Here is a 71,756-nt window from a genome sequence, read left to right on the forward strand (position 1 = left end):
CATTTTATATTCTGATCATGAAGCCCTCAAGCATCTCAACTCCCAACAGAAACTCAACCGCCATCATGCAAATTAGAGTGAGTTTCTTCAAGACTTTCCATTTCTTCTCAAACACAAATTAGGTGTACAAAATAAGGTAGCCGATGCCTTAAGTCATTGTCATGTTTTACTTTCCAACCTACAGTTGATTGTTGGTTTTGAAGTCATGAAAGAATTATATGAAGAAAATTTTGACTTTGGTAACATCTAGAAGTCTAGTTCTTTGCAGGCTTACAAGCAATTTCATCACCAAGATAGGTATCTTTTCAAGGGCAACTAACTATGCATTCCCTGGTGTTCTCTACGTTAATCTATCTTTTGGGAAGCTCATAATGGAGGATTAGCTGGAGACTTTGGTGAAGATAAAACCTTAACTCTTGTGAAGGAAAAATTTTATTGGCCCAAGATGGAATGAGATCTTATCTTCCATGTTCAAAAGTGTCGCACTTGCCACATTGCCAAGCTTGGAAATCAAAATACTAGTACATATAAACACTTACCCATTCCCGAAGCTCCTTGGGAAGATGTGAGCATGGATTTTGTTGTGGGTTTGCCAAGAACACAAAGGCAAAAAGACGTTGTGATGGTAGTCATCGATAGATTTTCTAAATGGCCCATTTTGTGTCATGCCACAAAATTGATGATGCTTCTCACATTGCTGATTTATATTTCAAAGAGATTATGCGTCTTAATGGAATTCCAAAAACTGTCACCTCGAATCGAGATGTCAAATTCATGAGTCATTTTTGGTGAAATTTATGGAGAAAAATGAGAACACACTTATAGTTCAACTTAACTAGCCACCCTCAGACCGATGGTCAAACTGAAGTAGTCAAATGAAGTTTGGGAAAACTATTGTGAAGCTTTGTGGGGAAACATATTCGACAATGAGATCTTGTTTTAGCACAATCAGAATTCTCTTACAATAGTTCTATAAGCCAAACCACAGGATAATGTCTCTTTGAAGTAACATATGGGAAATGTCCTCTTAGCCCTTTAGATCTTCTGCCATTGCCCACTCCTAGTGAATTCAGTGCTGATGTTGATAGGCTATAACGCCCACATGGAGGTACATAATTTAATTTATGCTCTTATACCTTTAGTTGATTTTTTTGCTAAAGTTATTTTGAGAAAATGTGAAGAAAATGCTTTAAACTTGTATTAAGGGTAAAATAGTCTTTTCACTCAAAATTAGTTGAACTTGTGGGGAGTGAAAAGAGATAGAATTTCATGGAGAATGCAATAAAATGAGGGCATTATGGTAATTGACTAAGGGACATAGATGGAATTTTAGAGAAAGTGTAAGGGCAAAATGGGAACACATGCTTATATTAATTGATATAACGCTTTATTTGAAGAAATCCTAACCCATATCCAGCCCTTGTTCACGCCACTCTACCCCATTTTTCTCTCAATTTTTTTCACTAAACTTCAAAGGTAGATCATAGGATTTGGTCTAGATTTTTGGAGATTTTCAATCTTCAAGCATCCTAAGGTAAAATTTTAGCAAAAAGGAGTGTGATTAAACTTTAAAGTTTTAATTTCTTATGGTTTTTATATGATTTAGGTCCAAGAGAAAGAGATTTGGAGAAAAAGGGAAGTGATCTCACGTATTCAAGGTAAGGAAACCTACTTTGAAACTTAATTTGAGCAAAACATGTGTTGAATGAATTTTTGCATGTTTGTATGTGATGGTATAAGAGAATTATGGGCTGTTTTTGATGTTTATTGATGAATTAATTCTAGCCATGAGAAGCAGTATATGGTTATGTGAAGATTTGGTGAAGTTGTGGAAGATTTGGTGTTGAAATTTTTGAAGTGTAGAGAATTGTGAAAATGGACAGGTTTGATGCTATAATTAGTGAGTTTTTGGCTCACAATTTGGTTGAATTAGAGAGTTGTGGATGTTCTCAGAGTCGAGGAATGTCTAATTCCCCGAAAGAGTTTGCGGCCACAGCAGTTGCTTTAGCACATTTGTCCCCATTTTGTGCAGTAGAATCGTTTATGCACTCATCTAAGGGTCCTGAGATTACCCCCTCCAGAAGATCCATTGCTCGCATTGCAGAAAATCATGGAAAAATTCAGGGTTTGTTCTCCGGTCCTGCAATATGAAATCCAATTACATAATCAATCATTAATCATTATTAATAATAAACACAAGAAAACAACATTTCAAATCCAGAGAATATTTTTAGTACTGTATATATAATTAAAAACTAGGATTTCGAATTTCTGATCAAAACAAAAAACTAAGCAAACTTAATGTGAGTTTTTAGTGGTCCCCCAGCCCCCAGTCACCTCTAACATATGATCCCTTATGCTAACCACACATACCATTGATTCCCAACTGTTGCCTTCTGTTTCAAGATGGACAAGCAGAGCACGAGACCGCCATTCCAGAACGTTATCCAGGTTACTTGCATTTCTTTCACCATCTTCGCCGCGAACCAAAGAAACGCGTTATCATCAAGCAGCAATCTCCATCCTCTCTCTCTGCCACTACCGTTTGAATAGCCCTCTGGAAATTCCTGGGCGTTGCCTTCAGAAAGTACTTCACTTCCACTTTTGGAGGGTCGTTACCCTTATGCAGGTAACCTTCCGGTAACCCTGCGTCAACATTGTAGGGTTTTATGTTCTAAACTCACCATTTATCTTTGAAAAATGCGAGGCATTAGACTGAGCCGTGCTGAGAATGAGAATTTCAAGTCTGGAGCAGCTTGTGAAGCCTTTGACTGAGGAAAAAAGAAGGGCGACTGAGATGTGAAAGGAAATGTCAACGCAGCTATGTGTTTTTGGCTACTTTTGGCTTCTGGCATGGATGATTGTGGCTAAGTTAAGTTATTACACAAAACTAAGGTCAATTTACTGAGAGCTGTGCGTACTGCAGGCAGGGAAGGGCATTATAAATATGTGGTCTCGAGGCTTCATAAAGAAGTGTTATACTGGTATTTATTGAAGCACTCGTATCTGGGAAATTACATACTTAAGGTTTAGAAAAATACAATGACCTCCAATGTTTTAAAAACTACAATAACTTACCCATTCGTAGCTAATACAATTACAAAAAGATTTCATTACAATTTATCCTTTGAGGTATCATAAAATTAATTCCCCTAAAGTATATGAATAATAATTAACCACTTATTTTATCTGTTTGGTTAGTGTTTCCATTATCCTACAAAATACATTTACATTTAATCAGTTAAATAAACATTAAACCCTAACAAAAACTACAATAGGGGATATATATTATTATGATACCTAGGGAAAATTTTAATAAACTCTTACAAAAATTTCCTTAATAAAACCCACATAAATTACTTGTTACTTCTTACTATCTATAATAGCATCACACATTAGACTGCAAAACATTATATTTAAAGTAATAAAGCTATTTAGTAAATTTAATCTAAAACAATACAAATCATCATAACTTCTCTAGATCAATTAATTCCTAATGAACCTAACCCTACTTTTTCTGAATCAAATACTTATTGAATTTTCTTTGAACCAAAGAAATTGGTGGCATCATGGTGGCTTGGTGGAATTAAGTGGCCAGATTGCTTCCAGGCCAACATGGTCAATCCATTTGTGTGTGTTGTGCCGTTTTTTTTTTTTTTAATGGTTGAAGGGTGATTTTGGGGTTTTCTTTTAAAAAGAGGTATTTAGTATTTTGTGTTTAAAAATGATTAAGGTTTTTTTCCTAAGAAATAATTTAAAAAGATCATTTTCAAGATCATTTTACCTTTTTACTGTTTATTTAACATAATGTTTTTCACTTTTGGGCATATCATTGTTTTTTTAAAGATGGTTGGGATCTTGAAACAAAATCTTGAGTAGGTTGACATAATTTTCCCTTCAAATAGTTATAGCGAATGGGGGGAAGATAGTGGTTGTTTAGGCACCTATATTGTTTTTATTGAAAAAGTCTCTTTATAACTCGACAAATTCACAAACCATCGTGCCCACCACAACAAAAGTGTTAAATTTTATAATTAGTATTATATAAATTTATAGATAAGTTTCATTATCATTGTGATTGCTTAATTTATGAAGCACATCTGTTATTTTTTTAAAGTATTATACACTCTATGATTATCAAATACGTAAAAATATCAAAATCTTTTAATATAAAATAAATAACTAAACTTATAAAAGTTTTAAACAACTCCTAATAAGGATAGTTGATACTTTTCAATAACGGCGAATGTGCCCATACGAAATGATTGTGCAGTGGATAAATGAAACGGACCAATATAGACTAATGAAAGAAAAAAAAAAAAAAAATTCAACACAAGCATTAAAACATTTACTTGTGATTATGTTTATATAATACCCTTAATATTATAGTATTTTTTTTTTATTTGTGTTTTTACTAAAGAAAAAGATTATAACTGAAAATAAATTTGATTTTATGTTCTCAAATTGAAAATATTGAGGTAAGGGTAATGTTGACACCTGAGAGCCTAGAAAAAATTGAAGAAACCAAAGAAGCCTGCGACATTTATCTGAGATCTAGTTTTGAGAAAACTGTTCGGGAAACAACCAATGTGTTTGTTACTATTGTGTGAAGAAAAAAGTATCTCTTGCCTTGCCTAAGAAAGTCAAGCACTTACTTCAGAAATTCTCTGATGTTGTGCCGATGAGAAACCTCCTGGGTTGCCACCAATGCGAGATATTCATAGCTATTGATTTGCATTTCTCACTACTCTATCATTCCAAATAACCAGCGTATCGCATGAATCCTAAAAAATGAGGAGCTACAACGCCAAGTTAAACAGCTTTTAGAGAAAGTCCTAGTAAGAGAAAGTGTCAGTCCATGTGCAGTCTTCTTTACTAGTTTCAAAGAAAGATGACAATTGGCGTATGTGCATTGATAGTCATGCCTTGAACAAATTACTATCAAGTATCGTTTCCCCCATTCCTCGACTTGATGACTTGCTGGATCAGTAGCATGGAGCCACCGTTTTTTTTCCAAAATAGAACTATGCAGTGAATTATTCAAATTCAAATGAAGGTTAGGGAAAAATGGAAAACTGCATCAAACTTGTGATGGGCTATACGAATACAATTATGCTTTTGGCCTCTACAATGCACCCAACACCTTTATGCGCCTCATGAATTAGGTTTTAGCCCTTAATTGGACAATTTGTTGTGGTATATTTCGATGATATCTTAATATATCGTCCAAACTCTAAAGACCATCTGGAGCATTTATGACAGATCCTTGAAGTGCTTAGGGAGCAAAAACTCTTTGTCACTCACTTATAATTAAGATTATTTTTAGTTAACAACTGTTTTGTTTTTATAATTCTGCTAATTATTAATGTATTTATGGAAGAAAAGATTCAAGATTTTTATACTTTTATAAAATTCTTCAAACATAAAAGTTACTTTATATTACTGGTATTGGACCTAAAGTTTACTTAGGCCAACCCTTAGGACCAGAATGTATTTAACTCCATGTAATTGTCATCTCATTGAATTAAAATTAGTTTGTCAGTTTCGTGCTCCAATAATGTCCTCTCATTAACTTTCTGATTGATCTTAAATAGCAGGCACTATTGAATTCTACGTTCAAGGACAATGGTTGCTGGGTAGGCAAGGAAATCTTAGAAGAGAAGAAATTAATTGAGAGAATTGTTGGTAAAATATCAATTAAAAAGTCTATGATATTAATGTGGTATTATTGGCATGATATTACAAGTCATTGATAAATACTTATATCTGAGAGTCTCATCACCTCATTTTGTTCATGTGGTGAGATTGTTTGATTAAACAAAGACATCTACTATTTTAATTTTCAAAATCACCATGGTGATTGTTATCAATGAATGATAATTGGTAGTTATTTGCTAATCACGGTGATAAGTGGATGAAAGAGAATTTTGCAAAATGTGACAATGCATACCATTACATTATCTAACGGTCTCATCATGTCAACAAAGTGAGGTGGTGAAACTATGCCATATAAATTTTTCTCGTCAATAAAAATATTTACAAAAGATCACACACACACACACACACATATATATATATATATATATATTATTGTATTTAATATAATATAAATTCATACACAGGTTAGTACACGTACCAACAACTTAAATAAGCACAATTGATCTTATTTTGCTACTACATTAAAATTAAAACATTTCTAATACTAATTAATTCTTGGACTTGACAATCTCAACAAGAGCTTTGAAATTTGCAGTAGAGCTACCTTCAGATTCTACAGCCTTAAGAGCAAGTTGTTTGAGCACACCAACTTTTTATCTCATTATCTTCCCTTCTTCAGTAGTCAATATTGCTCTAAGGGCTTTCATTGTTCCATCTTTTGTAATTTTCTATCCTCAACTTCCAAATCAATCCCCAAAATTGTCTCCACAGTACGTTGATTTGGCCCCTGGTCCCCGACAAATCATCGACAAATCTCGATTACAGAGTTCCATCCACAATGTGTCACGAAAACCCCAACAGAAGAATGCTCTAGGATTTTTAACTGGGAAGCCCATTCCGTAGGCGTTGGTCCTTTGTAAAAAGCCTGGGGGCAATTGTTCCTCAGGATTGCCTCTAAATGACCAAAGAAATGGAGTATTACTTGCCTCTAGTGCTTCGGCTAAAGCTGTTAGCTCAGCAGGTGGGGGTTGAATCATACTGCCAAAACTTATGTAGGCAACCGATGATTTTTTGCGCTGTTCTAGCCATTCCAGGCAGCCGTTCGTATCGGAATCGGGGGGTGGTGGAGAGGTTAAAGTGAAGGGGCCAACGCTGAGAAACTTGGGCAGTCTTGACTTGAGTGTGCCCAGAGCAGGAAGGTCTAATTCCCCGGAAAGAGTTGCGGCACAGCAGTTGCTTTAGGCAACATTTTCCCATTTTGTGCAGTAGAATCGTTATGCACTCTCTAAGGGTCCTGGATTCACCCCCTCCGAAGATCCATTGCCTCGCATTGCAGAAACTGGAAAAATTCAAGGGTTTGTTCTCCGGTCTGCAATATGAAATCCAATTCCATAATCAATCATTAATCATTAATTAAATAATAAACACAAGAACACAACATTTCAAATCCAAGAAATATTTTTTAGTACTGTATATAAATTAAAAACTAGGTTTCGAATTTACTGATCAAAACAAAAAACTAAGCAAACTTATGTGAGTTTTTAGTGGTCACCAGCCCCCAGTCACCTCTTAACATATTGAACCCTTATGCTAAAACACACAACCATTGATCCCAACTGTTGCCTTCTGTTTCAGATGGACAACAGAGCCGAAGACCGCCATTCCAGAACGTTATCCAGTTACTTGCATTTCTTCAACCATCTTCGCCGCGAACCAAAAACGCGTTAATCATCAAGCAGCAAAACTCCATCCCTGTCTCTGCCACTACCGTTTGAATAGCCTCTGGAAATTCCTGGCGTTGCCTTCAGAAAGTACTTCACTTCCACTTTGGAGGGTCGTTACCCTTATGCAGGTAAACCTTCCGGTAACCCTGCGTTCAACATTGTAGGTTTTATGTTACTAAACTCACCATTATCTTTCGAAAAATGCGAGGCATTAGACTGAGCCGTGCTGAAGAATGAGAATTTTCAAGTCTGGAGCAGCTTGTGAAGCCTTTGACTGAGGAAAAAAAGAAGGCGACATGAGATGTGAAGGAAATTGTCAACGACAGCTATGTGTTTTTGGCTACTTTTGGCTTCTGGCATGGATGATTGTGGCTAAGTTGAAGTTACTACCAAAACTAAGTCAATTAACTGAAGACTGTGGTACTGCGGCAGGGAGGGCATATATAAATATGTAAGAGTCTCGAGGCTTCAAAAGAGATGTGTTACTGGTATTTATTGAAGCACTCGTATCTGGGGAATTACATACTTAAGGTTTAGAAAAATATCAATGACTCCCAGATGTTTTAAAAACTAACATAACTTACCCATTCGTAAGCTAATACAATTACAAAAAGATTTCATTACAATTTATCCTTTGAGGTATCATAAAATTAATTCCCCCTAAAGTTATATGAAATATAATAAACCACTTATTTTTACTGTTTGGGTTAGTGTTTCCATATCCTACACATACATTTACATTTAATCAGTTATAAAACATTAAACCCTAACAAAACTAACAATAGGGGATATATTATTATTTATGATACCTAAGGGAAATTTTAATAAACTCTTACAAAAATTTCCTTTAATAAAACCAAACAATAAATACTTGTTAACTTCTTACTACTATAATAGCATCACACCCATTAGACTGCAAAACATTATATTATAAAGTAATAAGCTATTTAGTAAATTTAATCTGAAAAGACAATACAAATCATCATAACTTCTCTAGATCAATTAATTCCTAAATGAAACTAACCCTACTTTTCTGAAATCAAATACTTTTGATTTTCTTTGCAACCAAAGAAATTGGTGGCATCATTGGTGGCTTGGGGAATTAAGTGGCCAGATTGCTTCCAGGCCAACATGTTCAATCCATTTGTGTGTGTGTGCCGTTTTTTTTTTTTTTTTAAGGTTGAAGGGTGATTTTGGGGTTTTCTTTAAAAGAACGGTATTTAGTATTTGTGTTTAAAAATGATTAAGGTTTTTTTCCTAAGAAATAATTTAAAATAGATCTTTCAAGATCATTTTACCTTTTTTACTGTTTTTTTAACATAATGTTTTTCACTTTGGGCATATCATTGTTAGTTTTAAAGATGGTTGGGATCTTGAAACAAAATTTGAGTAGTTGACATATTTTCCCTTCAAATATGTTATAGCGAATGGTGGGTAAGATAGTGTTGTTTTAAGGCCTATATTGTTTTTGAAAAAGTCTCTTTATAACTCGACAAATTTCACAAAAACCATGCGTGCCCACACACACAAAAGTGTTAAATTTTATAATTAGTAATTATATAAATTATAGATTTTTCAATTATCATTGTGAGATTGCTTAATTATGAAGCCATCTGTTATTTTTTTAAAAGTATTAAAACTCTATGTTATCAAATACGTAAAAAATCAAAATCTTTTTAATATAAATAAATAACTAAACTTAATAAAAGTTTAAAAACTTCCTAATAGAGGATAGTTGATACTTTCAATAACGGCGAATGTGCCCTACGAATGATTGTGCAGGTGGATAAATGAACAGACCAAATATAGACTAATGAAAGAAAAAAAAAAAAAAAAAAAATCAAACAAAGCATAAAACATTTACTTGTGATATGGTTGATATAATATCCCTTAATTAATGATTTTTTTATTGTTGTTTTTTAATAAAGAAAAAAATTATAAACTGAAAATAAGAATTTGATTTAATGTTCTCAAATTGAAAATATTGAGGTAAGGGTATGTTGACACCTATGAGACTAGAAAAATGTAAGAAACAAAAAGCCTGCGACATTTATCATGAGATCTAGTTTTGAGAAAAACTTGTCGGGAAACAAACCAATGTGTTTTGTTACTATTGTGTGAAGAAATAAAGTATCTCTTGCCTTGCCTAAGAAGTCAAGCACTTACTTCAAGAATTCTCTGATGTTGTGCCGATGAGAAACCTCCTGGGTTCCACCAATGCGAGATATTCATTGCATTGATTTCATTTCTAGCTCTATCATTCCAAATAAACCAGCGTATCGCATGATCCTAAAAAAAAGAGGAGCAACACGCCAAGTTAAACAGCTTTTAGAGAAAGTCCTATAAGAAAGTCAGTCCATGTGCAGTCCTTGCTTTACTAGTTTCAAAGAAAGATGACAATTGGCGTATGTGTCATTGATGTCATGCCTTGAACAAATTACTATCAAGTATCGTTTCCCCCTTCCTCGACTTGATGACTTGCTGGATCAGTAGCATGGAGCCACCGTTTTTTTTCCAAAATAGAACTATGCAGTGAATATTCAAATTCAAATGAAGGTTAGGGAAAAATGGAAAACTGCATTCAAAACTTGTGATGGGTATACGAATAGACAATTATGCCTTTTTGGCCTCTACAATGCACCACACCCTTTATTGCCTCATGAATTAGGTTTTAGCCCTTTAATGGACAATTTTGTTGTGTATATTTCGTGATATCTTATATATCTTCAAACTCTAAAGACCATCTGGAGCATTTATGACAATCCTTGAAGCTTAGGGAGCAAAAACTCTTTGCACTCAAAGAAATGGAGTTTCCAACAAACAAAGTTTGTCTTCTAGGATATGTTGTTTCCAACCAAGAAATAAAGAGGACTAGAGCAAAGTTGAACCTGTTATTAGTTGGCCCACTCCAAAAACCCGTCATGATGTGCGAAGCTTTCATGGGTTGGCCTCTTTTATCGGCATTTTATTAGAAATTTTAGCTTTATTGCCACCCCACTCATTGAATGCCTCAAGGAGATAGTTTTACATGGAATGTCAAGGCACAACAGAGCTTTGAAAATTGAAAGAAAGGTTTACTAAGGCTCTTGTGCTTGCCCTACCTATTTCGATCTAGTGTTTAAGTTGATTGTGATGCCTCTAGTTTTGTATTGTTGCTGTACTTTCTCAAGAAGGGCGACCAATTGCATTCTTCAGTGAGAAACTAATGATGCAAATTTGAAGTACTCTAAATATGATAAAGAATTTTACACCATTGTTTGGGCCTTAACCATTGGAGCCACTACTTGTTCTCAAAAGAATTCATTTTATATTCTATCATGAAGCCCTCAAGCATCTCCCTCCAACAGAACCTCAAACCGCCATCATGCAAATTAGAGTGAGTTTCTTCAAGACTTTCCATTCTTCTCAAACACAAATTAGGTGTACAAAATAAGGTAGCCGATGCCTTAAGTCATTGTCATGTTTTACTTTCCAACCTACAGTTGATTGTTGGTTTTGAAGTCATGAAGAATTATATGAAGAAAATTTTGACTTTGGTAACATCTAGAATCTAGTTCTTTGCAGGCTTACAAGCAATTTCATCACCAAGATGGGTATCTTTTCAAGGGCACTAACTATGCATTCCTGGTGTTCTCTACGTTAGTCTTCTTTTGGGAAGCTCATAATGGAGATTAGCTGACACTTTGGTGAAGATAAAACCTAACTCTTGTGAAGGAAAAATTTTATTGGCCCAGATGAATGAGATCTTATCTTCCATGTTCAAAGTGTCGCACTTGCCACATTGCCAAGCTTGGAAATCAAAATACAGTACATATAAACCCTTACCCATTCCCGAACTCCTTGGGCAGATGTGAGCATGGTTTTTGTTGTGGTTTGCAAGAACACAAAGGCAAAAGACGTTGTGATGGTAGTCATCGATAGATTTTCTAAATGGCCCATTTTGTTCATGCCACAAAATTGATGATGCTTCTCACTTGCTGATTTATCTTCAAAGAGATTATGGGTCTTAATGGAATTCCAAAACTGTCGCCTCGAATCGAGATGTCAAGTTCATGATTCATTTTTGGTGGAATTTATGGAGAAAAATGAGAACCACTATATTTCAACTTAGCTAGCCACCCTCAACCGATGGTCAAACTGAAGTAGTCAAATGAGTTTGGGAAAACTATTGTGAAGCTTTGTGGGGAAACTAATTCGACAATGAATCTTGTTTAGCACAATCAAATTCTCTACAATAGTTCTATAACCAAACCACAGGATATGTCCTTTGAAGTAACAGGGAAATGTCCTCTTAGCCCTTTAGATCTTCTGCCATTGCCCCATCCTAGTGAATTCAGTGCTGATGTTGATAGGCTATAACGCCCCATGGGGTACATAATTTAATTTATGCTCTTATACCTTTAGTTGATTTTTTTGCTAAAGTTATTTTGAGAAAATGTGAAGAAATGCTTTAACTTGTATTAAGGGTAAATAGTCTTTTCACTCAAAATTAGTTGAACGGTGGGAGTGAAAAGAGATAGAATTTCATGGAGAATGCAATAAAATGAGGGCATTATGGTAATTGACTAAGGGACTAAAGTGGAATTTTAGAGAAAGTGTAAGGGCAAAATGGGAACACATGCTATATTAATTGATATAACGCTTTATTTGAAAGAAATCCTAACCCATATCCAGCCCTTGTTCACGCCACTCTACCCCATTTTTCTCTCCAATTTTTTTCATAAACTTCAAAGGTAGATCATAGGATTTGGTCTAGATTTTTGGAGATTTTCAATCTTCAAGCATCCTAAGGTAAAATTTTGCAAAAAGGAGTGTGATTAAACTTTAAAGTTTTTATTTCTTATGTTTTTATATGATTTAGGTCCAAGAGACAAGAGATTTGGAGAAAAAGGGAAGTGATCTCACGTATTCAAGGTAAGGAAACCTACTTTGAAACTTATTTGAGCAAAACATGTGTTGAATGAATTTTTGCATGTTTGTATGTGATGGTATAGAGAATTATGGGCTGTTTTTGATGTTTATGATGAATTAATTCTAGCCATGAGAAGCATATATGTGTATGTGAAGATTTGGTGAAGTTGTGGAAGATTTGGTGTTGAAATTTTTGAAGTGTAGAGAATTTGAAAATGGACAGGTTTGATGCTATAATTATGAGTTTTTGGCTCACAATTTGGTTGAATTAGAGAGTTGGGAAGTGTAGCCAACAAGGTATTTGCGTGCATATGAAGTGTTTGATGAAATCCAAAAGAAATTGCATGCATAAGTTGGCTAAACCTTGATGAGAAAGGGTTAGAGAAGTCAAGGCTTGAAGTTTGAATGTATTTATTGATCTTTTAACCTGTTTTCACAGGGTAGAATGGTTAGGAGAGGTTAGGGAGTAGGGGGGGTAAATGGTATGAAAAGCCTTAAAGTAGACATGTTACCAAGGTTGCCTTGTCAAACCGTGACTTTCTAAGTGCTTTTTGGGTATCTTATCTTTCGAACTAGTTGAGTTGTAAACTAAAAGTTGTAGCATTTTCTCTAAGCTTTAAAATGAGACTAATATCATAGCAATCTAGATGTGTATAACTGGAGATATTCCTTTTAAATATGACATGTGTAAATGACTATCTCAAGAGTGCTCCACTTTATTAGTTTATTTTGTAGTCCAATAATCTATAATTGATTCCAAATACGAAAATGATGCTTAAGGGTTGTGAAGCATGTTTGAATGAGCAGTCTTGTGATTAGTCAATGATTGTATGAACATATAGGTTTGATGTAGAATGACCATGGAGGCTATGTTCATATGTGGAAATTTACGTTTTTTTTTTTTTAAAGAATCAAGTTTAGAATTTCCATAGCTTGGAAAGTCATGTTGATGTGCATAGTATCTCTTTTATTCTCTTTCTATATTATACTATGATATAAGATTTTTGCGATGGGGAACCCATGAGTGTAGAGATGCCCACATACACGCCGCCACGAGCGAGCGGCATCAGCAGAGAATATGTATTTATACAGTCTGTGAGTAGCGTACATGGATGAGGACTGTACCTAGTAAGCATACCCACATCATGAACCCACGCGAGGGCGCCACAGCAGAGAGATACGTACTTGTAAGTCTGTGAGTAGTGCATGTAGATGGGTTGTACCCACTCACCATGGCCTGGGTTCCAAATCCATGCATCAAACTAGTCCGATCGACGAACTAAAGAAGAAATAAAAGAAAAGAAAATCAAAAAATAAAAGAAAGAGTTACAGCATAAAAAAAGAGAATCAAAGAAAAGAAAGAGATTATAGCATAAAGAAAAAGAATCAAAAAAGACAAAGAGATTATAGCTAAGAGAAACAAAAACAGAAGAAACAAGAATTATAGCATAGAGAAACAGAAACAGAAAGAATGAAGAGTATAATCAGAATAAAGTGAGAAAAGAAAAATCAATATGAGTAACGGAGAAAAACAGTAGTGTAGTTTGGTTTACTTGTTGAGCAATTAGTGATCACTCCGTTAATTTTTTTTGCGGTACTAGATGATTTGCGATCGGGTGGGACGTCAAGAAGTGGTGGGGTTTGGTGGCACTGTTTAAGATTACCTTATGTTACTAAAGTATATCAATGTTATGTGTATATATATATTATATATTTTGAATTAAAATTAGAATTTTTGGATTTACATTATGTTATATGTTTTTAAACGTTACCTAGTAAATTTTATCTATATTTTCTTACAGAATTACTAGCTATATAGTATATTACATTTTTGGTATTAGAGCGTCGATTTATATACATAGGCGTGCCAAACAGATAAAGAAGCTCCATGAAGAGGTTAGAGAAAAGATTCTTGCTCATAATGAAGTATAACAATAAGCCAACAAGCACAAAAGATCAGCTAAATTTAAGGAAGGAGACTTAGTTGTATCATCTAAGGAAGGAACATTTCCCTAAGTTGCGTATGAAGTTGTCTCCTTGAGCTAACAGACCATTCCAATTTTGAAACGTATCAATGATAATACTTATAAGATCAAGCTTCCTGGAGATAATGGAGTTTCTACTACTTTCAATGTTGCTGATCTATCTCCTTACTACGGAGAACATGATGAAGATGTGGAACTCGATGACGAGTCTCTTCAAACCCCAAAAGAATGATGTGGGAGCAAAAAGAAAAAAAAATTAATTATTTTTATGTTGACTTTTGTTTTGTCCCACATGGGAGAGATATGCTTTAACGTTTCATTTGAAAGGTTATAAATAAAGTCTTACTTTGTCCTTTGTAATCATCCCTGAATATTATTAAATATATCTTGAGTTAAGCATTTGCTTTCTATTCCTCTTTAAGGTTATAGTTATCCTTAGCTTAGCCAACTGTTAGGGCCAAAAATAGTCCTTGGCCCAAATAAGAGAACGAGACTTAATGAGGAAGAGACCATACCCAATCCTGATGCTGCCCCATCTGGATTAGGCCCATTTGATACGAGATACAGTCGGCCCAAACCATCGCGTCCGGACCTCCAAATCCTAGTTCACTTCCTAGACCTATGAGCAAGTCCAGAGCCCACGGCACCCGCAAATCACTTTCCTATTCCAGATCAGTCTCCTATTTGAGGTCACCTTCCTGTTCAGGTCACTTTCCTACTCGAGGTTACTTTCCTATTCGGGATCACCTTCTTATTCGAACACTAGTAAGACAGCTCACCACCGCCTTAATTCCTCTAGGGTTTGTATCAGAGTCACACTAGGACTCCCACTCCCACCAGGACTAGGAGACCAAACAGTCACTATATAAGCAAAGGCCAGCCCTCTCACAAGGGACATTAGATTACATTACACCTTCACACCCGAAGCTCCTACTTGAGAGCTTCACATCACTGTCGTAGTCACAGTCCTGGACTAGACTTTCGGTAACGTCTCTACTCCTTAGCCCTCACTATACTAGTCTCTTTCAGCCTTGCTGACTTGAGCGTTGAAGTACCTACGGCAAACACCACCCCGGTGTTTTCCGTTTGTTTCATGCTTGTTTCTCTACGTGTGCAAGTGTAGCGGATCGCTAGTGGCCTCAACCTCATGGGATGCACACTACAAGAATCTAGGCTTCTCACAACAAAATAATTTGTTACTATAAATATCAAAATTATGACCATTTTGCTAATATGAGGAATTGTACTAGTCACCAGATTGGTCACATTAAGCTCGTACTCTTAAGTGTATGGTGACGAAAAAACGTTTAGTCACCATAACCTAATTATTTATTGTGGCAATAGTAATTTGTCACTTTAATCTAGTTTATTTTATTGTGATAAATTATTGATAACAGTGGAAGACAATTTTTATCACTACAAGTAATATTTTATCATAATTGATTTACATTTACAGACCAAATGATAAACTTTATAGTGAGAAAATAATATATTATGACAAAATTGTGAGTAGTGACTAAATTATTTTCTCATAATTTTAATAGTGACACAAATTTACTTGTCATCGACTTTATTGTGACAACATTTATTTTGTCACATGTGTGTTTATACGACAATATTTTTTTGTCAAAAATTGTATATTGATAGAAATAATTTTTTTAAATATTTAATAGCATGACAAATAATTTTTAATACAAATGTTTTTACATGACAAATTTTTTATTCTCAAAATAATATAGGCGTGACAAAAAAAATTTTGTCATCTCAATAATGATGATTTCTAAAGGCAGCTGATATTTACAAGAGTCCCGAAACGAACTTTATCTTCATCCCCAGCATTTTCCTCTTCTTTGGCCTTCTCTTCCTCTTCTTCGTTTGGTTCTGAGTACGGATTGACAAATAGTGTTACGCTGGTTATCTTAATCTCCTCCTACACAAATGAGAGGAAAACAACACATAATGAGGGCAGGATTGAATGAGTTAATTTAAGTCAACTAATTTTATGATCAAGGTAGAGTCAAGGAACTAATTTGATCAGAACATACTAAAGTACCTTCATATAAATCATGAACTTTGTATTTCTAGATATGCAGCTTTTGAGTTAAGTTTAAGCCAGTTTGATGCTCAACCTTCCAGATAACATATGTTACCAAATAATATACTGATTCCTAACAAGACATTCACCAAAATTCAAAAGGCATAGAGGACTAATATAAACAGAAAGTCTTGCTTCCCAAAAAGATCATATGCTAAATACACACTACATCTATCATTAATCAGGGAATACCATTTAATTGTAAAACAGAAAGCAGTAAAAATTAGATACAGGTTTAAAATATATGTAGTTTTATAGAGATTAATGCTAAACAAAGAACTCACCAGAGGTCGATCATTGTCATCAACAGGAACTTTCTCCATCACTACCAATGCAATCAAACCACCAACAACTCCTCCAAAAACTGTATGTTTGAAGTTTAAATGATTTGCAGATTTATACAACATGAAAAACTAGGAACCATTTGTGTGTGGACCACTGTTTTCCATACTAACAATACCCCTTCCAGAGTGAAGCAACTTGGAGTTCACTTTATCTTTGAAGGGCTTTCCCCATATAAATTCACCTTCTTTTCCAGTACCAGTAGGATCACCACCTTGAATCATAAAATAGAGGTCCATAGCTCTATATTTCATCTCTCATATCTAGTTCCTTTTAACCAAGTTAGACAGGAGCCAAGAGACTTAATCCCCGAGACTCAACTCCTCAAGTCTCAAGGATTACAAAGCTCTTTTCTATATGTCTTAACACCTTAAATTTTTAACAATGAGCAGTTCGAAGATTCCATATCTTAATGGGAAATAAATTCATTGGCAGACTCTTGCCTGATTTGTTATATCATAAACAATAATGGTGGCAAAAGCTCCTAGTACATTGGTGCCAAGCTATGGTACCTCTCTTGATCTGTTGCATCCCAAATCTCAAACTTTACCGTGGCATCATTTACAGCCAATGTTTGTGAGAAAAAGGCAGCGCCTATAGTCGATTCCCACAAAAATTATATAAAAAAAAAATCAAACTCTTGAAACCAAAAGGGGAAGGTTCACTAGCAATTATAAGTCGTCCAAAATACCTAAAATTCAACAAATTGCTCTTTAACAAAGCACAACACAAGACTAGACTTTCAAGCTCCAACATCTCCAAGCAACACCTAAAGCATAAAGCACAAACAAACATCAATCAAAACCAAATTTCAGAAAGATAAATACAAAGAATACATCAAAACATGGTAAAACATACAATTAAACATCAAAGTTCTAAACAACACTAGCACCAGCAGCTAATGAATGAAACACAATTCCAAATCAAGACCACATCACAATTTTACATCATAATTCAGCACAAGGAAGCAATACTACTTTTCGAAGCAAACCCACATGAATTATTTTGCAAATGAAACAAAGCCAAAATGTAACTTGCCCTAAAATCCATTCAATATTAGTAGCCATCATGTTAATCAAACATTTAATTAAACATGAAAACTCATAACAACACCATCACCATAAACAAACTAAAAAGATAAATGATAAAATAAGCTTTATGATTAGCAATTAATGAATAAACATAATTGTTCTATGAATTTTGCTGAATCAAAATTAAATTTCAAAGCAAACCCACATCAAAATTTTCCATCAAAATTAAGCATAAACAATCGATACCAATTTACAAAGTAAACCCACATCAGAACATGCAGAATTCTGATCATAATTCTAAAAAATTAAAATAAACCCACATCAAAGTTCGCCTAAAAAACCACAAAAAAATCATCAAAACAAAATGTCAAACAATTGACCCAGACCCATCTAAGAATCAACCAAAATAAATAAATGAAACAAGTCAAAATTACAAAAAACTAACCAATCTGGCATTGATGTTTTTGTTTTCGGTGGTGGCCACGAGGACGAGATCAAAATTAGAGCAAAAGGAATAAAGAAGGGAAATGGGGAAAATTGAGAGGGTTGATGCGGAAAAAAGAAAGGTTAAAGGGGAAATGGGAAGGTTCCTCGACAAAAACCCTTCTTCTCTTCCTCGCTCTTTAAGGGTCTGATTCGGAGTTTTGTTTTTTTCACTGGTTTTCGAGGGGTTTTTAATTAAATTGGTTATCAGATATTTTAAATCCATATACATTGATTTTGATGGCTAAAAAATCCCCCACACCCCCCACCCTGAAAAAAAAAAAAACCAGGTTTATAATTTTTGAGAGGTTTATAAAACACTCAAATTAGAGTATTTTGATTGGTTTTAAAGTTTTGTTTTACAAATACCTTATCAACTACAAAAATATTTTAATTATATTAAAAAAAAATTAATCATATTATACACGTCTCTAAATATATTAAATATAAAATAATTTTAAACAATCATAAAAATAAAAATTAAAATCTCATTTCTAAATGTTTTCTTGAAGAAGTAGAGATACAATTTTTCAATTATTCTAGATGTTGTAAAAAATGGTGAAGAAGAATACAGAGACTTTATCACATTTAAAGTTACAAAATACTAATAAATAGAAAATAAATAAAGAACTCATACCTTGTAATTTAAAAAACAAAACTCCCAAGTACTGGTTGAAGTTGGTATAAAATTTATGGGCATATATATAAATTTATCATTTTAAAAAACTGTCAGAACCACTTGAAAATAAACTTCCAACCACAGGTTGGGTGTTTTAAAAACTGCAACTAAAAACCCCTCAAAACAGCTACGGTGGTTTACCCTCATAACCGTTACCATGAAACTCCCAAGCAGACCATAAGAAATCTAAAGGAACACGAAAGCAATTGCCTTTATTTTATTTTATGTTTTAAGTTTTTAATTAAAAATGAAAATGTTTATTTACAGTAATAATTACTATTAATTTTTAAATTTTGATTCACTTAAAAAAAAACTATTTAAAGGTTATTTTGATTTTTTTTTTTTTTTTTAAGAATTGGTGACAAATAAATTTAAGGATGTTCTAGGATGTCATTAATAATTTTTTTTGAAAAATATTTATAATTTGGGAAATTGTTGAAAAATAAATTATTCTAGTAAATTTTTTTCTTGCAATAAGATAATTTATAAACGTTGAGATAAGAAAATAATTTTAAATTTTTGAAATAAAAATTAAATTCTTCACAATTCATATACTTAATGACATAATTATTGAACATGTCTAATGTGATGAATGTCATTAAACACAATGTATGTTGCTGCTAGAGATGAAATATCGAAATTCTCTTATGTATTTATCAAGCCCATAAAGACCACACATCAACTTTAACTGCCAATATTTAGAAAGACTTGTAATGGGCCCAAATAGCATTACTAAAAAAGATCATCATTTGGAGATGGTTACTTCTAAATGCAATCCTTGAATCGAAATAATTTTTAATTCAATTTTTGTTACTTAATTCTTGTTCGTAATTATTCTTGTGTTAAATAATTTCTAAAGTAACACCCCAACTTTAACTGCCAACATTTAAAAAGACTTGTAATGGACCTAAATAGCATAATTAAAAAAGATCATCGTTTGGAGATGAGTACTTCTAAATGCAATCCTTGACTCGAAATCATTTTTAATTCAATTTTTGTTACTTAATTTTTGTTTGTAATTATTCTTGTGTTAAATAATTTTTGAAGTAAACCCCCTCTCCCCTCCCCCCTTTTTCTTTTTTGACTTGTTTTTACTAGACCCAAGCCTATAAAGGCCCACACATGTACTTTAACTGCCAACGTTTAGAAAGACTTGTAATTGACCCAAATAACATTACTAAAAAAGATAATCATTTGGAGATGAGTACTTCTCTAATTTGATTTTTGTTACTTAATTCTTGTTCTCAATAATTATTTTTGTGTTAAATAATTTTCGAAGTAACACCCCCTCCCCCTTTCTGATGTTTTTATTGGGCACATAAAGGCCCATACATCGACTTTAATTACCAACGTTTAGAAATACTTGTAATGGACCCAAATAGCATTACAAAAAAATGTTTGGAGATAAGCACTTCTAAATGCACTCCTTCAATCGAAAATATCTTTAATTCGATTTTGTTACTTAATTCTTGTTCTTAGTAATTATTCTTGTGTTAAATAAATTCCGAAGTAAACCATATGTTAAAATTATTAATGAGTTTTTTTTTTTTTTTTTTTTTATGACATATATGTTATTGCTTAAAACTTGATAGGAATGACAAATAGTTGTATGCATATTAATTATGTTTTTTTAGCAAATTTTTGTCACAAAATATCACATTTAATTTGATCAAATATTTGTCACTAATACCTTAATTTTAAAATTTACAATGATAATTTTTTTTTTTTTGTAATGATAATAATTCTTTATGATAATTGTCTATGATTATAGCATGTATTACTAAATTGTGACTAAAGTTTTTTTAGACAATATATTTGTCCACGAAAACAATTTATTTCGGCACTTAAATTTTGACTCAACATGTTTCATTAATATATCTATTTCAGCATATATTATGACAATTTTTTTTTTTGAAATAATAATAAATTCTTTTGTGACAAAATATTGTAGTTATAGCATGTTAACTAAATATAGTGACTAAAAGTTTTATAACAATATGTTTGTCATAGTAAACATTTACCTTTTGATGCCAAAATTTGTACAAAATATTATGATAAAAATATTTTTCTTCACTATATTTCGTATGGTGTCTTTGTTAGATAAATATTATGACATATTTTTTTTGTCACTATATATTCTCTTTGTCATACTTAATGTATGGTTCATATTTTGTCATAATACACTATATACTAGTGACAAAAACATTTGACAAAATTAATTTTGTCACAATATAATATATTCTTGTAGTGATGAGACCTCCTTCCGTACAGTAGATTTTATGTATACACATATATTCTTGTTTTTTCCTAATTCTGGTTTTAGAATGAAAATTCTTTTTTTTTTTTTTTTTTTTTTATGACTAGGGTGTCTGGCCAGCTTGTGTACCTCGACTAATCCTTAGGGCCCATTGAACACCCTACAGTCCAATGTTTCAGGTAAGTCACAAATCCTACGATTGAATATCTTACAAGTCCAATATTTCAAGGAGAGTCACAAATGTAGTAGATGGCCCTAAGTGGTTTAAACCCAAAAGTCAATGAAGGGCTAAACCTTCTTGACCATCACTACACCTTGGTTTAAATGAACATTTTGTGAACGAGTATTATGTTATAAAAAATCTATACCCTATTAATCTAATGATCCCTTCTTTCTCGTTTTCTCTCATTTCTTCTAATTTTAACCACTTTCTTCTACCCCTTTTTTCTATTATTCTGTCTTTTTTATTTATTTTCTCTATTATGTTCAACAATTAATGTTGAATCATTTTTTTTTTTTGTTCTTCTCTCCAAGTCACTTCCTTCCACTCTTCATTTTTTTTTTTTAAACTTTGTAAGTTTTTGGTTAAAAAATGTTTTTTTACTCATTTGCTAGGTTGCACTAATACTTGCTAGAGGTCTCTCGACTCAATTGGGCTTAAAATTTCTTCTTCTTCTTGTTCTACAATTGCACCCCTTTCCCAATTTCTAGTTCATCTGATATTTATTTGATCCTATTTATTTTACCGTATTCAACCTTTATTGTTATTATCTTTAGCTTTCATATGCTTTCATTTTCTTTATGTCTTTGGGTCTTTCAAATTTCAATCTAATAATCGTCTAGGAACTACAACAACATAGTTAGCCAGTCAGCAAGGGTAAGTTTTCAAGAGGAGAAACTTTAATGAATCCCAAGCAACTCCATCAATATGAATTGACGTATGGCTAAGAACATGAATGAGTAGCCTAATATGAATCGGCAAAGATTTTCTAAAATCTAATAATAAGTTACTTGTTAACATTGATAGAGGACTCAAACTCAAGTCTTCTTACTATCTATAATAAATCAAAACCATTAGACTAAATTTAGTAAAAGACAATACAATCATCAAAACTTTCTTAGATCAATTCCTAAACAAACCCTAACCTCGTTTTTTTCCCAAATCAATTTCCTAACTGAATTTTATCTAAACCAAGAAATTGGTGGCCTTGTGGAATTGAGTAGCCAAAGTCCAAATTGCATCTATCCCAACATGGTTAATCATATCTTTTTTTTTTTTTTTTTTTTTTTTTTGTTTTTTTTTTTTTTTTAAGGGTGATTTTAGGTTTTTATTTTAAAAAATGATATTTTAGGATTTTGTGTTTTGAAATTATTATGATTTTTTCATAAGTGTAGAATATTCATGTTTGTCAAACTTATGATTTGTGTGTGTACACTGGTTGCCAATCTTATGATTTGGCTTGTTTCCTTGTGTTGTGTGTGCACAACAGTTTTGTGCGCACACTGGTTGTCAGACTTGTGTCTTTACTTGTTTCATTTCGAGTGTTTGTACACAACAGTTTGTGCTTACACACCCGCTTTAGATATTTGCGACCCGACATGAGTTGCATGTCTGATAAAGTAGCCAATATATTTACTTATTCTTATTGCTACCTTTTTAGGTTATTTTACATGTGTCATATTATCCTTAAGTGGTCCTAGGGAATAAAGATGATTTTCCCGAATTGTTTTGTGGTCCAAACCAAAAGAATGAATACTTCCCTTATTTGGACAAACATGGGTCAGCCCCTTGTTGGTTAACGTGGCATAAATGTGTTGAGCAAGAAACCCTACACTATATAACATCCTTTCGTGCTTTTTTGAATCTTACCTTTTTGATCTTTTATTCTTCTTTGTACTCTAAAATTTCTTAGAGTATGTTTTTTCTTAAAAGGGTTCATAGGTTCATTTCATTTTGTGCCAAAACCTCATCATATTATTCATTGTCTTGATGGCTATTAGAACGTGGTTCCTTTGCTGATGCTTGTGCATGGCGTCAATGGTTGAAGCTTGGTGGTTCACAAGTTGTTCTTGGGTGTGTTCTTGGTGTGAAGAAGGTCCAAGGAGTTTCAACACATTAATGATTCAAAGTGTGGTGCTAAGTGTAAAATTGAATAGAGAGTTCTTTTTACTATATCTTAGATCAACTTTGAATGTTGTTTTTGTAATGTGTTTTTAACTTAGTGGATGACTTCGATCTGGACAATGTCGCATGGATGTAGGTTAAAACTGGATTTTTACCGAACCATGTATATGGTTGTATTCTTTACTTTATGCACTTGTGGATGAAATATTCAAATCTGAATTCTCATAATCTACTTGGTAAACATATTCCGTTGTACTTTAAAAATTGGTAACCATACACCAAAGTGAGTTAACCAACTCCTAACAATAAGTAAAATATATAAAAAAAATAATTTTCCAAAAGAATATTTTGCCTTTTTACAATTTATTTGAACATAATTTTCTTCTTCGATCTTCTTCTTCTTTACACTTTTGGGTATATCATTGTTAGTTTTTAGCATCTAGGCTACATCTTGAAACCAAATCTTGGGTAGGTTGACGTAATTTTCCCTTCAAATGATGATAGCGAATGGTGGATAAAGAATGTGGTGGTTTTAAGGCAATTGAATAAAAGTTAGATGGATTTGATTATTTTATTGAAAAAGTCTATTATAACATACGACGCAATAAGGACAATTTCACAAGAGTGATGCTATGGGTACTAATGGATGAGTACAAATTTGTGTACTAATTAAAGCATAGTACCTGTACTATGCACATAGTACGGGTACTATGCTTTAGTTAGTACACAAATTAGTACCCATCCATTAGTACCCAAAGTATTATGAATAATACTTTGGGTACTAATGGATGAGTACTAATATGTGTACTAACTAAAGCATAGTACCTGTACTATGCGCATAGTATGGGTACTATGCTTTAGTTAGTACACATATTAGTACTCATCCATTAGTACCCATAGCATCACTCTATACATATTGACTTGGTGAGACTGTCCTATGAAAAAATTATATGGAACAGTCTCGCCAATTTCTTTGGTTTAGATAAAATTCAGTTAGAAATTTTTTTTAATAATATTTCATATTTATTATAAAAAAAAAAAAAAAGACTACAAATGTATTTGCACTATTTTCATTTTAGGATACTATGTTAAAACTATGATAATGAACACATTTTTAATTTTGAGAAAATAAAATAAAACTTTATATTTTGAGTTTAGAATTGATTAAAAATTAAAAAAAAAAAAAAAAGAATAGTCTATAATATTAGAGTGATGCTATGGGTACTAATGGATGAGTACAAATTTGTGTACTAACTAAAGCATAGTACCTATACTATGCACATAGTACGGGTACTATGCTTTAGTTAGTACACAAATTAGTACCCATCCATTAGTACTCAAAGTATTATTCATAATATTATGGAGTAACTATATCAACCACATCAATAGGTTTTGATATTTTTTTATTATTCTATAAGGTTTATGATACTTTCAAAAACCAGCAGCTGCATTTCATAATTGAGTAATCACACAAGGATAACTCATTTGTGTAATTATATAAGAAAAACACTATGCTTACTCACCACTTGTACTAACTGCCATACAACCTTTGTTAAAATTTTACATGGTACCCGTACTATGCGTATAGTACCAGTACTATGCGTTATATTTACAAAGGATAGTAAGATGGTTAGTAAGATGGTGAGTAAGTATAGTGGGACTGATATGTATATATATATAATTAATGGTTTTAATAAACATTGATTACATTCAATTTAAAGATAGATAAAAGAGAAAAAAATTCAGAGTTAATATAAATTCCTATACATGTTAGTGCTCGTACCAACAACTTGAATAAGAACAATTGATCTTATTTTGCTACTACATTAAATTAAAACATTTCTATTTCTAATTAATTCTTGGACGTGAAAATCTCAACAAGACCTTTCAAATTTGAAGTAGAGCTACCTTCAAATTCTACAACCTTAAGAGTACGTTGTTTCAGCACACCAACTTAAATCCATTCGGGCAGTTTAACTGGTTGGGGATGATAGATGATAAGAGCTTGAAAGTATATATTTTGTTAGTGATTTAATTGGATTATTTATGGAAAAATGTGTTTAAATTGTGGAATTTGAATTGATTATTTCATAAATACTTTTTACAGGATCACAGGTGTATTTTGAGTATTTTCAGGTTCAAACTGATATTTGAAGAAAAAAGAATGATGTTGATGGAATTCGCGACAAGTAGGAATAAACGGTGCAAGAATCGGAGTTGAAACGAGAAAGTTGTGACGCGTCGAAGATACAAAGTAAAATCTAGAAATCCTTCAAGATGAGCATGCTTCGATGTTTCGATCATAATTTGAGCTGTAGAAATCAGAATTCGACGATTTTTGTGGTGTTGGAAAGCTTATTCAAAGAACTACAAAATTTAAGTTGATGGATTTACCAAATTCTAAATATCACAGAATTGTGGGACAGAAAGGACGCTCGCCACAGCGATGGGTCACGGGCCTGTTGGGCTTTTACATTCTCCTAGTCTGAATCTGAATAGGTGAAGGCATTTAATTCTTTCCTAAGTAACCTCCAAACCCTAGCACTATAAATAAGAGTCTTTAATCAGGTTTAGGGGGGAGAAGAGAAGGAGAAAGGACAACTACTTTTTTTGGAGATTGGAATTCTTGCAGTTCTCGTTCGCCAATTAGAGAAGTTTTTCTATTTTTCTTTCTTGAACTCATGTTATTGACTACAATGGTTGTTTTTATTACTGCAATTATGAACTAAATCCCATTTCTAGGGCTAAAGATGTAGCCCAATTTATGAATATGTGTTGACTTTATTGTTGTTAATTCTTATTGAACATTAATTCTAAGTTTTATTATTGTGTGTAATGCTTTCAATTCTTAAGGATCCAAGAGTTGAATGATATCATGGGTTGGATTGGGTTGAGATCGAGAGATGAAATCTGATTTGTCTAAGGTAATAAAACCATAGATTGAGCGAACGCTAGAGATAGGTTACCGCGATCTATGAGGCTCTGGTAACTTCCATAGAACTTAATGATCTCTTAGCTCCCTAAATCCAACTTAGAGATTGTAACGCCCACTTTGAGGTACATCATTTACTCAAGTTTATTTGTCTTTTAAATGTTGTATGTTGGCCTAAGTTAACTGGATATGTGTTATTGTTGCTTTTATGCCCTTTGTTTTGCTTATTTCAGGGAAAAAGATTGAAAAATCGACATTTGCAAACTTTGCTGCGGTAATGAACTTTTTTCCCAAATTGGTGTCAGAACTTTGCTGAGGCAAAGAACTCTCTGGATTTTTTCGCCGAGGCGAAGAACCGTGAGAAAATTCTAGAGAAATCTTCCTTAGGGGCAAAAGGACCATTCTACCCCTAATTAGTTGAAAATGTGGGGAGTGAAAAATAAGGAAAATTGATGGAGAATGTAATAAAAGTAAGGGCATTAGTGTAAATGACTAAGGGACAAAGATGAAATTTCTAATAAAGTGTAAGGGCAAAATGGGAAAGTATGCCTATAATATGAGATATTAAGGGTTTAAGCACAAAGACTCTATCATTCTCTACTCCCTCTCACGCCAACTTCCTTCTCCATTTCTCTCATCTCTTCATCCATTTGCTAAAGGAAATTGAGGGCTTTTAGTTGGATTCTTATAAGGATTTGATCCTAAGCATCAAGAGGTAAGGATTCTTGTTCTAGACATAAGATTAAGTTGTGTTAATGTTGAATTCTTATTAAGTTTATGCTTAGGGTTTAAGAGGAAGAACAAGTCCAACAAGGATAGATAACTTTTGTGCAATTCTTCAAGCATAAGNATTCAATGTAAAGATAGATAAAAGAGAAAAAAATTCAGAGTTAATATAAATTCCTATACATGTTAGTGCTCGTACCAACAACTTGAATAAGAACAATTGATCTTATTTTGTTACTACATTGAAATAAAACATTTCTAATTCTAGTTAATTCTTGGACGTGAAAATCTCAACAACAGCTTTCAAATTTGAAGTAGAGCTACCTTCAGATTCTACAACCTTAAGAGTATGTTGTTTGAGCACACCAACTTAAATCCATCGGGGCAGTTTAACTGGTTGTGGATGATAGATGATAAGAGCTTGAAAGTATATATTTTGTTAGTGATTTAATTGGATTATTTATGGAAAAATGTGTTTAAATTATGGAATTTGAATTGATTATTTCATAAATACATTTTACGGGATCACGGGTGTATTTTGAGTATTTTCAAGTTTAAACCGATATTTGAAGGAAAAAGATGATGTCGATGGAATTCATGACAAGTGGGAACAAACGATGCAAGAATTGGAGTTGAAACGAGAAAGTTGTGACGCGTCAAAGATACAAAGTAAAATCTAGAAATCCTTCAAGATGAATATGCTTCGATGTTTCGATCATAATTTGAGCTGTAGAAATTAGAATTCGACGATTTTTATGGTGTTGGAAAGCTTATTCAGAGAGATACAAAATTTAAGTTGATGAATTTACCAAATTCTAAATATCACAGACTCATAGGACAGAAAGAAAGCTCGCCGCAGCGATGGGTCATGGGCTTGTTTGGGCTATTACATTCTCCTAGTCTGAATCTGAATGGGTGAAGGCATTTAATTATTTCCTAAGTAACCTCCAAACCCTAGCACTATAAATAAGAGTCTTTAATCAGTTTTAGGGGGAGAAGAGAAAGAGAAAGGACAACTACTATTTTTGGAGATTAGAATTCTTGCAGTTCTTGTTCGCCAATTAGAGAAGTTTTTCTATTTTTCTTTCTTGAACTCATGTTATTGAATACAATGGTTGTTTTTATTATTGCAATTATGAACTAAATCCATTTTCTAGGGCTAAAGATGTAGCCCAATTTATGAATATGTGTTGACTTTATTTTTGTTAATTCTTATTGAGCATTAATTCTAAGTTTTATTATTGTGTGTAATGCTTTCAATTCTTAAGGATCCGAGAGTTGAATGATATCATGGGTTAGGTTGAGATCGAAAGATGAAACCTGTCTAAGGTAATAAAACCATAGATTGAGCGAACGCTAGAGATAGGTTACTGCGATCTATGATGCTCTGGTAAATTCTATAGAACTTAATAATCTCTTAGCTCCCTAAATCCAACTTAGAGATTGTAACGCCCACTTTGAGGTACATCGTTTACTCAAGTTTATTTGTTTTTTAAATGTTGTATGTTGGCCTTAGTTAAATGGATATGTGTTATTGTTGCTTTTATGCCCTTAGTTTTGCTTATTTCAAGAAAAAGATTGAAAAATCGACATTTGCAAACTTTGCTGTGGTAATGAACTTTTCCCCAAATTGGTGTCAGAACTTCGCTAAGGTGAAGAACTCTCTGGATTTTCTCGCCGAGGCGAAGAACCGTGAGAAAATTCTAGAGAAATCTTCCTTAGGGGCAAAATGACCATTCCACCCCTAATTAGTTGAAAATGTGGGGAGTGAAAAATAAGGAAAATTGATGGAGAATGTAATAAAAGTAAAGGCATTAGTGTAAATGACTAAGGGACAAAGATGAAATTTCCAATAAAGTGTAAGGGCAAAATGGGAAAGTATGCCTATAATATGAGATATTAAGGGTTTATTTACAAAGACTCTATCATTCTCTACTCCCTCTCACGCCAACTTCCCTCTCCATTTCTCTCATCTCTTCATCCATTTGCTAAAGGAAATTGAGGGCTTTTAGTTGGATTCTTATAAGGATTTGATCCTAAGCATCAAGAGGTAAGGATTCTTGTTCTAGACATAAGATTAAGTTGTGTTAATGTTGAATTCTTATTAAGTTTATACTTAGGGTTTAAGAGAAAGAACAAGTCCAACAAGGATAGAGAACTTTTTTGCAATTCTTCAAGCATAAGGTAAGCAAATCCAACCTTAACCCCTTGTTTGAGCAAGTAAAGCATAAGGATTGTTTTATGTGAATATTATATGAAATCCATATGCTTGAGATTTGTGTATGAAACTTGTTATTGAGTTTGATGATGATCCATGAATGAGTTTTCTTCATGAGAAGGGTTGGCTGAGTTGATAGAAGTTGGGTTGAATTTAGAGGGAGTTTAAGAGCATTTATGAAGTGTATTTTCTTGGCTAAGATTTGAGATGATTCAAGGGAGTTTTACTCTCATTATGGATGGTGTAAGAAAGAAGGAGAAGTATAGTTAAAGTAGACTTGAAGTATGCATGCATGATGTTTGATGAAATGCCTAAGAGAAGCTTATGCATAAGTAGAGAAACTTATTTTTGTGCAACATAGCAAAATTGCATTGCATAATTGCACTTAAGGAAGAAACATAAGCATGAGCCATCCATATGCATATAATTACATATGTATGAGAACCTAAAGAAAGAATAAAGAATTCATAAGAATAAAGAAAAAGAAAGAAAAGCACTAAAGAATTAAAAAAAGAAAAACTGTTAAAGAAGAGAAAAGAATAGGTTGTTGCGATGGGGAACCCGTGAGTGCTAAGAAGAAGAAATTCCCAAATACACGCCACATTAATTGAGTGGCATAAAAAGAAGAAGAATTTGTACGACCCGTAAGAGTGTATGTGGATGAGGGTTGTACCAAGAAGAATTCCTACATGCACGCCACCTTAAATGAGTGGCCTAAGAAGAAAGAAAGAATTTGTACGGTTCGCAAGAGTGCATGTAGATGAGGATTGTACTCACTCACACGGCTAGGGTTCTGAATTCATGCATCAACCGAGTCCAATCGGCAAAGAAAAGAAAGAAAGAATAAGAAAGAATAAGAATAAGAAAGAATGAGAAAGCTTGAACAAGCAAAGAAAATAAAAGAAAAGAAAAACAAGAAAGAAAAGAGGAGCTTGAGCAAGCAAGAAAAGAAATGGAAAAGAAGAAAGAAAATGCATTTCTATGCGTTATTGCATATGCATTTCATTCATGCATATTACCATAATTTCCCTCATGGTTGGAAAGAATGGAAAGAAAGAATTAGAAAGAAAGAATAGAGAGAAAGAAAGAACAGTAAGAATTAGAAAGAAAAAAAGAGCCGTGAGAATTAGAAACAGAGAAAGAAAAGAGAAAGAACTAAGAAAGAATGAAGAAGAAAAGAAATAAGTAAGGAAAGAACCAAAGAGGAAGTTGCGGGGATAGAAGAGAATAGGATTTACTTACTGAGCATTTTTGTGTTCACCCCATTGTTTTTCTATGATTTGCAGGAAATAGGTGAGAAGCAGTCAGATGGACATCGAAAAGCAGAGAGAAATGGCATCACTATCTACCGTTGCTAAAGTTTTTGTAGATGTTATTTTGATATATGTAAAGAATTATATTTTATAAGTAAAGAAAAATTTGGGCCCAACTATTTTTCATATGCTAAGTATGTATGTTTTTCATTGTATATGTTCTAAAGTATACTAGTAGAAAGTAGTTATTACAGAGATATTTTGGGTTGTTGCTTAAGGGTTAATTCGCTAATTGTTCGAGAGAAAGTTAGTGGAATATCAGGGAGTTTGGCCTTTAGAATAAGCTTAATTAGGTTAGCATAATTGTTAATGCATATGATTAAATTGGTGTGAAATATGTGCCCTAGGTTTAGTCATATTGATATGTTTACCAAAGTATTATAAAATTCTGCTTTTGTTTAGTTTTTAGTTTGTTTTATTTTTCATTAAATTCATTCTTAAAATTATGTTTCATCAAATAGCAACAAAATAGACTAGTTTGGTACTTGGTAGGTAGTTCTCTTGGGAATTGACACTCGTTTGGTCGAGCTTTATTACTTGCGCGATTTCTTACACTTGCATATAGCCTGTCAAGTTTTTGGCGCCGTTGTCAGGGAACTATGTTGTTTTACCAATATCGATACAAAATATTTAGTTGCTAATTTGATGTGTTTTATTTTTGCTTAGAAATTAATTTTTATTTTTGTTTTGTTTGTTTCTTTTAGCTAGATCTTAGAGAGCTTACGTTCAAAAGGTGGTGGTGATCTTAATCCACTAGATTTTGAGATCGAGAGAACAGCTAAACAATTGAGGAAAGAAAAGAGGCAAGCTAAGTTTGAAAAATCAATGGCTAACATAGGAATTGTAAATCCCAATGTGGAAAATCAAGAGAATGAGAATGAGGATACCATAGGAGGAAATGCAATGGGTGGAGCAGTAGTGGGTCGAAGAGCATTGAAGGACTACTCTAGTCCTAGTGTCCTACTGTTGATGGGTGCTATTCTAACATTAGGAGACCACCAGTTCAAGCGAATAATTTTGAGATCAAGCTAGCAATTATTCAAATGATTCAACAGTTGGTCCAATTCGTTGGGTTACCTAATGATGATCACAACCTGCATATCGCCAACTTTCTGGAGTTATGCGACACATTCAAGCATAATGGAGTATTCGATGATGCAATTAGGCTGCGGCTTTTCCCATTTTCTCTTTGGGATAAAGCTAAGGCTTGGTTGATTTCTTTGCCATCTGGGAGCATCACGACATGGAACGAGTTAGTTTAAGCGTTCCTCACTAAATATTTTCCACCTGCCAAGCTGAGAAGTGAGATTACCAATTTTTACCAACAAGACTTGGAGTCATTATATGAAGCATGGGAAAGGTATAAGGATCTCTTACGAAGGTGCCCTCACCATGGTTTACCAATCTGGTCACAAGTGCAAACATTCTACCAATGGTTGTTGCCAATTATTCAAGCCATGATAGATGCTGCAAGTGGAGGAGCCTTGAACAATAAAACACCAAAGGAAGCATACAATTTGATTGAAGTGATGGAAAATAATAACTATATGAAGAGTTCAGAGAGAACTTCAATAAGGAAATCAACGGGAGTGCACAAAGTTGACGGTTACACCACATTGGTTGCTCAACTTTTAGCCATTCAAAAGCAATTGGGCATTGTTTTAAAGATAAATGTAATTGATTATTCTCTTCTAACTTGTGAATTTTGTGTAGGTAATCACTCCTCAAGAAATTTTCAAGAAGGAAGTCCATTCGCCTCACTTGAACAAGTAAATTATGTGAATAACTTCCAAAGAGGGCAAGGAAATCTGTACTCAAATACTTATAATCCATCATGGCAGAAACATCCGAACTTCTCATGGAGCAATAATAATGAGAAAAAACAACCTCCTGTTTTTCAAACTCAAAAGCCAAAATCTAACTTAGAGAATGTGCTTACCAAGTTCATTGAAGAGATAAGCAAGAGGTTTAAGAAGACTGAAATCCTTGCCCGTGAGACTCAAATTGGGCAAATTCATAACATATTAGCGGGAAGAGTTCAAGGAGTTTTGCCGAGTGATACAGAGAAGAATCCCAAGGAATAAGCGCATGCAATCACTTTGAGGAGTGGAAGAATTTTGGAGAATTCAGAGGGTGAAAAATAGAAGCAAGAACAAGAGAAGGATTTGAAGGAAGAGCAGAAGAACAATCGCCGTGGTGAGGAAATTTATCGCCATAGTAAGCATGAAAATTTGGAGAAGCTTGTCGGCATGAAGGACAATTGTTGTAGTGATGAAACTTATGGCCATGGCAATCGTGAAGCAACTCCCGAATCGTCAGAATTTTCAACTCATCGCCGCGGCGATGAGTCTTGTGGATGTAACGAGCGTGAATCTGAGGAGAAACTTTCTTTGAGCCATGTAAACCTTCCGTACCCACATTGTTTGAAGAATTAGAAGCTTGACAAGCAATTTGGTAAGTTTATTGATATGTTTTGAAGTTTACATATTAATATCCTTTTTGTTGATATGCTAGAACAGATGCCAAAATATGCAAAGTTTTTGAAGGAGATCCTCACGCACAATAGAAAATTTGAGGAACATGAAAAAGTTATGTTAAGCACGCTGATTCAAAAGAAACTACCACCTAAACTATGAGATCGAAGGAGTTTTACTATCCCTTGTATTATTGGTAGTTGTTGTTTTAATAAGGTTTTATATGATTTAGGGGCAAGTATAAATTTAATGCCGTTTTCCATTTACAGGAAACTTGGATTAGGAGAAGTGAAGCCAACCATCATGTCTCTCCAATTAGCTGATCGATCAATAACATATCCTAGGGGGGTGGTAGAAGATGTCTTGATTAAGGTAGACAAACTGATTTTCTCAATAAATTTCATAGTGGTAGACATAGAGGAAGATCGAGAAATGCCTTTAATCCTAGGATGACCTTTCCTAGCCATGGGTAAAGCATTGATAAATGTTCATCAAGGGAAACTAATCTTAAGGGTAGAAGATGAACAAGTAGAGTTTAATGTCTTTGATGTTAAGAAGCGTCCATCCGACTTAGACACATACTTTGAGATTAGTGTCCTTGATAACAAGTGAATAAAAAATTAGAAGAAAACTACCCTAGTTCACCCCTAGAGAATTGTTTAGTCAACTCTAGGACTATGGAGGTTGATTTTGAGATGGTAGATGAACAACAATTAAAGCCCTATGTGAATGGTGAAATTAAGGATATGAGGGCTTGGATTCTCCTAGATGATCTAGATTGAAGAGAATGAAAAGTAAAGCTTACAACTTTAACCAAGTGCTTTTGGGAGGCAACCCAAGCTTTTTATTCTTATTTTATTGATTAGTGTGTTATTTTTGCAAGTGCTAATTTTCAAGTATGTTTAATTTTTTTTTTCTATTTTGTGTAAATAATTTTGATGTTGTGGTTGTTTCTCTAAATTCATAAATTTGACACGTGATGTGTGTTTCCGATGAGGTGCACTATAAGTTTCTTTGTTTTGATAGAATTAAAAGACAACAATGTAATAAAACGAGTTGGTGATCGAATTGTCATGCGTATTCGTACTTCACTATTGCAAAAGGGGGAGGGGGGGGGGGGGGGGGGGTAACTTTTCTTTTTCTCTGTTTTTGTTTATATTTGTATATTGGGGACAATGTAGATTTTAGGTTAGGGGTAAGGGAAGTTTCTTCCCAAAGACTTCGAATTCATGGATTTATGTGAATTTTTATTTTTATTTTTCTGTTCTGTTTTGAATTTTGGTTCTATTGTTGGATTAATTTATATGTCTATAATAGGAATGTGATTGCTATAACATGTAACAAATGGAGGATATTAATTTTTGCCTTTAATTACGAATGATTGTAAATGTTAATGACATTTAGTTTGAGACCCTAGCGATTTGTGGATTGGAAGTGGTTAAGTTTAGACGTTTTATGTGTGAATTTTCCATGAATATTTTTGTGATCTCAACAAACTCTAGAACTCATTTGAGAACCACTCAAGGCGAAATCCTAGAGTTCACATCACTTAGGAAATGATTTAGGTTGTTTTTGGACCGATTGAGTCTTTCAAGCTGACTTTTTTTATTATTATCGCTAGTTAACTTTTTGAGCCTTTTAAACACAATTCAGCCTTGTTTTTCTTTCTTTGAATTTAATTTTTACCCTACCCTGATTATGAGCCTAAAATTCAATCCTACCCAGTTTATCCTTAAGAGACTTAATTATTATTCAAGCTTAGTATGAGTATTGGTGAGGAAGTGTAGTTTTGCCACAACCCAGGTTTATGTGAAGAAATTGGTTGGGGGTTGTGGAGTGCTTGTAAGATCTGTGGGGCTGTGTGTGTGTTTTCTACTTTCTTCTTATTATTATTGTAAAAAAAAATGAAGAAAAAAAATATGAAAAAAATAATAAAAAAAAAAAAGAGAAAGAAAAGAAAAGTGGGCATTGAAAAGCATTGTGAAGATTTGGAATTATGCAAATGGGTTTATATTACTATCGAAAAGAAAAAGCTCGATAAACGTTGGGAAGCTATTAAGTGAAAAAGGAAAGTGTTTTTGTATGACAGTAATAAGAATGAATGAAAATTAAGTCTCTTAATTTGATTTTTGTTAATTTCCCTTTTTGTTCCTTCATGAACTCATACCCTAGCCTAATGTTACAACCTTTACAAAGACCTATTGATCCAAGGTAATGTGAAATTCTACATTAGTGGAGAATGATTTGAAAAGTGAGCCTATGGAGTTTGATTCCATGATTCACGTATAAGTCATAACCCGAATACTGAGATCAAAATTTTATTCATGAATGTTATTCATAAAACCATCCGGGTTTGTAGACTAATGGTTTATGGTTGTATGGATGTTTTAGGGTTGATAATGAAAATGGAATTGACATTTGCATTGTTTGTGAGTTTAGGCAATTCTTAATTATTCTATTTGTTTTGTGTATATGCTATTTTTGAGACACTTTTATGAACTGATCCAAGAATTTTTTTAGTTTTTGTTCTTTTTATGTGTATTTTTATTTTTGGAGTTTAGGTTAAGTTTAGTGTGGATGTTTGAGGGTATCATCGCTGGAAACCTTCACGAGACGACAACTCGTCCAACTAGGGCCGCCTAAGGGTTTAAAGGTTTGTTGCATATGCTAAATGCAATCGTGTCAATCTACGAAAGTGATTTAAGATAGTTTAGATATAGGTTTTAATTGGTTGTTTTATTTTTAAGCTTAGAGACTTACTTTATCGCTTAGTTTGCTAGAGACTAGCAAAAAGCTAGTTGGGGGTTGTGATAAGAGCTTGAAAGTGTATATTTTGTATGTGATTTAATTGGATTATTTATGGAAAAATGTGTTTAAATTGTGGAATTTGAATTAATTATTTCATAAATACCTTTTACGGGATCACGGGTGTATTTTGAGCATTTTCAGGTTCAAACTGATATTTGAAGGAAAAAGAATGATGTCGAGCAAGAATTGGAGTTGAAACGAGAAAGTTGTGACATGTCGAAGATACAACGTAAAATCTGGAAATCCTTCAAGATGAGCATGCTTCGATGTTTCGATCATAGCTTAAGCTGTAGAAATCAGAATTCGACAATTTTTGTGGTGTTGGAAAGCTTATTCAGAGAGATACAAAGTTTGATGAATTTACCAAATTCTGAATATCACGGACTCGTGGGACAGAAAGAACGCTCGTCATAGCGATGGGTCACGAGCCTGTTTGGGCTATTACATTCTCCTAGTCTGAATCTAAATGGGTGAAGGCATTTAATTCTTTCCTAAGTAACCTCCAAACCCTAGCACTATAAATAAGAGTCTTTAATCAGTTTTAGATGGGGCCCCGGGGGGGGGGGGGGGGGGGGGGGGGGGGGGGGGGGGGGCGAAAAGAAGAAAGGACAGCTACTATTTTTGGAGACTGGAATTCTTGCAGTTCGCGTTTGCCAATTAGAGAAGTTTTTCTATTTTTCTTTTTTGAACTCATGTTATTGAATACAATGGTTGTTTTTATTACTGCAATTATGAACTAAATCCCTTTTCTGGGCTAAAGATGTAGCCCAATTTATGAATATGTGTTGACTTTATTGTTGTTAATTCTTATTGAGCATTAATTCTAAGTTTTATTATTGTGTGTAATGCTTTCAATTCTTAAGGATCCGAGAGTTGAATGATATCATGGATTGGGTTAAGATCAAGAGATGAAACCTGATTTGTCTAAGGTAATAAAACCATAGATTGAGCGAACGCTAGAGATAGGTTACCGCGATCTATGAGGCTTTGATAAATTCCATAGAACTTAATGATCTCTTAGCTCCTAAATCCAACTTAGAGATATTTTGGGTTGTTGCTTAAGGGTTAATTCACTAATTGTTCGAGAGAAAGTTAATGGAATATCAAGGAGTTTGGCCTTTAGAATAAGCTTAATTAGGTTAACAATAATTGTCAATGCATAAGATTAAATTAGTGTAAAATATGTGCCCTAGGTTTTGTCATATTAATCTGTTTACCCAAGTATTAATAAAATTCTGCTTTTGATTTGTTTTTTAGTTTATTTTCTTTTTCATTAAATTCATTCTTAAAATTATGTTTCATCAAATAGCAACAAAATAGACTAGTTTGGTACTTGGTAGGTAGTTCTCTTGGGATTCGATACTCGTTTACTCGAGTTTTATTACTTGTGTGATTTCGTACACTTGCGAATAGCCTGTCTATAGACACTGATATGACCATGAACCAAACGCACCCTAAATGTTACTTTATGGGTGTGTTTGTTTTATTATTTTGAGTAGTATTTTTCAAATATTATTGGTAAGTAGAGTTGGGTGATTATTACAAGGTAGAATTTAAAAATTAAAAAAAAAAAAAAAAAAAACCACTAGGTTTGCTAATTTAACTAAACACCCCAATATATAAAAATTTTGTAAAATGATAAAAACACCCCCACCCACCCATATTAGCCAAATTCTGCCCACCACCGTCAGAATCTAGCTGAAATCTGGTGTTACGTGCATGACCAGTCAGATCTGGCCAGTTGTTCGCTGATCTGGCCTTTTGCGATCAGATCCATCATGAATCTGGCCAGAAAATGTCAGATCTACAGCTAAAGATATGGTTGTCATTGACGGTCAACAACGACCATCTCTTGGCCCGGCCAGATCCACCACAAAAGACCAGATCGATGCATTATTGGCCACGGATCTAACCATCAGTGGCGATCGGAATTTGTCACAATGGTGCACTATCGACCGGAAATGGTCGGTAATAAGTGGATCTGGCCTTTTTCGGCTAGATCGTTGAATGACTGGCAAGATCCGACCAGGTGTGCACTGTAACGCCAAATTCTGGTCATATTCTGGCGGTGGTGGCCAGAATTTGGCCACTGTAGGTGGGTGGGTGGGGGTATTTTTGTCATTTTATAAAATTTTTATATATTGGGGTGTTTAGTTAAATTAGCAAACCTAAGGATTTTTTTATTAATTTTTAAATTCTACCTCGTAATAATCACCCAACTCTACTTACCAATACTATTTCAAAAATACTATTCAAAATAATAAAACAAACACACCCATAGGGTGCATTTGGTTCACGGTCATATAAGTATCTATCATCCCCAAACCACTTAAACTACCACCTTAATACAAGACTTTTAATACATTTCACCGACAATTCTCAATTAATTTCTTCTCTACAGTTATAAATGCTTCTAAGATTCCTTGCTACCCACCAACAGCCATTGTCCTTAACGTAGAATTCAATACTGACTTTTATTTAAGATCAACAGAAAGTAATGAGTTAGTTGCAACTTAAGAAATAAAGGTATAAATGAAGGTTGATTAGAGAGTATATAGCTGTAAGGGAAGAAAATAATTGAATAATTTGTTTTAAACTATTCACATGGACCCTCATTTATGCCTTTCATCGACACCACTTAAATTGCCCCAGACAGATTTTACATTTTGGGGAAGAAAAGTCTATTCAGTGGCCCTTCCAGTTGAAATTTCATCCTACCAAATTGACAAAATGATTTTAACTAAATGAGATGACATTTATATGGGGTTAAATACATTCTGGTCCTAAGGGTGATTGTCATCAATGAATGATAATGGATAGTTATATGCTAATGCATGGTGATAAGTGGATGATAGAGAATTTTGCAATATATAATAAGACACTGACATTACATTATTGGATGGTCTCACCGTGAGAAGTGAGATGGAGAGACTTCCATATAATTTTTTCTTCAATAAAAAATACTTACATGGACAGTCTCACCAAATCTATATATATATATCTCACATATGCTCCAACACTTAAATAAGAACAATTGATCTATTTTGCTACTACATTAAATTAAAACATTTCTGATACTAATTAATTCTTGGAGTGATAATCTCAACAGAGCTTTGAAATTTGAAGTAGACCTACCTCAGATTCCACAGCTAAAGCAGTTGTTTGAGCACACCAAATCGTATGGGGCATTTAAGTGGTTGGAGATGATAGGCATAATGAGGGCCATGTGAATTTAGTTAATTGTGGGATTGATTTATTTATTAAATGCAAGATTTATCAATTACTTTTTGCCCTTACAACTATTACCACTAGTCAACCTTCATTTCTTAATTTGTAATATAATTCTCTTAACAACCAATTCGTTAACTGTTTGATGATTTCAAAACAGTCACTATTGAATTATACTTTTTTTACCCTCTCAATGTAAATTTTTAAGCGGGGAAAATTTCCTTAAAGCTCTAAATTGATTACTTAGTACTATTATTTTAGTATAATCTCCACTAATTCATGGTAACACTAGTTTTGACACAAATGAAAACCTATTATAATTTTAAAAAAAAAAAAAAAAAGCTTCAACGTTGGTCGCATCAATTTCTTACATTATGGTTTATTAATTGAGTGGCAAGTTCATTAATAGCTAATGCATGCATGCATTAATTGGAAACTTGTTGCAGTAGCCAGATCTAGTAGTTTAAGCTTCAATTCAAGTGATCATATATTTTCCAGATACTTGAATAAAATACGGATATGATACATGGTTGATGAAAACAATTTTAAAGGAAAAAATACAATACATATCATTAACAAAACGATATAAGAATTTTGAAAAACTCAAGAGAAGATCGTAATTCAATAAAAAACGCATAGTAATAAATCAATATAATATTTAAAAAAAATCTTACAAATAATATTTGCATAAAAATGGGTGGTGAAAAAATGAATGAAGAGTGAAACAAAAAGTCAAACTCATTAAATTCTCTTTCATTATTTTACAATCATTTATATGAAGAACTGTAAAATTTCTTTGTAAGTTTAGATATCCCGACAAATTGTGGTGATGATTTAATTAGAGAATTGAAATTAGTGGACCTACCCCAGGTCAACAGCCTGGAAAGCAAGTCTTTAAGGGCAGCAACTTTTTCTCTCATGATCTTCCCTTTTTCAGAATACAAAATTGCTTCCAAGGCTTCCAGTATTCTATTTCGGAAATTTCCCCTCAACACCAACCAATCCCCATACTGTCTCCATTGTTCGCTGGTTCAGCCCTGATCCGCGAAAAAAGCCTGCAAATCATCGCACGCCAACGATGGTACTCCGTTATAGACTTCGCTCCGCCATGGTCACAAACACCCAACGAAGAATGTTCCAGGATTTTTAACTGGGGAGCCCAGGGAACTATCTTTCCATAAGCGCTAGTCCTTTCTAAAAAGCCTTTGGGCAAATTGTCCTCCGGATTGCCTCTAAATGACAAAGAAACTGAATCCTATTTTCTCCAGGGCTTAGCTAATGCTGCTAGTCGGAAGCGAAGGCGTAACCACACTACCGAAACTTATGTAGGCAACTGAAGATGTTTCACGTCCGTTTAACCATCCAGACCGCCGTATTTATCAGAATCGGGAGGCGGCGGAGATGTTAAGATTAAGGGGCCAACGTTCAGAAAAATTTTCAGTCTTGACTTGATGGTGTCAACAACTGTAATGTCTAGTTCCTCAAAGGAGTTTTGGCAACCGCGGTTGCATTCGGCAGCATTTTTCCAACTCTGAGCAGCCTAACTGAGAAGGTGAATCATTGATCCGGAGACGACTCCATCGGGAAGATCCACTGCACGTATTGTAGAAATCCTGGAAAAATCAAGGGTTTGGTCTCCAGGTCCTGTAATATAAGGAAAAAGAAAATTTCATCCATGATTTTGAACTTATGACAAAGTGGAAAGCGAAAAAGGATAAAGGGAAAGCTATGACATAACTTTTGAAACAGTTTAAGTTAAATACGCATACCGTTGATTCCCAACTGTTGCCTCAGATTATCTGTTTCAAGATGGACAAGCAGCGGACGAAGACGCCGGTCCAGAACGGTACCAGGGAGCTGCATTTCTTTGCCATTCCGCCGCGAAACAAAAGAAACGCACCGAGATCAAGCAGGAATCTCCATCCCTGTCTCCACCACCGCCGTTTGAATAGCCCTCTGAAAATTCCAGGTGTTGCCTTCAGAAAGTACTCCACTGCCACTCGGAGGGCCCTGGCCTTGTGCACGTACCCTTCCGGTAATCCTGTGTCAACATCGTAGGGTTTTTGTTATCAAACTTTCCATCTTTGGAAAATGCGAGGCATTAGACGAGGCGTGCTGAAGAAAGAGAATACAATTCTGGAGCAGCCTGTGAAAGCCTCTGGGTGAGGGAAAAGAGAGGGGCGACATGAGATGTAAAAGGAAATGTCAACAGGCTATGTGTTTTTTGGCTTCTTTTGGCTTCTGCCATGGTTGATAGTGGCTAAGTTGCTAACAAACTATTGATAATTTATTGAGAGCTGTGTGCATATCAGGCAGGGAAAGGCATATATAAATATTATGATATGTTAAGGAGTCTCGTTCTAGACGTGTATTTATTGTTGAATCATATTTGGAAAATTAATATAACCTACAAAAGGTATAGGAAGTTCCCTCACATCCAGATGTTTTAGAAATGACAATAGTCTACCCATTCGTAACTAATCAATTACAAAAATACTTTTTGAACAAACAAAAACTAACCAAAACAATAATATTATACCATAACTAGTACAATTACAAAAGATTTATTATAATTTCCCCATTAAGATATCATAAATATAAATTTCTCTTAGGTATTTATTTAAAAATTGCCCTTATAGTTTACCGTTTTCGTAGAGTTTTCGTCATCTTACTAATCGCATTTTTCATTTAATCCGGTAAATTAACTTACAATTAAACCCTAATGAAATACTACAGTAGGGGGTAATTATTATTTATGATATGACAGAAAATTATTATTACTGATAACTTAGAGAGAAATTGTATAATAAACTCTTACAAAATTCCTTTCTAAAAACAACAATAATTACTTGTTCACATTGATAGAGGACTCAAACCAAGTCTTCATACATTATATATATAGAATCAAAGCCATTAGACTAAATAGTAAAAGACACTACAAATATCGGAACTTTCTTAGATCAATTCCTAAACAAACCCTAACTAGTGTTTTTCAAATCAAATTTTACTGAAATTGATCTAACCAAAGAAATTGGTGGCTCATTGGTGCTTGTGGAATTGAGGGCCACTACAGGTAGCCAAAGGCAAATTGCGTCATCCCAACATAGTCATAAATTTTTTTTAAATTTTTTTAATTTTTTTATTATTATTATTTTAGGTGATTTTGGGTTTTTCTTTAAAATGGGGATATTTTAGGATTTGTGTTTTGAAATGATTATGATTTTTCATAAGTAAAATATATTAAAAAATAATTTTTCGACAAGAATATTTTGCCTTTTTACAGTATTTATTTAAATATAATATATATATATTTTTCACTTTTGGGTATATCATGTTAGTTTTTAAGATGCTAGGAAGGCTATATACTTAAACCAAATTTAGGTAGGTTGACGTATTTTCCCTTCAATGTTGACGGCGAGTGGTGGGTAAAGAAACGTGGTGGTTGTAAGGCATTGAATAATAGTTAGATGGATTTCATATTTTATTGAAAAAACCTATATAAACACACCATGCTATCTAGTGGACAATTTCACAAACCATGCATAACCTTATATAATTATACAAATGATTTATCTTTGTGTGATTACTCAATTATGAAATGCAGTCGCTGGTTTTTGAAAGTATCATACACCTTATATAATAATAAAAATTTCTAGATATATCAAACCTATTGTTTATGGTTGATATAGTTTACTCCATAATATTATAGATTATTTTTCTTATTTTTTTTTTTTAATCAATTCCAAATTCAAATATGAGTTTGATTTATTTTCTAGTATCCAAAAATAAAATAGTGCAAATACATTTGTAGTCATTTTTTTATATAAATAAAAGTAGAGGATAAAAGTATTCTTTTTTATAAATAATTTTTCCCTTATATATACGTGAGGATTGTCTAAAAAAGTAGAGAGATAAAAATGCATGGAATTCTTTTTTTTTTTCATGTTTTTTTGTCATACATATGATTCTTTGGTTTTTCCTATACTTGTTTTAGGAAACGAAAATTATTTGTGAGCAAGAATTATGTTAAATAAAATCTAGTACGACAGTAATCCAAAAATCCCTTCTTTCTTGTTTCTTTCATTTCCTCTAATGCAAATACATCTGTAGTATTTTTTTTTCATATAATAAAGTAGAGGATAAAGTATTCTTTTTTTATAAATAAATTTTCCCTTATATATATACTGTGGAGGATTGTCTAAAAAAGCAGAGAATAAAAAATGCATGGAATATTTGTTTTTTTGTCATACATATGATTCTTTGTTTTCTATACTTGTTTAGGAAACGAAAATTATTTGGAACAAAGATTATGTTATATAAAATCTAAATACGACTAGTAATCCAAAAATCCCTTCTTTGTTCTTTCATTTCCTCTAATTTAAAACGTCTTTTTATCCTTTTTATATTCAGTGTTTTTTTTTTTTTTTTTCTCTCTATTATGTTCAACAAATTTAGGGTGAATTTTTTTCCTCTCTCCAAGTTAATTAGCGTTACACCATAATGAAATCTGGGCCATAATATGATTTCCTCCCATCATATTTTTTAAAGCTGTGTAAATTTTTGGTTAAAAATGTGTAAGTTCGTATTAAGTGACTCAATTCAGCAAGCAGCTAACCAATGAGAAGATGCCACGTCAGGGTTGTGTGAGAGAAAGTTTGTGAGAAGAGATTCTCTACAACCTGACGTGGCAACTCATATTGGTCAGCTCAAAATGGGTTTGCCTACCTATTTACGAGTTAACCAATGACAAGATGCCACATCAGGGTTGTAAGAAAATTTGTGAGAAGAGGTTGTGAGTGTAGCATATATATGGGTGCGTTTGGTTTAGAATGTGTATTCGAGGATTTATATAACTGTGTTTGGTTAGATTGGAACAAATTGATGGTATTATATAGATTACATTGTCCCTTTTAAAATATTAATATAATATTTTTTTTTAATCATTTTTTAACCCCAACATTTGAGATTTCTAAAACACCCTAGCCACAAAAGTTTAATTTTTAACAAAAACACCCCACCCACCCAAGCCACTCAGTTGCCTAAAACACCGCTAGCTGTCAATCCGGAAGGTGCAACAGAGATGTTCTTTGAGGGGTTTTGAAGAGGAGGTGAAGGGGAGTCGATCGATGCAAGTAGGGGCATTTCCGTAGAAACGCAACCAAAAAGCATCGAAAAAAGGGAAATTGCAGAAAATAGTGGGCTTCGCCGAGATTGGGGGCAATTCCGGTGATGGGGTTTGGTGGGATTTGAAGTGGAAAATGAGAGGAGTAAGAGTGGTGGTGGTTAGGGGCCGACGGTGATGTCGGAATCAGCCTAGATCAAGCTTAATACGGGCAACTACCAAACCAAAAAATCCAGATCCACGGCCCTCGATATGGCCAGAAAAAATGCCATATCATGCACGACCAACAGTCGTGGGCATTCTGGCAACGTTGGCTGATGGGGGTGGTAGTGGTGGTGACTATTGCAGTAGGACTATGGGGGTATTTGGATCATATAATATTTTATTATAGGGGATATTATATTAACGGAACGATAGATCACCTTGAAGATTACTAGGAATGTTTAGAAAATGTGTTTGGTTGGTTCGAATAAATTGGTGAATAATATGTTTGGTTGAAAGGATAAATTGGTGGGTATGTTATATAAATTACTAAATTGCCCTCCTTTTTAAATATATATATTTTTTTAATCATTTCTTTTAACCCCTCACATTTGAAATTTTGCTAAAACACCCAAATTATATAAAACTTTAATTTATAGCAAAATCACCCTCACCCACCCCAAGCCATTGCTGGCAGCCAGCCAGCGACCGCCACCACCCATCGCCGATAGTCGACAAAATGGCGCACAACTGGCCATATATGGCCAACCGTGTGCCATGGATCACAAATCAATGGTCGTTTCACAACTAGATTTACTGTCATTTCATGGCTAAAGATGTGGTCGTGAAACGGCTAGATCTATAGTCGTTTCGTGGCCAGATATATGGCCATGATCTTTGGCGGTGAAACGGCCAAATCTGGTCGTTTCTAGCCATGCACAATTACGGTGACCGATGCCAGCGACCGACGATGGTGAGTAACGGCCGCAATGGTCTTGGGTGACTGGAAGTATTTTGTTAACTTTTAAACTTTTTTGTGGCTAGGGTGTTTTAGCTAATTTCTCAAATGTAGGGGGGCTAAGTAATTATTATTTGGTAGACATTTGAGGACAATTGTGTCCGAAATAATTTTTAAATATGGGCAAAATAGGTATAAAAATTAGATTACCCAATGATGTTTTAATCCCAAGAGTGGGGGAGAGTATTGATTACCCCCCACATTACTAGCAGTAAACACTATTTGCAATAAAAGATTTCCGTAGTATTTTATTACTTGCAAACCAAACACAAGAATCTTGCAAAATAAACGAAGATTACCCTCATTATCTTATATGCCCCCAATCCAAGCGCAACTCTCTATATATATATATTCTCTCTCTTGCCCTTCTTCTTCTTCTTCATTTATTTTTCTTCATTATCTTATATGCCCCCGATCCAAACNCAAAAATACTATTCAAAATAATAAAACAAACACACCCATAGGGTGCATTTGGTTCACGGTCATATAAGTATCTATCATCCCCAACCACTTAAACTGCCCCTAATGGATTTAAGTTGGTATGATCAAACAACTTACTCTAAAGGCTGTAGAATCTGAAGGTAGCTCTACTTCAAATTTGAAGGCTCTTATTGAGATTTTCACGTCCAAGAATTAATTAGAATTAGAAATGTTTAATTTTAATGCAGTAGCAAAATAAGATCAATTGTTCTTATTCAAGTTGTTGGTACGAGCACCAACATGTGTAGCAATTTATATTAACTCTGAATTCTTTTCTCTTTTATCTATATTTACATTGAATGTAATCGATGTTTATTAAAACCATTAATTAATTAATTAATTTTATATATATATTGACTTGGTAAGATTGTCCCAAGTAAGCATTTTTTATTGAAGAGAAAAATGTATATGGAAGAGTCTCTCCACCTCACTTTGCTGACATGGTGAGACCCTCCAATAATTTAATGTCATGTATTATTATATGAGTAATACTACAGTTACCGACGGGTGTATACCGAATTTGTACACCGAATGACGTGACAAAATCTTGACCGTTGATTTATTATCAGTTAATATTAATCAACGATCAGGATTTTGTCACGTATTCGGTGCACAAATTCGGTATAAACTTTTCGGTAACTCTATCATTTTCTATTATTATATATTTGCAAAATTCTCTCTCATCCACTTATCACCGTACATTAGCATATAACTATCCATTATCATTCATTGATGACAATCACCATGGTGGTTTTGAAAATTAAAATAGTAGATATCTTTGTTTAATTGAACAGTCTCACCAAGTGAAAAAAATGAGGTACTGAGGCTATCACGTATAAGTATTTGTCAATGACTCGTAGTATCATGTCAATAATACCACCTTTAATACACAGACTTTTAATACATATTTCACCGACAATTCTCTCAATTAATTTCTTCTCTACAGTTATAAATGCTTCTAAGATTTCCTTGCCTACCCACCAACAGCCATTGTCCTTCAACGTAGAATTCAATACTGACTTTTATTTAAGATCAATCAGAAAGTTAATGAGTTAGTTGCAACTTAAGAAATAATGGTATAAACTGAAGGTTGATTTTAGAGAGTACAATAGCTGTAAGGGAAGAAAAATAATTGAATAATTTTGATTTAAACTAAATTCACATGGACCCTCATTTATGCCTTTCATCGACAACCACTTAAATTGCCCCAGACAGATTTTACATTTTGGGGAAGAAAGTCTATTCAGTGGCCCTTCCAGATGAAATTTCATCCTACCAAATTGACAAAATGATTTTAACTAAATGAGATGACATTTATATGGAGTTAAATACATTCTGGTCCTAAGGGTGATTGTCATCAATGAATGATAATGGATAGTTATATGCTAATGCATGGTGATAAGTGGATGATAGAGAATTTTGCAAATATATAATAATACATGAGTACATGACATTACATTATTGGATGGTCTCACCACGTGAGTAAAGTGAGATGGAGAGACTCTTCCATATAGATTTTTCTCTTCAATAAAAAATACTTACATGGACAGTCTCACCAAATCTATATATATATATAAATTCCTACACATGTTAGTGCTCTTTCCAACAACTTAAATAAGAACAATTGATCTTATTTTGCTACTACATTAAAATTAAAACATTTCTGATACTAATTAATTCTTGGATGTGATAATCTCAACAAGAGCTTTGAAATTTGAAGTAGACCTACCTTCAGATTCCACAGCCTTAAAAGCAAGTTGTTTGAGCACACCAAATCCGTATGGGGCAATTTAAGTGGTTGGAGATGATAGACATGAATGAGGGCCATGTGAATTTAGTTTAATTAGTGGGATTGATTTATTTATTAAATGCAAGATTTATTCAATTACTTTTTGCCCTTACAACTATTACACTATAGTCAACCTTCATTTCTTAATTTGTAATAATTAATTCTCTTAACAACTAATTCGTTAACTGTTTGATTGAGCTTCAATAACAGTCACTATTGAATTATACTTTTTTGACCCTGCTCAATGTAAATTTTTAAGCGGGGAAAATTTCCTTAAAGCTCTAAATTGATTTACTTAGTACTAATTATTTTAGTATAATCTCCACTAATTCATGGTAACACTAGTTTTGACACAAATGAAAACCTATTTATAATTAAAAAAAAAAAAAGAAAATGCTTCAACGTTGGCCGCATCAATTTCTTTACATTATTGGTTTATTAATTGAGTGGCAAGTTTCATTAATAGCTAATGCATGCATAGCATTAATTGGATAACTTGTGTTGCAGTAGCCAGATCTAGCTAGTTCTAAGCTTCAATTCAAGTGATCATATATTTTCCAGATACTTGAATAAAATACAGGATATGATACATGGTTGATGAAAACAATTTTAAAGGAAAATAAATTATAATCATACATTATCATTAACAAAACGATATAATGAAATTTTGAAAAACTCAAGAGAAGATCGTAATTTCAATAAAAACTGCATAGTAGTCAAATCAATAATACTATATTTAGAAAAAAAATCTTACAAAGATTTGCATACAAAGTTTGCATACAAAGTGGGGTGGCAAAAAAATGAATGGAAGAGTGAAACAAAAAGTCAAACTCATTAAATTCTCTTTCATTTATTTTTTACCACATCACCTTGTATGAAAACCTTTGTAAAATTTCTTTGTAAGTTTAGCATTACTCAGCAATCAAATTGTGGTGATGATTTCAATTAGAGAATTGAAATTTGCAGTGGACCTACCTCCAGGCTCAACAGCCTGGAAAGCAAGTCTTTTAAGGGCAGCAACTTTTTCTCTCATCATCTTCCCTTTTTCAGAATACAAAATTGCTTCCAAGGCTTCCAGTATTCTATCTTTCGCGAAATTTCCCCCCTCAACACCCAACCCAATCCCCCATACTGTCTCCATTGTTCGCTGGTTCAGCCCTTGATCCGCGAAAAAAGCCCTGCAAATCATCGGCACGCCACCGATGATACTCTCCGTTATAGACTTCGCTCCGCCATGCGTCACAAACACCCCAACCGAAGAATGTTCCAGGATTTTTAACTGGGGAGCCCAGGGAACTATCTTTCCATAAGCGCTAGTCCTTTCTAAAAAGCCTTTGGGCAAATGTTCCTCCGGATTGCCTCTAAATGACCAAAGAAACTGAATCCTATTTTCCTCCAGTGCTTCAGCTAATGCTGCTAGCTCGGAAGGCGAAGGCGTAACCACACTACCGAAACTTATGTAGGCAACTGAAGATGTTTCACGTCCGTTTAACCATTCCAGACAGCCGTATTTATCAGAATCGGGAGGCGGCGGAGATGTTAAGATTAAGGGGCCAACGTTCAGAAAAATTTTCAGTCTTGACTTGATGGTGTCAACAACTGTAATGTCTAGTTCCTCAAAGGAGTTTATGGCAACCGCGGTTGCATTCGGCAGCATTTTTCCAACTCTGAGCAGCATAACTGAGAAAGGTGAATCTATTGATCCGGAGACGACTCCATCGGGAAGATCCACTGCACGTATTGTAGAAAATCCTGGAAGAAATTCAAGGGTTTGGTCTCCAGGTCCTGTATTGTAAGGAAAAAGAAAATTTCCATCCATGATTTATGAACTTTACTGACAAAGTGGAAACGCGAAAAAGGATAAAGGAAAAGCTATGACATAACCTATTTGAAACCAGTTACAGTTAAATACGCATACCGTTGATTCCCAACTGTTGCCTCAGATTATCTGTTTCAAGATGGACAAGCAGCGGACGAAGACCGCCGGTCCAGAACGGTAGCCAGGGAGCTTGCATTTCTTTTGCCATCTCCGCCGCGAACCAAAGAAACGCATCCGAGATCAAGCAGGAAATCTCCATCCCTGTCTCCACCACCGCCGTTTGAATAGCCCTCTGAAAATTCCCAGGTGTTGCCTTCAGAAAGTACTCCACTGCCACTCTCGGAGGGCCCTGGCCCTTGTGCACGTACCCTTCCGGTAATCCTGTGTCAACATCGTAGGGTTTTATGTTATCAAACTTTCCATCTTTTGGAAAATGCGAGGCATTAGACTGAGGCGTGCTGAAGAAAGAGAATATCAATTCTGGAGCAGCCTGTGAAAGCCTCTGGGTGAGGGAAAGAAGAGGGGCGACATGAGATGTAAAAGGAAATGTCAACACGGCTATGTGTTTTTGGCTTCTTTTGGCTTCTGCCATGGTTGATAGTGGCTAAGTTGCTAGACAAACTATTGATAATTTATTGAGAGCTGTGTGCATATCAGGCAGGGAAAGGCATATATATATATATATGATATGTTAAGGAGTCTCGTTCTAGAGAGTTGGTATTTATTGTTGAATTCATATTTGGGAAAATTAAAAATAACCTACCAAAGGTATAGGAAGTTCCCTCACATCCAGATGTTTTAGAAAATGACAATAGTCTACCCATTCGTTAACTAATACAATTACAAAAATACTTTTTGAACAATTACAAAAATACTTTTTGAACCCAAAACAATAACGTATTATACCCTAATTAACTAGTACAATTACAAAAGATTTTATTATAATTTCCCCATTAAGATGTCATAAAATATAAATTCTCCTCTTAGGTATTTTACTTAAAAATTTACCCTTTATAGTTACTGTTTTCGTTAGTATTTATGTCATCTTACTAATCCATTTTCATTTAATCCGTTAAATTAAACTTACAATTAAATCCTAATGAAATACTAACAGTAGGGGGTAAATTATTATTTATGATACGACAGAAAATTATTATTTACTGATAACTTAGAGAGAAAACTGTAATAAACTCTTACAAAAATTCCTTTTCTAAAAACTAACAATAAGTTACTTGTTCACATTGATAGAGGACTCAAACCCAAGTCTTCATACTATATATATATAATAGAATCAAAGCCATTAGACTAAATTTAGTAAAAGACAATACAAATAATCGGAACTTTCTTAGATCAATTCCTAAACAAACCCTAACCCTAGTGTTTTCTCAAATCAAATTCTTAACTAAATTTGATCTAAACCAAAGAAATTGGTGGCATCATTGGTGGCTTTGTGGAATTGAGTGGCCACTACAGGTAGCCAAAGGCCAAATTGCGTCTATCCCAACATAGTCAATCATAATTTTTTTTTAAATTTTTTTAAATTTTTTTATTATTTATTATTTTTTAGGGTGATTTTGGGTTTTTCTTTTAAAATGGGGATATTTTAGGATTTTGTGTTTTGAAATGATTATGATTTTTTCATAAGTAAAATATATTAAAAAATAATTTTTCGAAAGAATATTTTGCCTTTTTACGATTTATTTTAACATAATATATATATATATATATATTTTTCACTTTTGGGTATATCATTGTTAGTTTTTAAGATGCTAGGAAGGCTATATATTCAAACCAAATCTTAGGTAGGTTGACGTAATTTTCCCTTCAAATGTTGACGGCGAATGGTGGGTAAAGAAACGTGGTGGTTGTAAGGCAATTGAATAATAGTTAGATGGATTTCATTATTTTATTGAAAAAACCTATTATAACACACCATGCTATTGCTATATGGACAATTTCACAAACCCATGCATACACCTTATATAATTATACAAATGATTTATCTTTGTGTGATTACTCAATTATGAAATGCAGTCGCTGGTTTTTGAAAGTATCATACACCTTATATAATAATAAAAAATTTCTAGATATATCAAACCTATTGTTATGGTTGATATAGTTACTCCATAATATTATAGATTATTTTTCTTATTTTTTTTTTCTTATTTTTAATCATTTTTTTTTTCTTATTTTTAATCAATTCCAAATTCAAAATATGATGTTTGATTTTATTTTCTAGTATCCAAAAATGAAAATAGTGCAAATACATTTGTAGTCATTTTTTTTATAATAAATAAAGTAGAGGATAAAAGTATTCTTTTTTTATAAATAAATTTTCCCTTATATATATACTGTCGAGGATTGTCTAAAAAAGTAGAGAATAAAAATGCATGGAATTTTTTTTTTTTTTTCATGTTTTAGTCATACATATGATTCTTTGTTTTTCCTATTACTTGTTTTAGGAAACGAAAATTATTTGTGAGCAAGAATTATGTTATAATAAAATCTAAGTACGACTAGTAATCCAAAAATCCCTTCTTTCTTGTTTCTTTCATTTCCTCTAATGCAAATACATCTGTAGTCATTTTTTTCATAATAAATAAAGTAGAGGATAAAAGTATTCTTTTTTTATAAATAAATTTTCCCTTATATATATACTGTGGAGGATTGTCTAAAAAAGTAGAGAATAAAAATGCATGGAATATTTTTTTTTTGTCATACATATGATTCTTTGTTTTTCCTATTACTTGTTTTAGGAAACGAAAATTATTTGTGAACAAGTATTATGTTATAATAAAATCTAAATACGACTAGTAATCCAAAAATCCCTTCTTTCTTGTTTCTTTCATTTCCTCTAATTTTAACAACTGTCTTTTATCCCTTTTTTATATATTCAGTGTTTTTTTTTTTTTTTTTCTCTCTACTTATGTTCAACAAATTTAGGGTGAATTTTTTTTTCCTTCTCTCCAAGCTTAATTAGCGTTACACCATAATGAAATCCTTGGCCCTAAATATGCTTTCCTCCCATCATATTTTTTAAAGCTGTGTAAATTTTTGGTTACCTTTAATACAGAGACTTTTAATACATATTTCAACGACAATTCTCTCAATTAATTTCTTCTCTACAGTTATAAATGCTTTAAGATTTCTTGCCTACCCACAACAGCCATTGTCCGAACGTAGAATTCAATACTGACTTTATTTAAGATCAACCAGAAAGTCAATGAGTTAGTTGCAACTTAAGAAATAAATGGTATAAATGAAGGTGATAGAGAGTATAATAGCTGTAAGGGAAGAAAATAATTGAATAATTTTGTTTTAAACTAAATTCACATGGCCCTATTTATGCCTTTCATCGACAACCACTTAAATTGCCCCAGACAGATTTTACATTTTGGGGGAGAAAGTCTATCAGTGGCCCTTCCAGTGAAATTTCATCCTACCAAATTGACAAAAGATTTTAACTAAATGAGATGACATTTATATGGGGTTAAATACATTCTGGTTCTAAGGGTGATTGTCATCAATGAATGATAATGGATAGTATGCTAATGCATGGTGATAAGTGGATGAAAGAGAATTTTGGAAATTATAATAATACATGACATTACATTATGGATGGTTACCACCGTGAGGTAAAGTGAGATGGAGAGCTCTTCATATAGATTTTTCTCTTCAATAAAAAATACTTACATGGACAGTCTCACCAAATCATATAATATAAATTCCTACACATGTTAGTGCTCTTTCCAAAACTTAAATAAGAACAATTGTATTTTGCTACTACATTAAATTAAAACATTTTGATACTAATAATTCTGGATGTGATAATCTCAAAGAGCTTTGAAATTTGAAGTAGAGCTACCTTCAGATTCCACAGCCTTAAGAGCAAGTTTTTGAGCACACCAAATCCTGTAGGGGCAATTAAATGGTTGGAGATGATAGACATGAAATGAGGGCCATGTGATTTAGTTTAATTGGGGGGATTGATTTATATAAATGCAAGATTTATTCAATTACTTTTTGCCCTTACAACTATTACACTATAGTCAACCTTCATTTCTTATTTGTAATATAATTCTCTAACAACTAATTCGTTAACTGTTTGATTGATCTTCAACAACAGTCAATATGAAATACTTTTTTGACCCTGCTCAATGTAAATTTTTAAGCGGGGAAATTCCTTAAAGCTTAAATTGATTTACTTAGTACTAATATTTTAGATAATCTCCACAATCATGGTAACACTAGTTTTGACACAAATGAAAACCTATTTATAATTAAAAAAAAAAAAAAAAGCTTCAACGTTGGCCGCATCAATTTCTTACATTATTGGTTTATTAATTGGTGGCAAGTTTCATTAATAGCTAATGCATGCATAGCATTAATTGGATAACTTGTGTTGCAGTAGCAGAATCTAGCTAGTTTAAGCTTCAATTCAAGTGAACTATATTTCCAGATACTTGAATAAAATACAGGGTATGATACATGGTTGATGAAAACAATTTTAAGGAAATAAATTATAATCATACATATCATTAACAAACGATATAATGAAATTTTGAAAACTCAAGAGAAGATCGTAATTTCAATAAAAAACTGCATAGTAGTCAAATCAATAATACTATATTTAGAAAAAAATCTTACAAGATTTGCATTACAAATTGCAACACAAAGGGGTGGCAAAAAAATGAATGGAAGATGGAAACAAAGTCAAACTCATTAAATTCTCTTTCATTTATTTTGATCACATCACTGTATGAAACCTTGTAAAATTTCTTTGTAAGTTTAGCATACCAGCAATCAATTGTGGTGATGATTTCAATTAGAGAATTGAAATTGCAGTGACCTACCAGGTCAACAGCCTGGAAAGCAAGTCTTAAGGCAGCAACTTTTCTTCATTCACTTCCTTTTTCAGAATACAAAATTGCTCAAGGCTTCCAGTATCTATCTTTCGTGAAATTTCCCCCCTCAAACCCCAACCAATCCCCATACTGTCTCCATTGTTCGCTGGTTCAGCCCTTGATCCGCGAAAAAAGCCTGCAAATCATCGACGCCACCGATACTCTCCGTTATAGACTTCGCTCGCATGCGTCACAAACACCCCAACTGAAGAATGTTCCCGGATTTTTAACTGGGGAGCCCGGGAACATCTTTCCATAAGCGCTAGTCCTTTCTAAAAAGCCTTTGGGCAATGTTCCTCCGGATTGCCTCTAAATGACCAAAGAAACTGAATCCTATTTTCCTCCAGTGTTCAGCTAATGCTGCTAGCTCGGAAAGGCGAAGGCCGAACCACACTACCGAAACTTATGTAGGCAACTGAAGAGTTTCACGTCCGTTTAACCATTCCAGACAGCCGTATTCAGAATCGGGAGGGCGGCGGAGATGTAGATTAAGGGGCCAACGTTCAGAAAAATTTCAGTCTTGACTTGATGGTGTCAACAACTGTAATGTCTAGTTCCTCCAGGAGTTTATGGCAACCGCGGTTGCATTCGGCAGCATTTTTCCAACTTGAGCAGCAAACTGAGAAGGTGAATCTATTGATCCGGAGACGACTCCATGGGAGATCCACTGCACGTATTGTAGAAAATCTGGAAGAATTCAAGGGTTTGGTCTCCGGTCCTGTATTGTAGGAAAAAGAAAATTTCCATCCATGATTTTTGAACTTTACTGACAAAGTGGAAACGCGAAAAGGATAAAGGAAAAGCTATGAAAAACCATTGAAACCAGTTACAGTTAAATACGCATACCGTTGATTCCCAACTGTTGCCTCAGATATGTTTTCAAGATGGACAAGCGCGGACGAAGACCGCCGGTCCAGAACGGTAGCCAGGGAGCTTGCATTTCTTTTGCCATTCCGCCGCGAACCAAAGAAACGCATCGAGATCAAGCGGAAATCTCCATCCCTGTCTCCACCACGCCGTTGAATAGCCCTCTGAAAGTTCCCAGGTGTTGCCTTCAGAAAGTACTCCACTGCCACTCTCGGAGGGCCCTGGCCTTGTGCACGTACCCTTCCGGTAATCTGTGGCAACATCGTAGGGTTTTATGTTATCAAACTTTCCATCTTTTGGAAAATGCGAGGCATTAGACTGAGGCGTGCGAAGAAAGAGAATATCAATTCTGGAGCAGCCTGTGAAAGCCTCTGGGTGAGGGAAAGAAGAGGGGCGACAGAGATGTAAAAGGAAATGTCAAAACGGCTATGTGTTTTTGGTCTAAAATTATGTTTCATCAAATAGCAACAAAATAGACTAGTTTGGTACTTGGTAGGTAGTTCTCTTGGGATTCGACACTCGTTTACTCGAGTTTTATTACTTGCGCGATTTCGTACACTTGCGAATAGCCTGTCTATAAACACTGATATGACCGCGAACCAAACACACCCTAAGTGTTACTTTATGGGTGTGTTTGTTTTATTATTTTGAGTAGTATTTTTCAAATATCATTGGTAAGTAGAGTTGGGTGATTATTACAAGGTAGAATTTAAAAATTAAGAAAAAAAATAAAAAACCCCTAGGTTTGCTAATTTAACTAAACACCCCAATATATAAAAATTTTATAAAATGACAAAAACACCCCTACCCACACATATTAGCCAAATTCATGCCACCAAAGCCAGAATCTGGCCAAAATCTGGTGTTATGGTGCATGACCAGTCGGATCTGGCAAGTCATTCGCTGATCTGGCCTTTTGCAGCCAAATCCATCACGAATCTGGCTAGAAAATGTCAGATCTACGGCTAAAGATATGGCTGTCATTAACGGTCAACGACGACCATCTCTTGGCCCGGCCAGATCCACCGCAAAAGACCAAATTGACGCATTACTGGCCACGAATCTAACCGTCAGTGGCGATCGAAATTTGTCACAATGGTGCACTACCGATCGGAAATGGCCGGTAATTAGTGGATCTGGCCTTTTCCAGCTAGATCGATGAATGACTAGCCAGATCCAACCGGGCATGCGCTGTAACACCAGATTCTGGTCATATTCTAGCGGTGGTGGCCGGAATCTTGCCACTGTGGGTGGGTGGGGGTGTTTTTGTCATTTTATAAAATTTTTATATATTAGGGTGTTTAGTTAAATTAGCAAACCTAAGGGTTTTTTTGTTAATTTTTAAATTTTACCTCGTAATAATCACCCAACTCTACTTACCAATACTATTTCAAAAATACTATTCAAAATAATAAAACAAACACACCCATAGGGTGCATTTGGTTCACGGTCATATAAGTATCTATCATCCCCAACCACTTAAAGCCCCTAAATGGATTTAAGTTGGTATGATCAAAAAACTTACTCTAAAGGCTGTAGAATCTGAAGGTAGCTCTACTTCAAATTTGAAGGCTCTTATGAGATTTTCACGTCCAAGAATTAATTAGAATTAGAAATGTTTAATTTTAATGCAGTAGCAAAATAAGATCATTGTCTTATTAAGTTGTTTGGTACGAGCACCAACATGTGTAGCAATTATATTAACTACTGAATTCTTTCTTTTTATCTATATTTACATGAATGTAATCGATGGTTTATTAAAACCATTAATTAATTAATTAATTTATATATATAGGACTTGGTAAGATTGTCCCAAGTAAATTTTTTTTGAAGAGAAAAATGTATATGGAAGAGTCTCTCCACCTCACTTTGCTGACATGGTGAGACCCTCAATAATTTAAGTCATGTAATTATTATATGAGTAATTAAAGTTACCGACGGGTTGTATACCAAATTGTACACCGAATGACGTGACAAATCTTGACCGTTGATTTATTATCAGTTAATATAATAACGATCAGGATTTGTCACGTATTCGGTGCACAAATTCGGTATAAACTTTCGGTAACTCTACATTTTCTATTATTTTATATTTGCAAAATTCTCTCTCATCCACTTATCACCGTACATTAGCATATAACTATCATTATCATTCATTGATGACAATCACCATGGTGGTTTTGAAAATTAAAATAGTAGATACTTTGTTTAATTGAACAGTTCACCAAGTGAAAAAAATGAGGTACTGAGGCTATCACGTAAAGTATTTGTCCATGACTCGTAGTATCATGTCACATAATACCACCTTTAATAACAGAATTTTAATACATATTTCACCGACATTCTTCAATTAATTTCTTCTCTACAGTATAAATGTCTAAGATTCCTTGCCTACCACCAACAGCCATTGTCCTTAACGTAGAATTCAATACTGACTTTTATTTAAGATCAACAGAAAGTAATGAGTTAGTTGAACTTAAGAAATAAATGGTATAAATGAAGGTGATTAGAGAGTACAATAGCTGTAAGGGAAGAAATAATTGAATAATTTGTTTAAACTAAATTCACATGGACCCTCATTTATGCCTTTCATCGACACCATTAAATTGCCCCAGACGATTTTACATTGTTGGGAAGAAGTCTATTCAGTGGCCTTCAGTGAAATTCATCTACCAAATTGACAAAATGATTTTAAACTAATGAGATGACATTATATGGGTTAAATACATTCTGGTCCTAAGGGTGATTGGCATCAATGAATGATATGGAAGTTATATGCTAATGCATGGTGATAAGTGGATGATAGAGAATTTTGCAAATATTTAAATAATACATGACATTACATTATTGGATGGTCTCACCGTGAGCAAAGTGAGATGGAGAGATCTTCCATATAAATTTCTCTTCAATAAAAATACTTACATGGACAGTCTCCCCAAATCTATATATATATATGTCCAACAACTTAAATAAGAAAAATGATCTTATTTGCTACTACATTAAATTAAAAATTTCTGATACTATTCTTGGAGTGATAATCTCAACAGAGCTTTGAAATTTGAAGTAGACCTACCTTCAGATTCCACAGCCTTAAAAGCAAGTTGTTTGAGCACACCAAATCCGTATGGGGCAATTAAGTGGTTGAGATGATAGGCATAAATGAGGCCATGTGAATTGTTTTAATTGTGGGATTGATTTTTTATTAAATGCAAGATTTATCAATTACTTTTTGCCCTTACAACTATTACACTATAGTCAACCTTCATTTCTTAATTTGTAATAATAATTCTCTTAACAACTAATTCGTTAACTGTTTGATTGAGTTCAATAACAGTCACTATTGAATTATACTTTTTTGACCCTCTCAATGTAAATTTTTAAGCGGGGAAAATTTCTTAAAGCTTAAATTGATTTACTTAGTACTTATTATTAGTTAATACTCCACTAATTCATGGTAACACTAGTTTTGACACAAATGAAAACCTATTTATAATTTAAAAAAAAAAAAAAAAGCTTCAACGTTGGCGCATCAATTTCTTACATTATTGGTTTATTAATGAGTGGCAAGTTTCATATAGCTAATGCATGCATGGATTAATTGGATAACTTGTTGCAGTAGCCAGATCTAGCAGTTCTAGTTCAATTCAAGTGATCATATATTTTCCAGATACTTGAATAAAATACAGGATATGATACATGGTTGATGAAAACAATTTTAAAGGAAATAAATTATAATCATACATATCTAACAAAACGATATAAGAAATTTTGAAAACTCAAGAGAAGATCGTAATTCAATAAAAACAGCATAGTAATCAATCAATAATATTATATTACAAAGAAATCTTACAATATTTGCATAAAATGGGGTGGAAAATGAATAGAGAGAGTGAACACATGTCAAACTCATTAAATTCCTATTTATATTTTTTTGTCACCTCTTTTATATGAAGACTTTGTAAAATTTCTTTGTAAGTTAGTATTCTCGTAATCATTGTGGTGATGATTTCAATTAGAGAATTGAAATTTGTAGGGACTACCCCCCAGGTCAACAGCCTGGAAAGAAGTCTTTTAAGGGCAGCAACTTTTTCTCTCATGATCTTCCCTTTTTCAGAATACAAATTGCTTCCAAGGCTTCCAGTGATTCATCTTTCGGAAATTTCCCCCAAACCCAACCAATCCCCCATACTGTCTCCATTGTTCGCTGGTTCAGCCCTTGATCCGCGAAAAAAGCCTGCAAATCATCGGCACGCCACCGATGATACTCTCCGTTATAGACTTCGCTCCGCAGCGTCACAAACACCCCAACGAAGAATGTTCCAGGATTTTAACTGGGGAGCCCAGGGAACTATCTTTCCATAAGCGCTAGTCCTTTCTAAAAAGCCTTTGGGCAAATGTTCCTCCGGATTGCCTCTAAATGACACAAGAAACTGAATCCTATTTTCTCAGTGCTTCAGCTAATGCTGCTAGGTCGGAAAGCGAAGGGTAACCACACTACCGAAACTATGTAGGCAAGATGTTTCCGCGTTTAACCAGCCAGACAGCCGTATTTATCAGAATCGGGAGGCGGGCGGAGATGTTAAGATTAAGGGGCCAACGTTCAGAAAAATTTTCAGTCTTGACTTGATGGTGTCAACAACTGTAATGTCTAGTTCCTCAAAGGAGTTTATGGCAACCGCGGTTGCATTCGGCAGCATTTTTCCAACTCTGAGCAGCATAACTGAGAAGGTGAATCTATTGATCCGGAGACGACTCCACGGGAAGATCCTGACGTATTGTAGAAAATCCTGGAAGAAATTCAAGGGTTTGGTCTCCAGGTCCTGTAATATAAGGAAAAAGAAATTTCATCCATGATTTGTTAACTTTACGACAAAGTGGAAACGCGAAAAAGGATAAAGGAAAAGCTATGACATAACTTTTTTGAACAACAGTTAAGTTAAATACGCATACCGTTGATTCAACTGTTGCCTCAGATTATCTGTTCAAGATGGACAAGCAGCGGACGAAGACCGCCGGTCCAGAACGGTACCGGGAGCTTGCATTCTTTTGCCATTCCGCCGCGAACCAAAGAAACGCATCCGAGATCAAGCAGGAAATCTCCATCCCTGTCTCCACCACCGCCGTTTGAATAGCCCTCTGAAAGTTCCCAGGTGGCCTTCAGAAAGTACTCCACTGCCACTCTCGGAGGGCCCTGGCCCTTGTGCACTACCCTTCCGGTAATCCTGTGTCAACATCGTAGGGTTTTATGTTATCAAACTTTCCATCTTTTGGAAAATCGAGGCATTAGACTGAGGCGTGCTGAAGAAAGAGAATATCAATTCTGGAGCAGCCTGTGAAAGCCTCTGGGTGAGGGAAAGAAGAGGGGCGACATGAGATGTAAAAGGAAATGTCAACCGGCTATGTGTTTTTGGCTTCTTTTGGTTTGCTGGTTTATAGTGGCTAGTTGCTACACAAACTATTGATAATTTATTGAGAGCTGTGTGCATATCAGGCGGGAAAGGGATATTATATATATATATATTATATATATATATGATTAAGGAGTTGCTAGAGGTGGTATTTATGTGTGAATTCATATTTGGGAAAATTAAAATAACCTACAAAGGTATAGGAGTTCCCCACATCCGATGTTTAGAATGATAGTCTACCATTTTAGAAATCATAATCAAACTAACACCATGAAACTTTTTGAAAACATAACAAAACTAAAAACAACGTATTAACCCTAATTAACTAGTACAATTACAAAAGATTTTATTAAATTTCCCCTTAAGATCATAAAATATAAATTCTCTCTTAGGTATTTTATTAAAAATTTCCTTTATAGTTACGTTTTCGTAGTATTTATGTCATTTACTAATCCTTTCATTTAATCCGTTAAATTAACTTACAATTAAACCTAATGAAATACTAACAGTAGGGGTAAATTATTATTTATGATACGACAGAAAATATATTTACTGATAACTTAGAGAGAAACTGTAATAAACTCTTACAAAAATTCCTTTTCTAAAAACTAACAATAAGTTACTTGTTCACATTGTAGAGGACTCAAACCCAAGTCTCATACTATATATATATAGAATCAAAGCCATTAGACTAATTTGTAAAAGACAATACAAAACGGAACTTCTTAGATTAATTCTAAACAAAACTAACCCTAGTGTTTTCTCAAATCAAATTCTAAATAAATTGATCTAAACCAAAGAAAATGGTGGCATCATTGGTGGCTTTGTGGAATTGAGTGGCCACACAGTAGCCAAAGGCCAAATTGCGTCTATCCCAACATAGTCAATCATAATTTTTTTTTTTTTTTTTTAAGGGATTTGGGTTTTTTTTTAAAATGGGGATATTTTAGGATTTGTGTTTTGAATATTATAGTTTTTCATAAGTAAAATATATTAAAAAATAATTTTTCGAAAGAATATTTTGCCTTTTTACGATTTATTTTAACATAATATATATATTTTTTTTTCACTTGGGTATATCATTGTTAGTTTTTAAGATGCTAGGAGGCTATTATCTTGAAACCAAATCTTAGGTAGGTTGACGTAATTTTCCCTTCGAATGTTGACGGCGAGTGGTGGGTAGAACGTGGTGGTTGTAAGGCAATTGAATAATAGTTAGGGATTTCATTATTTTATTGAAAAAACCTATTATAAAAAACCATGCTTTCTATTGGACATTTCACAAAACCATGCATAAACCTTATATATAACAAATGATTTATCCTTGTGTGATTACTCAATTATGAAATGCAGGTCGCTGGTTTTTGAAAGTATCATACACCTATATATAATAAAAAAATTTCTAGATATATCAAAACTATTGTTATGGTTGATATAGTTACTCCAAATATTATAGATTATTTTTCTTTTATTTTTACAATTCCAAATCAAAATATGATGTTTGATTTTTTTCTAGTATCTCAAAATGATAAATAGTGCAAAACATTTGTAGTTTTTTTTATAATAAATAAAGTGAGGATAAAAGTATCTTTTTTTATAAATAAATTTTCCTTATATATATACTGTGGAGGATTGTCTAAAAAAGAGAGAATAAAAATGCAGGGATTTTTTTTTTTTTTTTTTGTTTTTGTCATACATATGATTCTTGTTTTTCCTATTACTTGTTTAGGAAACGAAAATATTTGTGAACAAGATTATGTTATAATAAAATCTAATACGACTAGTAATCCAAAAATCCTCTTTCTTGTTTCTTTCATTTCCTCTAATTTTAACACTGTCTTTTATCCCTTTTTATATATTCAGTGTTTTTTTTTTTTCTTTATTATGTTCAAAAATTTAGGCTGAATTTTTTTTCCTTCTCCCCAAGCTTAATTAGCGTTACACAGTATGAAATCCTGGCCCTAAATATGTTTCCTCCATCATTATTTTTAAAGCTGTGTAAATTTTGGTTAAAAATGTGTAAGTTCGTATTCAAGTGACTCAATTCAGCAAGCAGCTAACCAATGCAGATGCCAGTCAGGGTTGTGGAAAAAGTTTGTGAGAAAAGGTTCTCTACAACCCGACGTGGCAACTCATCATTGGTCAGCTCACAAAAGGGTCTTGCTACCTATTTGCGAGTTAACCAATGACAAGATGCCCCATCAGGGTTGTAAGAAAATTTGTGAGAAGAGGTTGTGAGTGTAGCATATATAGGGTGCGTTTGGTTTTAGGAATGTTATATTAATGTGTTTGGGTAGATTGAGCAAATTGATAGGTATTTATATAGATTATAATTGTCCTCCTTTTAAAATATTAATATATATTTTTTTTTTAATCATCTTTTTTAACCCCAACATTTGAGATTTTAAAAACACCTAGCCACAAAAAGTTTAATTTTAACAAAAACACCCCACCCACCCAAGCCACTCCAGTTGCCTAAACACAGCTAGTCGTTAATCCGGAAGTGCAACAGAGATGGTCTTTGAGGGGTTTGAAGAGGAGGTGAAGGGGAGTCGATCGATGCAAGTAGGGGCATTTCTGAGAAAACGCAACCAAAAAGCATCGAGAAAAGGGAAATTGCAGAAAAATAGTGGCTTCGCGAGATTGGGGGCAATTCCGGTGATGGGGTTTGGTGGGATTTGAAGTGGAAAATGAGAGGAGTAAGATGGTGGTGGGGTAGGGCCAACGGGGTGATGTCGGAATAAGCCCAGATCAGCTTAATACCGGCAACTACCAAACCCAAAAAATCCCAGATCCACGGCCCTCGATATGGCCAGAAAATGCCATATCAGTGCACGACCAACAGTCGTGTGCCATTCTGGCAACGTTGGCTGATGGTGGTGGTAGTGGTGGTGACTAATTGCAGTAGTACTATGGGGGTATTTGGATCATATAATATTTTATTATAAAGGATATTATATTAACGGAACGATAGATCACCTTGAAGATTATTAGGAATGTTTAGAAAATGTGTTTGGTTGGTTCGAATAAATTGGTGAATAATATGTTTGGTTGAAAGGATAAATTGGTGGGTATATTATATAAATTACTAAATTGCCTTCCTTTTTAAATATATTTTTTTAATCATTTCTTTTAACCCCTTACATTTGAAATTTTGCTAAAACACCCCAATTATATAAAACTTTAATTTATAGCAAAATCACCCTCACCCACCCCAAGCCATTGCTGGTAGCCAACCAGCGATCGCCACCACCCGTCACCGATAGTCGACAAAATGGCGCACAACTAGCCATATATGGCTGACCGTGTGCCAGTAAAGCCATTTCCAGCCATGGATCACAAATCAATGGTCGTTTCACAACTAGATTTACGGTCATTTCATGGCTAAAGATGTGGCCGTGAAACCGCTAGATCTATAGCCGTTTCGCGGCCAGATATGTGGCCATGATCTTTGGCGGTGAAATGGCCAAATTTGGTCGTTTCTAGCCGTGCACGATTACGGTGACCGATGCCAGCGACCGATGATGGTGAGTAACAGCCGCAGTGGTCTTGGGTGACTGGGGGTATTTTGTTAACTTTTAAACTTTTTGTGGCTAGGGTGTTTTAGCTAATTTCTCAAATGTAGGGGGGCTGAGTAATTATTATTTGGTAGACATTTGAGGACAATTGTATCCGAAATGATTTTTAAATAATGGCAAAATAGGTATAAAAATTAGATTACCCGATGATGTTTTAATCCCAAGAGTGGGGGAGAGTATTGGATTACCCCCCACATTACCAATAGTAAACACTATTTACAATAAAAAATTTCCGTAATATTTTATTACTTGCAAACCAAACACCAGAATCTTGCAAAATAAACGAAGATTACCCTCATTATCTTATATATATATATATATATATATATTATAATATATATATATATATATATATATATATTATATATATATATATATTCTCCCTGCCCTTCTTTCTTTTCATTCATTTTTACCATTTCCTTCGTCATTCTCTCTTTATTTCTTTTTCCTTTTTTCCCCTTGTTTCTTTTTGTTTTCTCATTTATTTCCTACATCATTTTTTTCTTAGTTTACCCTGGCTACCATGGTGTGTCGACCTCTATTTACCAACCTCCTCAAGTTCTAGCCATTTCGCCCTCTAATCACCAAAAAACATAACCATCGTCATTACCCACTTTTTCCCATTTTATGACATGATTCCATAACCAAGCTCGAACTCAATTAACCGAGCTGAACTCAATTAACCGAGCTCGAACTCAAGTTACGAGTCCCATTAATAAACCAAATTTGAGTTCGAACCCGAACTCGGACTGTAATGGCACAAACTGGTTTTTTCTTCTTAGAAGTACCTATATTGTAGAATACAGCTAGTAGGGAAAAAAAAAAATGTTGGTTTAATGGAGGAAATGAGACTCAGCGCAATACCTTTGACATATAAAAGCACACCCTTTCTTTTATTCTCATCTCCTTTTATAAAAGAGATTACAATTAACAAAATATAAAAATAATAGGACATATGCTTGAAAATAGGAAATATTCATTGTAACAATCACTACCTTAGTCAAATATTTCTTATTGACAATTCAAGTAAAACTCATTAAAAAAAAACAAATAATTAATTAAATATATTTATTTTTTTAATAACATACCTTTAAAAACCCTTGGCCTCAAGGGTTTAATCTAACTAAGGGGGCCATTGAATTTCAGGACTTCTACCAACAATTTCATCTCTGTCAACTCATGTCATTGAAGCAATTTGAATCATGAACTCTTTTTGCAAAATGTTCGAGACCAAATTTTTCATTAATTTGAAGCATATCCTTTTCTTCCTTCTTTCATCTATCTCTTCCACTGTTGGCTCTTGATTAGCATGTGTGCTAGACCACTTTGGCTCATAATTTGTGGACAAAACTAGAGGTGGAAAAGCACCCCGAAGCCGGCGGGTTGCACAAAGTGGCGGGGCAGTCCTGACTCGCTGACAACATTGGCAGGTGGTTAGGCCCGGTTGGACATGGCAGTCGGGTTAGGCGCCACCACTTTGGGAATTAGCTGGCCCCCTGACCGCCAACCCAACCGCCAGGTAGGCGCGAGGTGGGCCGGGGTTAACCTCTTTTTGATTTTTTTTTTTTTTGTTTTGTTTGTTTTATTGTTTAAGTAATTGTTTTTAGAATGTTTAATTAACTTTTCAAATGAATAATTAACATTATAAATGATAAATGTAATTGTTTTTAGTTAAGTGTTAATTTCTTTTCAAATATCAATAATTAAATTTTTTTTTTTTTTTGGTTAACATTCCAAATATTAATTCAATTTTAACATTAAAATTGTTGTAATAAGATAATAAATTTATCATTTATAAAAAATAAAATAAGAAATACAATAATTATTGTCTAGTTAAAAACCTCACCAGAAAAACCCAATAGGAAAAACTTGGTAAGAAAAAAAAAGTGCAATAATTGACAATAATTTAAAAGTTACAATTTCAAAACAACTAATTTGGGGTTCAATAGACCTCCTCATCCGTATCATCTATATACAAAATTGAAATGATTCTATTAGTATCGTCAACAACCTCGTATTGACCTCATGGCGCGAGTTCCCAATTCGAACGAATGTGAGGACTTCAATTATTTTTGTGAAAGTTTAGTCCTCTTTCATTTTTAAATTCTTCCACTTGCACTAAATGTTTGTTCGGATGAGACGGTTGAGACAAGAACAGCGAAAACATCCAAGGCGTAAGTCTTGATAATATCGGAAAAAAAACATTTTCTGGCTCTCCAATAGTCTAAGAGTCAATGTTGGCTCTCTGTTGTGGATCTACTGGTAACATTTAGGGGTTGCCAAATATTGTTGAAGTTTTATTACTCTGCGATGCATGGACGACAGTACATTAGTTGTTGTTGTTGGTGGAGTTCTGAAGAGGAGGGGTGTGCTTCAGATTCGAGGCTCTTGGTTCGGCTATTCAGTGCACCCCAAGAGTAGAAGTCTTCATTTGTTTCTTCTGATGCAGCTTCCCTGGATGTTTTACCTTCCTATTTGATATGGCGTATACTTCGGTTTGTAAAAATTTCACATAAATTGTCAAAACTATTTTCTAAACTTGCTAATTAAATAGGATCAAATATAGCACCTAAAACAATTAAGAAAAGGAATGGGTTTCAATATTTTCAAAAAAAAAAATTTCATGTTATTGGTTCATTTAAATTACATGTCTTTGTTTTTTTATAATAACTCGGAAATTTTTATAATTGTATGTTTACCAATGGACTAGTTGGATATATACACATAGAAAGTTGTAAAATGGTTTGGTAAAAAATTTTAAGAAAAGAATGAAATACTTTAGCTATTTTGCCAACATTTTCTACCAAATAATGAGGACATCTTATTTTGCTACAAAAAACTAATAATTAGCATAAGGTAAATATGAATCAGCATTAAATAAGTCTATTCCACTAACAGGTATGTCTAATGCAAAAGTTCTAGGGAGATATATTTGATTTTATACAAGCGTCTTGAAATTCAACATTCTTTATTAATACTAGTAATCCAAGCTAAACAATCTCTATTCATTATATTTTCTTTAATTTTTTCATACCACTTTCACAATTAAATTAATAACATGGCATGCACAACGTTGGTGAAAAAACTTCAAATTGTTATTAAAGGATAATTACTTTGAAAAAAATCTATAGCTTATATTAGAACTTGCATTATCTAAAGTTAAACTTATCACTTACTAACAATATCATACATCTTCTAAAACTTCAACAATTTTATTATAAATTTGTTCACCACTATGATCAACATCCATTAATCTAAATCCTAATAAAGATTTATTTAATTTACATTCATTATCAAAATAATGACTAGTCACACAAATATAATCTTGTTTAGCTCTATCACTCCAAATATTAGCAGTTAGAGCCACACTAACATGACAAGTATGTATTTTATTTTTTAATTCTAATTTCATTTTTCTAAACAATTTTATTAAATCATTTCTAATTGCAGTTTTAGAATAACTTTTAAATCCTAGAAAAAATGAATTTTGAACAAATCTTTCAAAATATTTATCTTCAGCCATATTAATAGGTTGATCAGTTGCAGCAATATATAAAGCTAATTGTTCCCTATATACATCAGAATTATAATGCCAAGTAGTACCCATATTAGTTATTTGAGTTTGATTGCTTTCTCTATTTCCATGTTGATTAATATGTTTATTATCATGTCTTTTTAAAGTACTAGTACCATTACCTGAATCAACTTTAAAAATATTTCCACAGTATTTGCATCTCGCTTTCTTGACTTGAACATCATTTTCTGTCTTGTAAAACTTGTCGAAATGCGCCCAAACGTCTGATGTGTGTCTGTCTTCGCTTTCGACAATAGTTGATGATCCTGCCTCAGCTTGAGATGAAGTTGGACGAGTATGACGATTATGAGGATGACTTCTAGAACCACCGAGAGCTGTTGGAATCGGGGGCATATTTTGAGGTGTATCGGATTCTGAGAATAGGAAAGCGAGACTATTTGAATCTCCTCCTACATTTATGTTAGTAAAATCAGTGGGACTAGGACTAGAATAGTAGTTTCCTTCATCATTGTAGTTGATGGGAGAGAAATATCTATCCATTGTAGTTGAAAAAAGAAATTGATGTAGAAGAAATAAAAATTAAAGAAAGAGAATTGGAATATGGAATTTGGAATTTGGAATTTAGAATTTAGAATCTGGAAAATTGGAAATATGAATTAAAAATTACAAAAACTAATAAAAATTAAAATACGAGCAAATTGATGGCAAAGAGATTAAGAGAATAAATGAATAATTGAGAGATTAGAGATTAGAGAATATGAGAAAATTTGAGTTGTGAGAAAAATGTGAGAGTTTAGGGCCAATTTATAGGAAAAAAATAGGAAAGAATGACGAAAAAGACCCCTTCAACGGCTATATTTCAAGGGTAAAGGGGTAATTTGAAAAAACAAATTAATTTTTTTTTTTTTCGGCCAACCCGCGGGTCAACCCGCCGGGTTGACAACAGCCAACCCAGCAGGTTGGTGGTCTCTTTTAGAAGAGACAAAACAGCAACCCGCCGGGTTGGCGGGTTGCCATTTTGCAACCTGGCCCGCCCGGGGGTTGCTACGGGTTGGGTTCAACCCGGACTGCCATATTGGCGATCCAAGTTCAACCCGCTTCATTGCGGGTCAGGTTAGGGTTAACCCGCCTAACCCGGCGCATTTGTTCCACCTCTAGACAAACTTTGGATGAAACGAGATCATGGGCTTTGTTCTTAGCTTCGTAAAGCCTGGCTAACCCAATGGCTGAGGACAATGTCGAAGGTCAATTTGCTACACATCGGCTCTAATGGAATCCTTTAAACCACTTATAAAGCAACTAACATGTCTACCTTGTGGCAAAGGACCTATTTTTGCAAATAATTTCTCAAATTACGTTTGGTATTCTCGTACAAAACCCTATTGTTGCAACTTAATAAACTGTCCCAAAAAATCAAGGAATTGATTAGGATCAAAATGCGAGTGGAGCGCATCTTTAAATTCCTTCCATCCAATGACAATCATCTCTTGCTTTAGGAGTTGGTACCATAATTAAGCATCCCCTTCCAACTGAAATGAAGCCAATGAAACTCTTTCGGTTACTGGAGTGTCATGAAACTGGAAGAATTGTTTCGCTCTACACAACCAACTTGTTGGGTCTTTGCTCCCATTAAAATGAGAAAAATCCGATTTTACAAGTTTCGGAGTGTACAATGATGTTGAACCTTGATTTGCATGAGCAATATTTCCTTCTTGTCACTACCCATTGGATTTTGCTAATGCCAAAGAATTGTCCCCACTTTCTTTAATTTGGTGGCCTGCAATCTAGTCAATACATTGTTGAGTTGAGAAAATAAATCATGCACTTGGTTGATAATACTTTGCTAGCCTCCTGCAAGAGATTACATTGTCTACTCCAAGTGTTCCACTCTTTGGTCCATGCTTATGCTCTGATACCACTTTGGTACTAATTGGTTTTTCTTCTTAAAAGTACCTATGTTGTAGAATAGAGCTAGCTGGGAAAAAAATAAATTAATTGCTAGTTTAATGGAGGAAACCAAGACCTCAACGCACTACCTTTTGACTATAAAAACACACCCTTTTTTGTTACTTTATCTCCTTTATATAAGAGATTACAATTAACAAAATATAAGAATAATAGGAACTAATGCCTAGAAAACAGGAAATAATCCTCCAACAATCACTCTGCGTCAGTCAAATATTATTTTTTGTGAGTAGATAGAAGTAGAACTAAGAGAAATTGAAAGAAAAATCTAGAACAAACTCAAATGTAATCTTCTTTCTTATAAATGAGAAATGAACTACTATTTTACATTTATACAAGTTTAAGTGGAGTAACTACAAGCTCATGATAGTTAACAGAATAGTAACTAAACAATAGTCAACAATTAGTCAATTAATAGACCTTACTAACATCCTCCTCAAATGGACCCTCATATAACTTCTAACTGCCATACTAACATCCTCCGTTCAGATGGACCGCCATAGCTTTTGTCTACTTTACACAAACAGTAACATAAGGAAAAAAAAAAAAAACTTAGCAACATTAGAGAAGAACTTCAACAACATTAGAAAATGCACTTCAGAAGCTAGATGATGAACTTCATCAACATTGAAAATGCACCTCAATAGCATCGGATAATGAAATTCAAAAACATTAGACAATGCATTGAAAAGAACTAATTCAACACTCAGATGTTGAAGTTTCAGAGATCAGGAGCTAAAGTGATCAAGAGTTAAAATGAGCTATAGCATCAGATAATGCACATCATTAGATAAACCACATCATCAGAAAATGAACTTCAATGTTGAAGCTTAAAAGATAGGAGTAAAAAAAAAAAAAAATTTGATTCAATACTTTTTCAATTAGCACATTTCAGCATCAAGTTTTTCAGACCTCAACACTACTAGGAGCTAATAGCTTTTCAATTAGCACATTTCATCATTCAAGTTTTTAGATCTCTCACCATTCAAGTTTTCAGACCTTAACACTAACACGAGGCTTACACCATAAGTTTACCTTCAAGCATTCAAAACTGGATGCTGACAATGCTTTGGTAAAAATGTCAGCCTCTTGGTTATCAATAGGAACATATTGAACCTTAACTTGTTGGGGCTACTTGTTCTCTTACATAATAAGCATCCAACACAATATGCTTAGTTTAGAATGAAAAACAGGTTTGATGCAAGGGACCTAGCACTCTAATTATCAAACAGATGACTGGTATTTCAGACAAATTTAGCCAATTTCAGAGAATAAGCTTTGAGCTAAGCTACCTTAGTAGAGCCCTGAGCAAGAGCTCTGTATTTGCTTTAATTGATAAGACTGAAACTACTTTTTGCTTCTAGAAGTCAATTAAAGAAGATTTGGACCAAGGAACAAACAACAACCTTAGTTGATCTCTTATCTGAAGACTGCTAGCATATCCGCATCTGTGTGAACATTCTAAGTTGAACCTACTAATTTTGCTAAACTGTATCATAATTAGAAGTCTTTGACATACCTAAGAAGCCTCTTACAAGCTTGCTAATGTAATTGAGTATGTGCTCTCAAAAACTGACTCAGTGTATTTACAGAAAAAGTTATGTCAAGCTTGGATAGAGTCAAATATTGAAGAGCACCAATTGTGCTTCTGTACAAGTTGGATTGTCATGAACTTCAATATCTTCAAAGGTTAACTTTGTCCAACAGACTTGGTGTAGGGCAAGATTTAAAGCCATCATTCCGGTCTTGATCAATAGATCTTAGCAATATTTTTCTAGATTCATATGAAGTCTTGATGCATCTCCAATGACCTCAAATCCCAAAAATACTTTAAAGAGCCTAGTGTTTTGAGAGCAAATTTTTTAGTTAACTTTTGAATAGTTTCTTTTATCAAATCATTATCACTCCCTGTGAGGATGATATCATCAACATACACCAAAACATACAAAACTGGGTCTTTTTGTTTGAAAACAAACAAACTTGAATCTGCAACAGAGCTCACAAAACCCCAACTCAAGAAGCCTTTTAATTTGTCAAACCAGGCTCTAGGATAACTGTTTGAGACCATAGAGGGCTTTATTTAACTTGCAAACATGGTAAGGATATTGAGCACTAACAAAAACATTCAGGTTGAAACATATGAATTGTTTCAGTAATTCACATTTAAAAAAGCATTATCCATATCCACTTGTTGGATATCCTAATCATAGTGGACTGCCAAGCTTAAGATAACTCTAGGTAGGAGATTTTACTACAGGACCAAAGATTTTCGTGTAGTCTATGCCAGGGGTTTGCTAGAA

General features: G+C 33.8%; 1 protein-coding gene, 1 non-coding gene and 2 pseudogenes across 2 annotated transcripts; all 4 read right to left on the minus strand.

The window, feature by feature from the left end:
- Window positions 1-6,206: 6,206 nt before the first annotated feature.
- Window positions 6,207-16,954, minus strand: LOC116109731 (annotated as a pseudogene).
- A 14,817-nt stretch (window positions 16,955-31,771) lies between these two features.
- LOC116113215 lies at window positions 31,772-31,878 on the minus strand. Its single transcript, XR_004125384.1, has one exon. It is a non-coding gene; the product is annotated as a small nucleolar RNA R71 (small nucleolar RNA).
- A 16,214-nt stretch (window positions 31,879-48,092) lies between these two features.
- On the minus strand, window positions 48,093-49,862 carry LOC116111896 (anthocyanidin 3-O-glucosyltransferase 2-like). Its single transcript, XM_031398083.1, has 2 exons — window positions 49,299-49,862; window positions 48,093-49,165 (listed from the first exon to the last, which is right to left on the minus strand). Exons 1-2 carry the CDS (start codon window positions 49,789-49,791, stop codon window positions 48,303-48,305), a joined length of 1,356 nt encoding a protein of 451 aa, XP_031253943.1. The 5' UTR covers window positions 49,792-49,862; the 3' UTR covers window positions 48,093-48,302.
- Window positions 49,863-59,241: 9,379 nt separating this feature from the next.
- On the minus strand, window positions 59,242-60,456 carry LOC116109817 (annotated as a pseudogene).
- Window positions 60,457-71,756: the final 11,300 nt, after the last annotated feature.

The sequence above is a fragment of the Pistacia vera genome, unplaced genomic scaffold, assembly GCF_008641045.1.
Source record: "Pistacia vera cultivar Batoury unplaced genomic scaffold, PisVer_v2 Contig101, whole genome shotgun sequence".
Taxonomy (NCBI): domain Eukaryota; kingdom Viridiplantae; phylum Streptophyta; class Magnoliopsida; order Sapindales; family Anacardiaceae; genus Pistacia; species Pistacia vera.

Bases quoted from the DNA above. Each gene is read 5' to 3' on its own strand.
- LOC116111896 (XM_031398083.1), bottom strand. From the start codon at position 49,791: ATGGCAGAAGCCAAAAGAAGCCAAAAACACATAGCCGTGTTGACATTT. The intron at 49,166-49,298 runs GTATGCGTATTT...CTTACAATACAG, and splicing joins GCAACAGTTGGGAATCAACG to GACCTGGAGACCAAACCCTT.